A 72,089-nucleotide genomic window follows, 5' to 3' on the forward strand; every position below is an offset into this window, starting at 1 on the left:
ATATCTTACACAAAAATTGCAGAAAAATGTTCAAGAACACTAAGACACAGTTATTTACGAGCCAGCAATTGTTGTCGAAATGATCATATCAAGGATCATAGAGTCTATGACATAGACGGGATTAGTTTCTACAGGAACCAGGGTGGCCTTAAGACCCTTTACGTAGGGTGACCAGACGTATCGTAAAAACGAGATTGTCCCATTTTTTACCGATTGTACCCGGGTCCCGAAAAAGTCTCCCGTATCTCCCGTATGTTCCGTATTTCCGTTGGGTTGATGATACAGTTTTGATAGGCCGCTCCTCAGATCGTCTTCCCTTCTCCTCGACAGTTGAACTCACCCATTCTGCAGGCGGCTATCCAAATTGAGTCAGACAGGCAGTGTGGCTGTAGACTGTAGTGTTTGTCTTGTTACATTTGGTGACTGTCATATTTTAGGAATGGACTGATGAAGATAAAACCACCTCCGAGTCAGGAAAAATGGGATTGTTTTTTTAAAACGGATACCTGGGCAGAATAGCACTCTGAATTTTTGAAGACATGCCAGTATGTGTTTGCGATCCCTGCCCATAATAGTAATACTGAAAGAATCTTTTCGCTTATGAACATTCAATGGACCGAGAAAAGGAACAAGGTGGGAGTGGATACTTTTTCTGCAATGTTCCGGGTACTCTACAATTTAAAAATGGACTGTTCTAGTTTTACACCTTTATATTTGAAAAGAAAGAGGTTTTAAAATTGGCTAGAACGAAAGAAAAATATTCCCAATTCAAATCCTTGAGATTTTTTGATTCCTAAAGAATTTAAGCTCCCCAAACGTCGAATTTAGACATGGAAATTCCCCGCTCACTCACCTGACAACATCATAAGGAATCAGATAAATTGATAGATAATATAGCAGTACCGAAAATATATAAAAACATGTAGGTCTGGATCCCGCGTATGAAAAATAAGTTGATTAATAGCAAGCTGAAAATCTGGTAATAGCTTAAGGGTGTCTATTAGTCGGACAAACTTGGGAAGTATGGGAAAACTGGAACAGGGAAAGTTTTAATTGTGGAAAAGGTTAAAAATTTGGAACGTCAGACCACGAAAACGACCCATGTATTTTGTCGGACAGAACTTCCAATTGATTTGTTACCCTTTCATTAAACTCTCATGCAAAAATCAGACTGCTATTTGTCACCTGTCATAATTCCTGTCATTTGACAGGTTCTACGTGTTCCACTCATTATAATGCCCAGTTGGTGATAAATAGCAGTCTGATTTTTGCATGAGAGTTTAATGAAAGGGTAACAAATCAATTGGGAGTTCTGTCCGACAAAATACATGGGAAGTTTTCGTGGTCTGACGTTCCAAATTTTTAACCTGTTCCACAATTAAAACTTCCCCTGTTCCAGTGTTCCCATTCATCAAAGTTTGTCCGACTAGACACCGTTAAGCTATTAAAATATTTTCAGCATGCTATTAATCAACTTTTTTTTTTCATACGAGGGACCTATACCTAATGGTAAAATCATCAAAAACGTACCCTGGTGCCGATGTTCCTACAGACCACAATCTATTACAGAATGGTCATGGTCATGAGAGTAAAACGGCTCGAGAAAAAATCTGATTTAAACATAATTGATATAAAGAAACTCAGAAACCGAAATAAAAGTACGGGAACAACTAAGAAAGGAAATAAAGGACATTAACGAGAACATGTCGGACATAAAGATATAAAAACGCGACTCTATTAAAGAGTGACAGACAGAAGAAGAAAGAATGGATGTCTCCTGAGATAATGGATATGATGTATGAAAAACGTAACTTCAAGAATAAAAATGCAGCAAAATACCTGCAGATTCACAAAATCATAAGAACAAAAATTTGAGAAGCCAAAGAAAAATTTTCCAACGAATGAAGGGAAATAGAACAATACGAATGTAAATATGACAGTTACAATATGTACAAAAAATAAAACAATGACAAACAAGATGAAATTCAATAAGTCACCCGACAGCATAAAAGATAGCGATGGAAATCTTATCTCGGAGACATCAATGATATTAGAAACATGGAAATCCTGCATAGAAAAATTATTTGCAACGGATAGGACTGATGATCACCTATATGGAAAAGGAGAAACAGGAACTTCTATCCTTAAATCGGAAATAGGACATGCCGTTGAAGCACTAAAAAATAATAAGGCAACAGGTCCGGACAGGGCCACTTTATCCATTAGGTAATATAGGCAGTTGCCTAGGGCGGCACATTATGAGAGGGCGCAAAAATACTGTACAAAAATATTTGTATATAAAAATTATGGATCTGGCTTCTGTCATTAAAGAGTATGACGCTCTTTCAAATTACTTTACCGCAAGCCAAAAAATTGTACCCAAATAAAACATATAAAGAAATAAGAAAGAGAAAAAAGAAAAATTCAGTTAGCCGAGGGGGACGATGATAAACTAAACTTTTCAGCTAGTGATGAGATGAAAATCCACACATTCTATATTATAATCGACACTCTGATAAGAGACCTGAACAGACGTCTGGAATCTTATCGACTTATTTATCAACGTTTTCGTGTTATTAACAGATTTGCCAAAATTAAGCAATGACCAAATTATTAAAGAAGCTGAAAATCTGATACATAATAAAGACGACCAAGATACATCATTCATACATAAATGCATTCACGTAAAGGGTCATTTGGATACCACAATAAAATCACCAATTGATATATCTTAATATTTAAAGATGAGTTAGTGCAGTCACTGAAAGTGGATATGAGCTATTACCTCCGATTTCGTTGAACCTCCATCGATTTGCATGAAAATTGGTGAGTGGTTAGAGGATATCTCAAGGAACAAAGGTGAGATGGTGTCAACTTGCGCTTTAGCCTGGGGGTACTGGATGCTACCCCTTCTCAGGGGTGAAAATTATTTTATTATAAATATCCCCGGAATTCGATAGAGGGACAAAATCTAAGCAAAATTTGTTACCTAAGTAAAGTTATTAAAATAAATCAAATTTTTTTGAGTTATGAAAGATCAAAGATTTTAATTTTTCGTGAGAAAAATGCAGTTTTCAAACGCTTTTTCATAAATAACTCGAAAACTAAGATTTTACAAAAAAAGTTATTATTACCAAAAAAAGCTAATAAAAAATGAAATAAACTCCTTACTGGGAAAACCTTTTAATGTTAACCAAAAGTGAATTATAGGTAATTGAATATATGTATATTTTTTTCGGCGAGTGCCCAAATCTAAGTATTCAAGCTTAAATAAGGGGAAAATTATGCATTTTATAACATAACCCTATTAAATATTTGTCAAAGTACTTAGAAATTAGCCGCCGAACAAGTTGATAGTATTAAAATTTATGCACCAAATTTTTTTCAAAATACCTAGGTATATATCTTTTAAAAAATTTCCAAAAAAGTTTTTGTTTTTTTTTTAATAACTCCATTAATTTTTACGATATCAGGTTTATCTAAAAACCATTTAAAAGGTAATTTAAATGGCTATTAAACCACGTTGAATTTAATCTTTTAAACAACTTTCTTTTTTAAAAATATGGCCCCGGTTACATGGTTCTCGCAGCAAAATTTAAGCTTTAAACGTTTCTATCTCGGTTATTTTTTACTTCGATAAAGTACTTCGAAGTACTTTGACAAGTGCTTAGCAGGTATATTTTATAAAATGCATCGTTTTTCCGTTATTTAAGCTTGAATACTTAAGATTTGAGTACTCGTCGAAAAAAATATACATTCAATTACCCATAACTCACTTTGAATTAACATTAGTTTAGTTCTTTAAGTGAGAAGTGTATTCATCTTTTTATTATCTTCAATTTTGGTAATAATAATTTTTTTGTAAAAGCTTATAGTTTTTGAGTTATACGAGGAAAAGGGCTTTAAAACATGCATTTTTTACGAAAAAATAAAATCTTTGATCTTTAATAACTCAAAAAATATTGATTTATATTATTAACTTTATACATATAAGAAATTTTGCTTAGAATTTGTCTCTCTATCGATTTATGGTATTATTAAAAAAAATAATTTTCACGTAATTTTGCGTAAAAGCGCAAGTTGGCATCATGTTACCTTTGTTCCTTGAGGTATCCTCTAACTACTCACCAATTTTCATGAAAATTCGATGGAGGTTCAAGGATATCGGAGGTGGAAACCTTCAGTGACTGCACTAAGTGGATTGAAAGATATTTTCCCTAATTTTTACATTGCTTTGTGCACCCCAGTTGCCAACGTGTCTGCTGAAAGGTCATTTTCGAAAATGTCAAGAATTAAAAATAAAATCCACACAGAAAAATTTCCTGTAGCTGGCTGTATACCATTAATTACAAAAATTGAAGAAAATCTTCTGCGTAAAAGGTATATTTATTTTTTTTATAAATATACCTTTTACGCAGATTTTTCTTCAATTTTTGTAATTAAAAATAATTTCCCATCAAGTATGACGCAAGAACGTGTTAACAATTTGCCGATTTTGTCAAGAAAAAAAATTTTTTTTGAAAAGTCTTTTTTTGAAATAAGTCTCTGATGTGATCGAACTGGAATGACAATTTTTTCTGTTATAGATATATAAACATCGTAGTTTAAATCCATTTTTCGCAAAAATGGTACATGTTTGAAGGGCGGCTACTAGAGAATTGCCTAGGGCGTCAATTGATCTAAACGCGGCCCTGGGTCCGGACAATGTACCCTGCGAAATATTAAAGGTCCTATGTACATCGGGCAAACAATAATTATTCCTTGATAATCTAGTTGTACGTTCTAGCACCATAATAGCGGTAAAATTCGGGAGAACTGGCTGCAATCGACATTTATTACAATGCCGAAGAAACCAAATGCCCAGCTCTGTGATGACTACCCACTTATAATATAAGTTTGATCAATCATATCACTAAAGCGTCCACCAAGATCATTCATAGAAGAATATAATGATAAATGTGAGTCAAATATTGATAGATCGCAGTTTGGCTTTCTGAAAGCAGTTCGGAACTAGAGAGGCAGTTTTCGCTATTCAGGTGCTTATACAGCGGTGTAGAGACGTTGATAAGGTTGTTAATTTGTGCTTTGTGGATTTTAGAAAAGTATTTGACAATGTCAACCATGAACAATTGAATCGCTTCACGCTAAAAGGACCTCAGTCAGCAGACCACACTTTTCGAGAAATCAAATAAAACTGTTTCATCAATAAATGCAATTAAAAAACCTCAAACAAAAATATTCATTATAAAGTACCAACAATAACAAGATTTTTGATATAAAAAAGTATTGGTTTCGGAAGTTAAGGGGTTTCAGAAAAAAATCATAAAGTCTCTTGACTTAGGTCCCTTATAGCATAAAACAGAAGATAACATGGGTAAATAATTTTTTAGTCGTGTTAGAATCACAAATTGTATTGGAAATTATAAAGTATTGTTGAAGGTTTTGCTAAAAATAAGTTTGTTTGATAAAAAATAATTTAAAAAAGTAATGTACTCTTTAATTTTCCTCTTCAATGTCATTTTCTTCATTGGAAGTAGGCCAGTTCATAACCTCCTCATAAAAGTACTTATGTTCTTCTGGTATGTATGGTAGTAATTTCCTAATATCTTCAATCTTTTGGTTCTTAATAGTTACTTTACCCTGAGGATAGGCCTTGGCGATGGCGATAGGTCCTGACAAGTCTCTAGGCTGTGACTTTTGTTTTAACTCGAATGTATGGAAAATAATAATATCAATGAAAGGTCTTGCTACAACAAATCCTGGCAGTTCCGAATCATAAGCCATGTGCATCATACTGTTTTATCATAAACTTTTGTTTTTGTCCTTTAGGCACTGTTTTTTTTTTCTCGTTTCTTCAGATATACCATTTCTTTTATACAGTACGGGCCACCAGTTTTTGAAATCTAGTATTTCCTCTGTGTTTACAATTACTTTCTTAACAATAAATTTGTTAGATTTACTTAACTGAATTATCATTTTAGTAATTTCATGAATAGTATAGAACCTGTCATGCTTTCTGATTTCTCGTTATATGATGCTAAAATCTCTGTCGCAAGGCAGAAATGAGTGGTCTTTTATAGGAAAGAATTGCTCAATTGTTTTGATAGCGTTTTGTCTCTGTTAAGTACATTAAAAATCGAACAATAATGGCGTGATTTTTGTTTTGTTGCCCGCAATTATTCTAATATACATGTAATTAGTGTATTGTGAAGGGACAGATTGTAAAAAGTCTAGTATGAAGGAACAAACCTCATTATTGCCCTTTTTCGCTACCCCTTCATGATACAGATGTATGCCCACTTTTCATGCTAAAAGGACCACAATCAATGACTGAGACCTTTCTAGCATAAAATGAGATTTTCAAGGGTGTTTTTTAATGCATTAGGAGCATCTGACTGATGCCTTTTTAGCACGAATTGTAGATGTATGTTTCAAAATACGGAAAACGAGATAACTCAAATTGTCATTTTTTTGACTGAGGCGCTTTTAGCATGAAGTGATTCAATTAATAGATATTCTGTGAAAGACAGGTATTGACGACAAGGATATTCGGCTTGTGGCAAAATACTGGGGTCAAACAGCAAAAGCAGAAATTGGCAACGAACTATTGAAGAAGCGCAGAGTAGCGCAAGGACAGATTGATGTCTTAGACAACTGAGCCATTCGAAGTAAGTTGGGGACCCAAGACAGACATATATAATTAGAAGCAGTTTTGTTTCTATTTTTCCTTTTTTATATGCTCTTCTACATTTCTTAATCCAGGAATACAGAACACAGTATAGAAGAAAAATTAAAAATGATATCTGGGTCACATCGTGACTGAAACTTGATACAAAATACCTCAAACAATCAAGGAATACTTGGTATTTTTATTAATCCACGCATAGTACTTACGATGTTGTATGACTCATTTAGCTAAGACATTCTGTTACTTAGACAAGACAACAGCATGACTCATAAAATTACCCAGCCGATAAAATATTTGGTGGATACTGAAAATATTCAGTTTTTTTTCAAATTAATACATAAAATATATCCATTTTAAACTTGTGTTCCAATTTTTCGATTTATATCATAGACTGCTTTATGTCTGTACTTCTTGTGGTGAGCAATACGGCAGAACTGTACCTATTATGGGAACCAGTATGCAGCAATTAAAAGTTATAATATGGTACCCGGTGTTTAGAGGATATTTATCGAAGATTCTCGATCTAAGAATGTAGAACTGTAGAATTAGAAAGGGATGCAGTTGATGATATTATGATGATGACGATAATAGAGCAACAGGTTTAGTTTCACGGTGTACATGGCGCTAGAAACGTCACACCTGAATGTCGGAATGGCACCGGGGGTGCTATACGCTGTTGCCGGTTGGATTCCTATTTTTTTGAAACTGCGAAAACTTCCATTTAAAAGGAATATTTTCTTTTTCTTATCTAAAATATCAGGAAATTAACGAAAATGTGATTTTGGCATTGAAATTTATTTTAGCGTCCCCACAGCCTCAATTTTTCAACTAAAATTTAAAGACAACCATAGAGTAGATCTATTGATATCTCAAATCAAACCTAAATGTTTATATTTGGAGACAAACTTGCCATTTTTATTTTCATTTTTGTCTATTCTTGATGAACTTTTTTCTGTCCTGTTACATACAGGAACATAACCATACATTCATCTACGGGTGAGAGATTTCATGGTCTTCTTCGTGATCTGTAGCATTCTACATTTCCTTGAATGATGAGTCTTTTCATATTTTCTGGGTTTGAACGATGTTATTCCAAAAGTATTTTCTTTAGTTACACTTTGCTGGACAAATCTTTACAGTCCACTATTTCATAACATTCTTTTCCAACAGAATATTTTAGCGGAGTGTATGCACAAAAACGTAATTTTAGCGTATTTATGACTCTTAAACACAAGAATATTGCAAAAAGAAAAAGTGTCAAATATTATGAAAACATATTTATAGATTACGGAAATTGGAACCTCTCATGGAATATCAAAATGTTGTAGTTAAACTTAAAGTTGAAGAGCTCATTACTGTTCATTATTTCTCTCAAAATCGAATTATTTGTTCTGTGCATAGTCGCTTCATCGATTTCATTCTTTCCAATTTTCGCAGTGTCCAAGATTCGCATGCGTTAGAGAGCCTATGAATGAAGACGAAAATTGCATCATTAGAACAAAAGTATACTCCTTATAAGATGAAAAATGTGCATATGTATAGGTATACTTCTTTCTATTTTAATTACTAAATATTGCTCTGGAAAACTTTATGTAAATTAAACTTTACATGGGAAAATCATACTCTTCATTCTCAAATAATCGAAAAAGAAGAAATTATATTTATTTTGGAAGCAAAATTATATACGAAAAATAATAATATAAGATTTCCGTGATTAAAATAAGAAATTGTACTATGAGGACGAAATGTAGCTAAACAAAGGTCCTAGTACTTTGGAAAGACATATCAGGATAAAAATGTAACCTATACTCGTCAACCTTTTTTTGGATAGACCATCTGGATGGAAGATTGCTCTGGTAAAGGAGATTATTTACCAGATCGGTAGTTCAGGTTCAGATGCTACTAAAATTTTAGCCAACTCACACACGAAGGTATTAAAAGCTAATTCCAATAGATTCCGTAATTGTTTTGGAAAATGATCCATACCATTCGAGAAGATCTGAAAAATTGTCTTCTTTAATCTTCAAGTGCACTGTCCGTTGCGAACGTTGGCTATTATCATGGCAATTCTGATCTTGCTTGCGGCACTTCTGAATAGTTCGACTGATGTGAGACCGAACCACTTCCGCAGATTTTGGAGCCACGAGTGACTTCTCCTGCCTGGTCCACGCTTACTGTCTACTTTCCCCTGGACAATCAATTGCAGTAGACGGTTCTTATCGCGTCTCAATATGTGGCCTAGATATTCAAGTTGTTTTTGTTTAATTGTGCTTACGATTTCTTTCTCATTTCCGATTCTGTTGATTACCTCTATGTTGGTAACATGTTCGGTCCAGTATTTACCAAGAATGTGTCGGTACACCCACATTTCGAATGCTCCTAGTTTTTTCGTGAGCGTCTCTGTCAGCGTCCAGACCTCCAGCGTAAGTAAGATCTGAAAATGTAGCATTTAACTAGACGTAATTTTAGGGGAAGAGATAAATCTTTGTTTATGAGGAGCTTTTTCCTATTATTAAATGCTGCTCTAGCTCGTTCTATTCTCGTCTTAATTTCTATGCCCTGTTCTTCCCATTTTGCATTTACGTTGGTACAGGTATACATAAGGTTCTACATGGTCAATTAGTATGTTGTTCATCCGTAACTGTCGAGCAGGTTGTTGCTTTTTGCTTATCAGCATCCATTTGGTCTTCTTGAAGTTGAGGCTCACTCCGTATTCATCACTAACTGAATTAACCCTTTTCATTGCCTATAATTGCTACCCAGCGCAATCTTTGTATTTTTGCCTAATTGTCTATAGAAGATTGTTTGTAATATTGGTATAATTCGTGGTTGAACCTTATTCTCCATATCTTTCTCCTTAATATCTTACTTTTAAAAGTCTTAATAATGATTATTGTCTTTTTCTGTCATGATCCATGTTTTTACGCCATATGTTGCTATAGTCGTATGATGGTTTATATATTTTAACTTACTTCCCTATGGACGTCTTAGGATCCAAATACCTGCGACAGACATGCTGTATTAGCAAGCATTATCGGTTTCTTTATTTCCTTCTCCTCCCTGCCGTCCTCAGTGATCCCTACACCCTGGTATGTGAGCTGTTTTACCACTTCAATCTTAGCGTCGTCTATCGTCAAATTTTGTTCGTTGTTTTCTTGCTTGTATTAGGGCTTTAGTTTTATCTACGTTGAAGGCTAGGCTTATTTCTGTCGCATTTTCTTCAAGCTCCAGATAAATTTCTGTGATGTTTCTTACGGTTCTTCCCATCAAGTGTACATCATCTGCGTCCATTACAATCTGCTTAGAGTTATTAAACAATCCATTTTTTGGGTTTACGGACATTTTTCTTACAACATATTCCCTAATTCCATACATATTGTAAACAGAGTAGGTGCCAGCTCATCTCTCTGTTTTAACTCTTTAGTTATCTGGAAGGGATTTGACAATTTATTTCGAACTATCCTTTCGATAAAGTGTTAAATAAGCCTTGTCCTTATAACCTTGTGTACTATTGACCGAAATTGTTATTTTCAGTTCGCCATATTATTTGTATAGTAGATTTCTTCAACCAACATTGAAGATATGGTTACTAGGTACTAAATTATGTAATTGAATATTAAATGCGTATTCGAAAAATATCCTAACCAAATTTGTAAGCAACTTCCCGTTACGACACAACCCTAAAAATAGTTTTATTTTTACTTTCACATACAACATGATTCACTAAAACATAAAACATGCTTCATATTTTGTTTATCTATGCCTTTTAGTGAAAAACAACAAAATTTTCCATTCATCAAATCATCTGTATAACAAATGATTTTATGCTAGAATTGCTGTAGACGTGCCACCATCGCTAGAGCGTTGTGTAAGGTGTTTGCTGAGATGGGAGAGAGAAAGAGATTTAAATCCATCTTCCAATTGTAACAATTGCACAAAACCAGCTTTCGGGATTAAATTTACAAACCCTACTCTTTTTCCTATGGTGCTACATCCCAAGTTGAACCCGGGCCTCCTCCAGCATCCGCCTCCAGGTATCTTTGTCATTGGCTGCTCACCTCCAGTTATCCACCCTAAATATCTCTTTAGCATCGTTTCTCACTTCCTCCATCTACCTCTTCCTTGGTGTGTTCCGCTAAGCTATTCTTCTTCTCCATGGTCCTCTCTTTCTGAATACCTTGCACTGAAGAATGAGTTGCAACAAGGCCATATCTCTGTTCATTCCTCATAACATGGCCAAGATATTCTAGTTTGCGTTAAGGGGACCTGACGCAACGTCCTTGTCCAACACAATCTTTATATTTTTTCATAATTTTCTATAGAGGGTTCTTTGTAACATTGCTATAACTCGTGGTTGATTCTAATTCTCCATATACCATTGTCGCAAACGGGTCCAATATACTCAGGGCTGCTTTATCCATTAGGCAATATAGGCAGTTGCCTTGGGCGGCAAATTGTGAGAGAGCGGCAAAAATACTGTACAAATCGAATAACAAGTATGTATGTTCATCCATCAATGAAATAGAAGTGGGCATTCATTTCTAAATAGAATCAAACAAATTGCATTCATAACAAAAACAAAACAAACATGGCATTCTGTTATCTTAACATTATTCATTCAAAAAGAGCGGAAGTCATAAATTTAGTGATTATTAGGCCGCCGGCAGCTCGGCAAAGGCGATGGGCCATTGAACACTTCAATATTGCACATTTTGCAGAAACTAAATATTTTTGACTTGTCTACAGTAGGACATCGAGTTAGAGTTGGGATTTTCAAACTGTATTATTACAAGTAGATAAGGTTCGTGTCGTCGCACAGATATAATCCAGGGAAATAAGCAAGAAATAGACCATGTTCGGGACACTGAAATATCAAGGTAGCTGACTACTTTTTTAGTTATTGTTGACTGTTGACCTATACGATGAAAACTTACATGTTTCCTGCCTAGAGTTCGCATCCGTTTTTTAATTATTAACAATTTAGTGCAATCAACGAGATTTTTCCATTTTTTGCACTTAATTAAAAAGCTAAATTAAATAGTTGACATAAAATTACAAAATTAATTTTTTTAGAACATTGTAAAACCTTCAAAATGACGATTTTTGAAAGTCTAAAAGTTAATTTGTTGCTTCGTAAACTGAAATATAATTGAAAATCGTTATTTATTAATAACTTTTACTAAAACTAACTTAGAACTGTAGTGTTTCACTCAAAGTTGGGTATTGGTACAACGGCCTACTTTATTCAGATTTCAGATGGACTTACCCAAGTTTTTTTATGTATTTTGTCCCTTAGAACACGAATTTCTTGGTTAACAGTTGATCCAGATGTGGATAAGATTGATATAAAAAAGAACTTGAGGAATTACATAACAGCGATTCTTAGCAAATCAAACCTTTTTTCTATTTTCTTGGGGTCATTCTAAGCAAAAAATGTTGTTACAAGTTTTTTCGTAGGATGCATAGTTTTCGAGATAAACGCGGTTAAACTTTCAAAATATCGAAAAAATGCAATTTTTGAACCCGACTAACTTGATTAAAAAATAAAACAGCAATTCTGTTTACCGCATTTGAAAGTTCATGTCAAATTATACCGGTTTTGATTATTTGCATTGCTAAAAATTAATTTTTGTTGTTGTTAAACAAAGCTATAAACACATAGTGCTTGAGTAATGTTTTCAATGCATCTCTCATTTAAAATCGAACGAGTAGGCGCGCCTACAAACAGGCAATTTCTACGTATCATGCGTTAAAACGCATGCATTGGGCACAGGTCAAAACGCTCAAACATACTTATAATAGTAATACGTAACATTACGCATGATGTAAAATAAAGAATATTTTTAACACATTTCCAAACATTTCCAAACATTATTTCAAGAGCCTCTTATTTAAATAAAAAATTCTGCTTGCATTTTTTTTCCCAAAAATGGTACATGTTTGAAGGGCGGCTACTAGAGAATTGCCTAGGGCGCCATTTGACCTAAATGCGGCCCTGAATATACTCCTTAATATCTTTCAAACAAAAATATTAATAAGATTTGTTGTCTTCTCTGTCATGATCTATATGTTTCTACGCCATGTTATGTTGATATTGGTCGTATGATGGTTTTACATATTTTACACTTTACTTCCCTATGGACGCCTTGGGATCCAAACACCTGCGACAGAGAGAAGGATGCTTTTTTAACAAGCATTTTCATTACCATATTTCCTCCTCGTCGCTGCAGTCCTCAGTTATCTGCACATCCAGGTAGCTATGTGAGCTGTTTTACTAGTTCAATGTTAGCGTCGTTTATTGTCAAATTATGTAAGCTTCGTTGTTTTCTTGCTTGTATTAGGGCTTTAGTTTTATCTACGTTGACGGCTAGCTCTATTTCTTTCGCATTTTCCTCAAGCTCCACATAAAGTTCTGTAATGTCTTTTGCGGTTCTTCCCGTCAAGTTAGACTTACTAAAAATAATTTTGTTGAGTTTAGAAATATTTTTCTTATAACATAATCCATACATATAATAAACAGAGCCGGTACCAGCTCATCCCCCTGTTTTAACTCTTTATATAGGCGGAAAAATGAAAGAATACCCATGAACGAACATATAAAACACGCTGTATTTTCCTGTCAACGTGTCACAAAGAAAATTGCCCAGCGCAAGTACATGTAATAGCTATTTGTATAACAAGGGAGGAAAGTGCTACTTTTCCTCCCGAGAATGAAGTTTACTGCCCGACGCGTAGCGGAGGGCAGTAATCATTCAAGGGAGGAAAAGGAACTTTACTCCCATGTTATACATATGGTTTTTCCACCTTCCTCAAATTAATTACAAGTCATTTTTTATTTTTACTTAATTTATTTATGTTACTAACCAACAAAATTTATTAAAACTAAAACTAACAAGTATGTACAATATAACTGTCAACTGTCAAATATAAGTCAAATTATTAATGTAAACATTGTTAAATCAAAATAACAATTTACTGTTTTTTACCATTCTGCAAAATACGGAGTGTTTTATAAATAAACGTTAAAATGTATAGATACTGACGTAATAGAAAATAGATAATGTACAGGGCGTCAATAAGTTATATTTCATGAATGAAATACCATGACGTCAGTTTTACTTTTCCTCCCTAGGGAGGAAAAATATTTTCCTCCCTAGGGAGGAAAAGTACAACTTTGCTCCCTACAATCAGGTCCGGAAAAGTATACTTTCGGTAGAGGTAGGTGGAAATAATTATTTTCCTACTGTAGTTATCTGGAAGGGATTTGTCAATTGATTTTGAACTATCCTTTCGGTAAAGTGCTAAATAAGCCTTGTCCTTACAACCTTGTGTATTGGACCAGACACTACGAAATTGTTATTTCCAATTCATCATATTTGTATAATAGATTTCTTCAACCAACATTGACGATAGAGTTGCTAAGTACTAAATATGTAATTGAATATTAAATGCGTATTCGAAAAATATCCTAATCAAATTTGTAAGGAACTTCCCGTTCCGATACAACCCTAAAAATAGTTTTATCTTTACTTTCACACACAACATGATTCACTAAAACATAAAACATGCTCCATATTTTGTTTATCTATGCATTTCAGTGAAAAACAACAAAATTTTCCATTCATCAAATCATCTGTGTAACAAATGAATTTATGGCAGAATTGCTGTAGACGTGGCACCATCGCTCGAACGTTGTGTAAGGTGGTTGCTGAGGTGGGAGAGAGAAAGAGATTTACATCCATCTTCTAGTTGTAACAACTGCACAAAACCAGCTTTCGGAATTAGATTTACAAACTCTACTACCAGTCTCGAAAATGTAGGAGGCAATAAAAAAATAAGCTGATCATAAAATGCGCTTTGCATTTCGGGGTTGCTCGGGTATTGTTTGTTTTTACAGCGCCTACAATAAGATTCTACTTTTGGAAGTTTATGATTGAATTTCTGAAAATGCAAATATTTATATCTGGGGTTTAAACAATAATTTAAGATCACATCAGGAAATACGGCATCAACATTACGGACAATGATGAACATTCCCTTATGATGCTTCCTGTAATCAGGGTTATCTCCCTTCATCGTGGAAATTGGCTTCGGTTACTCCTATTTTTAAGAAAGGCAATAAACTTGATTGCAATAATTATCGCCCAATCAGCCTAGTACCTATTGTCAGCAAGATCATGGAAGCCATTATTTCCGAAGCTATGTCTGAGTTTCTCCTTCACGAAAATGTGATTCCTCACCAACAACATGGTTTTATTAAAGGTCGTTCAGCAATCACGAATTTACTCCATTGTGTTAACGATTGGTCGTCATCTTTAAACGATCGGCATCCTGTTGACGTAGTCTACTTAGACTTCTCCAAAGCTTTCGACCGTGTTCCCAAGCGTCGACTACTAGCTAAATTGGATCACTTTGGTATCCGCGGAAAGTTAAACCTTTGGATTCAGAATTTCCTATGTGATAGGTATTTCCGAGTTCGTGTTGGGGAAGCATATTCATCAGATAAACCTGTCAAGAGCGGAGTTCCACAAGGATCGGTACTTGGACCACTTCTCTTCTGTGTCTATACAAGCGATCTTCCACTCATTATATCTAGTAAGGTTTCCATTTACGCTGATGATACCAAGTTGTACGTTAATCCTATTGTTAACCAACATGTTCTTCAACATGATCTCGATACAATATTGAAGTGGTCCTTGGAATGGTTACTTCCTCTAAACATTGAGAAATGCGTTGTACTACACATTGGCAAGAACAACCCGTCACTACCGTACTTTATAAATGGACATCCCTTAAGCTCGGTAACCTCCCACAACGACATCGGAGTGATAATTAACAGTGACTTAAATTGGTCGGAACATATTGTGTCGGTGTGTAAACGTGCAAACTCGAAACTATTTCTGATACGTAAGTGTTTTACACGTATTTCTTTAAATTCCATGTGCAGACTTTATTCAGTATACGTCAGACCTACTCTTGAGTTTGCAGGACCGGTTTGGAATCCAGATCTCGCTCGTGACAAGGTATTAATCGAAAATGTGCAGCGTAAAGCTACAAGACTCGCATTCGGCCGCGTAAGACCTTGTTATGAAGATAGACTCACCATGGCTCATCTAACGACTTTCGAGCGTCGACGTCTTCGTGGTGATCTAATTTTGTGCTTCCGAATTCTGAAATACAACTTTGGAAACCTAAATACCATGTTTACCATAAACCGAGATGATAGATTAAGAGGCCACCAATACAAATTAAAGAAGGAGCAGGCAATAGCACGGTCCAGAGTAAACTTCTTGCCTAACAGGATATTTAATATTTGGAATAATTTAGATCGAGACACCATATCAGCAACTACAGTGAATACGTTTAAAAACAGACTGGATACGACAATATTTCATACATAAAAATTGCACGATGTTAAATTTTCTATGGATATTTTACTAATATCTCTTATTTTATGTAACTGTCAGTAGTTATTTTACATTGTTATTTTTCTTTGTTTTTGGGCATAATAGGAGCTTGCTCCTCTGCCCTTACTTGTTATGTAATAATAATAATAATAATGCTTTGAAGAAATATGTACATACGGTTAAAGTAGGGTGATTAAACATACCGTAAAAACATACGCCCGTCTACATACATACATAATCGATTGTCTCTTTTACCATTAGGTGTCGAGGATTCCTCCTTTATATAATACTCTCTGCAAATGTACGCCACTTCTTCCTATCTGCTGCTAAAACTTTTGCTTCTTGCCACGATGTTCCTCTTTTCTTAAGTATTTCGTTTACACTAGTGTTCCAGCTTTTCCTTGGTCTGCCCCTCGTGCTTTTACCCACTGCTTTGGCCCTCCATGTCATTTTCACTTGTCTGTCACCACTCATTCTTATCATGTGACAGCCCATTTTAACTTCTTTTCTTCAACTCTTATAATGTTCTGTGTCTTATAATATATTCGTTTCTTCTTCTGTCTAATCTTCTTGCTCCCACCACTTTTCTTAAGTATCTCATTTCTGTAGCTTGTAATCTTTTTCTTTGTCTGTCATTGAATACCCAGTTTTCTGCCCCATATATTGTAATTGGCATATATACGGTTTTATATACTGTCATTTTGGTTTTTCTCGATATTTCTTTTTTGTTTAGGAAATTTTTATACAGTGAATAATAAGTTCTCGTTGCCAATTTTATTCTGTTTCCAATTTCATCTTCTTGTGTACCTTTGTTGTTTAACATTATTCCCAAATACTTAAAGAGGTCTACTTGCTCGATTGTTTGCCCTTCGATTTCAATATTTACAGTTGCTTCTTTGTTGGCTATTGTCATTACTTTAGTTTTCTCCATATTTATTATTAAGTTGTAGTTTTTTAGTTCTTCGGCCCAGATTCTTATGTTATCTGCGAGAGCCTTTTCAGTTCTTGCAACTAATACAATGTCATCAGCAAATGCACAGGCTTCAATTTTTATTTGCTGCAAATTTCTATACCATACAGCGCATTTTTTTTTAGTTTTTTTTCAACACTTTTTAATGAAAAAAAAAATGAATAACCATTTTCATTTTTATATGCCATTAGAGTGAAAACTTAGTCTTATTGTAGCAGTTGCCGCTAGGGCATCTACCATTTCGTTCGGGTATGCCATTTCGTTCGTTGCAATCCGGGACTGCACGCTGGGGTTTGTTTTGGTTGGATCAGGGAGAGCAGCATATGTGCCTCCTGATGAGAGACTAATAAGTTTCGAAACCGGTAGAGGTGCTTGCTGCACTCTCTGATTGGACTAGAATATGGTTCGGCTGTATTTTCGTTTTGCAACAAAATTGAAAATGGTTATTCATTTTTGATTTACATTTACTCTGATTGGAGTACGAAGGGAACCATTCTCGTTGGAACTTTACGGCGCTGAGCAGATGGGACGTGAATTGTAAATTGTAGAATTCCCTCATCTTCCTTAGTCTCAGCATCCGTATGGCTTGCATATTGTAGAAGCCTCGGAGGTGTAACCAGAGAAGGGTCCCATTGTTTTCATTCTGGTGGGGTATAGAATAGCATTATGTTGTTTTATATGCCATTAGAGTGAAAACTTAGTCTCGACTTTTTAATAACTTCATCCATAACAGAAATAAATAACAGTGGGCTCAGCACTCCACCTTGTCGAACCCCGTCGTTGTTAGAAAATTCGCCTGAGATTAAGTTACTTGTCCTGACCTGTTTTTTTGTGTTGACATATAAACTCTTTATTACACTTACACAGGGCCGCGCCAAGGCTTTCAAGCGCCCCGGGGCAAGAAATTTTAGGCGCCCCTTTCCTCCTCCCTTTGTAAGTAGAAACAAACTACAGCAGACTCTCTCTATAACGAGCACAGGTATTACGAGGTTTCGGTTATAACGAGGTACACTAGATGTCCCATGAAATTCCTATTGAACTATATCACCGCTGTAAAGAGGCATATTTGGTTATAACGAGGAAAAATGAAATCGAAAAATGTTTCTTAATAATTGAAAATAATTGAAAATATTTTATATACACCCTACTAAATTATGTTAAACAAACGTTTCTGGGCACTACCATAGGCTTGGACGGGGGAAAATGAATGGTTGACCCTTCACAAATTCTACGCCACTGACGAAATTGTTATTTTAGCATATTTTTTAGATTTTTCAACATTCTATGTAAATAATATATTCGTTATTCGTAACGATAAAATCATTAGTTTTAGAGATATTTGAAGTTAAAAACGAAGAAATCACTGTGCCGCTTCATTTTTAACTTCAGATATCTCGAAAACATTATTGTTAAAAATGAAGAGTATATTATTTACATACAAAGTATGGAAGAATCGAAAAATTACACTAAAATAATTTCATTGTAAAATTGATTCATTGTAATAAATAAAATTTTGAATCCTTAAAAAGTAGTTTTATATTTTAAATATTATTTGCATATTTTAAGCATAATCCTGCATTTTTTTACAAAAATATATGTACATTAGGTAAAATGCGCATTTTAAAAAACTTTCTTTGCAATTTATCCGCTCTTTAATTATTAATATTAATTTATTAATACTTTAAATTTACAATATAAGTAATAGCTTTACGTGCTTTATTCTTCACAAATTGTTTTATCACATCTTGTGTGTCTAAGTTATTTAGCAAATCTGATTCGATTGAAATACCAAATTTTGAAGCCGTTCTTGTGACATTGATGATCTTAAATAATTTTTAATTATTTTTAATTTTGAAAATGATCTTTCTGCTGTGGCCACTGAAACGGGCATTGTTAATAATATTCGCAATGCTATACTAGTATTAGGAAATGCATCATTTAATTTATTTTTATTAATATAATTTAATGTCTCAATTGGAGATGATATTATCTCTGATTTTAATTCAAAATTTTGCAGAATTTTTAATTCATTAAATAATTCGATACAAGCACAGCGTAGATACAATTATATATTTGTTCCCTCAGGCAAGCCGCACACCAAAGAAACATGAAACGAAAAACATGTTTCATGAAAAGAAAACACTGCTAAACAAATCTCAAAGTCCGCCTACCAATGAAACGGGTGTGATTCATGCTCATGACACATTTTTATTTTCGGAGAGTTTCATAAATGGCCGGACATATATTTGTTTAGCAGTGGTTTATTTCCATGAAACGTAATTTACGTTTCATGTTTCTTTGATGTGCGGCCTGCCTAAGGCACATCAAAGAAACATGAATTACGTTTCATGGAAATAAAACAGTGCTAAACAAATATACGTCCGGCCATTTATGAAACTCTCCGAAAATAAAAATGTGTCATGAGCATGAATCACACTCGTTTCATTGGTAGGCGGACTTTGAGATTTGCTTAGCAGTGTTTTAGTTTCATGAAACATGTTTTTCGTTTCATGTTTCATGTTATTATATAAATCATGTTATATTATCAAAAGATAATACTGACTAAACTAAAGACAAAAATTACCATTCATCAGATATAGTAGCTTGTTCACAATGGAAGTAACCATAATATGAACGTAAACCGTTATCATTTCGTAAACCGTAATTTGTACATAATTTTATGCAGCTTTCACAATAGACTTAAATTTTACGTAAAGACAGGCTGTATTTACGTAAAATTTAAGTCTATTGTGAACGCTGCATAAAATTATGTACAAATTACGGTTTACGAAATTATAACGGTTTACGTTCATCTTATGGTTACGTCCATTGTGAACAAGCAGTAAAACCTAAAGGGCCATAAATAGAATTGGAAATGACAGTCGTGGGCTAGGAGTCCTTAAGTGGACACATATGTGCATTCCTTAAGTAATATCGAAACAAAACAGTTCCTAGCTTAAAGCAGCTTTACATCAAGGCTATGCAAGTCTCATGCTATGCAAGTCCGTCTTGCATGGCGTATCTCTTGCCTAGCCTGGCCTTTTTACATCAGAGCTATTTCTATGCAATTTTAGATACCACTTTCATTGTTGCCAATAGAAGAAATATATCAAAATATTAACTTTAGATATTTCACTTGGAAATTTCAGTCCATAATTAAAAATATTCAAATATAAATCACAAATTATTACATCCGATAAATACCATTTAAATTTACACAATAAGGTTAAGTTTTTTCTAAACTATAAATTTTGTCATATTGGCAACATGAATTTTGACAGGACTTGCATCAAAATAGCATGAAAAATAGAACATGTTTTAATTTTTCGTCTAGCACAGGAATTGCATGGAAATAGCGCGTGGGCATGCGCAGTAGCGTGATCTGTCTTGCATGGCTCTTGCCTAGCATGAAAATAGCATAATGTAAAACTGTCTTTTATAAATTTACCATGAAAAGTATCGACTGTCGCTAAACATCCAATATAGACTACTTCATAGAAATTTGGGTGGTACGGAAATTGGTTGTTGTTGAGAGAGATGAATGAGAAATGGATTTATTTTTAAATTTTTTATTTTTTAGCACTAAGCTTTTTTAACATTATTTAATAATTTTTCAATAGATTATAAGTAGATCAGTAGGTATAAAATTTTTTTCGGTAACCTGTCGGCGCGGCGCCTTTTCAATCACGGCGCCGGGGGGCGCCGCCCCTCTTCGCCCTTATGGACGGCGCGGGCCTGCACTTACAAGTTCTTCATCTACTTCCTTGTTTTTCAGGCTTTGCCATATTCCTTTTCTATTGACCATATCAGACGCCTTTTTCATATCTAAAAACGCCAGGTACAGTGTATCGTTTTTTAACAGTATTTTTTCAGTAATTTGCTGTAGTGTGAATAATATGATCTTGTACGCTGTGTGATGGTCTAAATCCACTTTGTATATCTGCCAGTCGAGGCTCAACTATTTCTCGTAGTTTCTTTTCTAGAATAATTTCGTAGATTTTCAACGCTGAGCAGAGAAGTGATATACCCCTATAATTATTGCACTCTTTAGTGTCTCCCTTTTTGTGTATAGGCAGTATTATTGAAATGTTCCAATTCTCTGGGATTTTTTTGTTTATCCACGCTAAATTTAGTAGGTCATGTAATTCTTGTTTACCCTGTTGTCCAAGATATTTCAATAATTCAGCATCTATTCCGTCGATCCGAGCTGCTTTACCAACTTTTAATTTTTCTAGTGCATCTTCAACTTCTTCCATCTTTATTTTAGTTTCATGAACGTCTTCTTGCTCTCTTTCAGGTGTTTCATCTGCTATCTGTATGCGATTCTCTGCTGTTGTATTTTCATTATTTAAAAGTTCCTTGAAATATTCTCCCCACCTTTCTATAATGGGCTCATCCTCAGTTATTATATTGTCGTTTCTATCTTTTATCTGCTGTAGTTTAATTTCCGTTTTACTACTCATATTCTTTAATACCCTATAAAATAATTTTGTATTTTGGGTACTATTTTCTTCCATAGTTCTTCCAAATTCTTCCCAGGAATTCTGCTTTTCTTGTTTTATCTTTACTTTAACTTTGTTGCACTGTTCCTTGTATTTATCGTATGCCTCTTGATTTATTTTTTGTATGTACATTTTTCATAGCATTTTCTTTTCTCTGACTTCTTTTTTAATATCGTTCTTGTCCTGCTGTTTCTAATAGTATTGCCTTAAATCTGATCCACTTTTCTTCCACGTTTCTACTTTGTCTTCTCTTTTCAATCCTTGCAAACTGTTTTTCCGTTTTCTCTATATACTCATTTCGTGTTTGCAAGTTTCTCAGCTTATAGATTCTTATTCTTCCGCTATAGTTTTTGTTTTGTATCTGCTTACGGTCCTCGACTTTGTTATTCTTAAATACTCCTTCTAGTAGATAATGGTCACTACCTATCTCATAGCTTCTTTTTACTCTGACATCTTCAACTTTACTCCTTTTTTCTCGAGGAACAATTATGAAGTCTATTATTGACTTTTCATTTCGCTGGGGCATTGCTCTTGTTATATTGTGTATTTCTTTGTGCTCAAAAAAAGTGTTGGCTATAACTAAATTATTATCTATACAAAACTCTAGCAATCTTTTCCCGTTTTTATTAATTGTGTGTTCTCCGTGCCTACCTATAGCTCCTTGCCATTTCATGTTTTCGTTTCCCACTCTAGCGTTGAAGTCTCCCAATATTATGAGTGTTCCCTCATAATCTTTTACTGTCTGCTGTAGTTGTTCCCAAAATTGATTTTTGTCGTTAGCTTTGTCACTTTCTCCAGGTGCATATATTACAATCATAGTTATAATATCGCTTTTACTACAATTCATTGATACTTTCAATAGTCCCTCATTGATGAACTCCCAATTTCTTATACCTTTTACTTTATCTTTGGGTATCAAACAGGCTACTCCTGCTCTGGCCCATTCAGTTTCCTTTACACCACTGTATATTAATAGATTTCCATCTCCTATTATTTGTGTCCCAGCTCCCTTTTTTTTGTCTCATTGATGGCTATTGCAGCATAGTTTGTGTTGCTAAGGGTTTCTACTAATTCTAACTCTTTTCCACTTATTCCTCTAACATTCCATGTCGCTGTTCTCCATACTTCTTCGTTTTTATCTATAGCTTTCAGTTCCATTTCTTTTTCCGTTTTCATTGCCGAATTTGTCATAATTTTGTCCGCCTCTGCTTTTATTACTTTTTTGGATTAGCTCTGTTGCTCTCTTTTTCAATTGTGCCAGTTTCCATATTCCATTTCCATATTTCATCGTTTATAATGATCTTCTGGTATTTAAATTTTACAACATTACCTTTTTGTCTCTGTTCATTTGCATATTCTCTTAGTTGTTTTTGAATATCTCTTTCTTGGATCGTATAGTCATCATCAATAAAAAGTTTTCTTCCTTTAATATGTCTAAACTTGTTCTTATTTTTCATTATGTCTGCTTTATCACCATATGTACCCAATTCTAACTTGCACATTCTCTTATTCAGTTTCGTTATCTCTTTTATTTCACACTTTGCTCCAAGAAAAGTTTGCAACTGATTCTCTATATCTTCTTTTAGCTCTTTAGTATCTCTTGCAGTGTCAAATCCGGTGACAATAATGTTATTTCGACGTTCTTTCTTTTCCATAGTTTTAAGTTTATATTCTAGCACCCTGATTTTAGTTTTCATTACTTCATTTTCTCTTCTAATCTCTTTTACTTCTTCCAAACTCTGCTTCCATTCACTTGTCAAATCTTTGACAATTTTTATTAATTCTTTACGTTCAGTTCTCATTTATTTCATTTCATTTGCTATCTCTCTCATTCCGTTTGTTACTTCTTTAACCATCTCGCTCATTTCATCCATTCCGTATTCCTCTGCTACACCTATGGATATGAGTAGGTAATATATGTTGCCTATCTGCTAGCGCCAGCGATCATCTACAACTCGACGTTTCAGATAGATAAATCGCTACCAACTGATGACACCACGTTATTTTTGTTTCAGCTTACCTCGAATATTATTAGTCCTATTGTGTCACTAACACTCTCAGCACTTTATTGTAGTATGTTATTTACTCACGACTCACTTTTACAATTTCTAATGCTCGATATTTCCGAAATTCGAATGTAATAAAGGAGCACTCAAAATTGCGTTGTTTATCAGCACAGCCCAGAACGTCCCGTATTTACGTTGGGTTGATGATAACTTTGATGATACACAAAAGCACCAAACATTTTGTTAACAGTTTTTAATAATCATTCAGCTGTTGCATACCTATGGTTTATCCATAACCAATTCAACATTTTCCAGAAAGGAATTAAAAAGATTGAAGGGAGAACAAAAAGTGTTATGGAACTTAATGATGTATTGGAATCTACTCTCAAAATGCTTTGAAGAAATATGTACATACGGTTAAAGTAGGGTGATTAAACGTCCCGTGAAAACGGGATTGTCCCGTTTTTTAACAATCGTACCCGGGGTCCCGAAAAATCCTCCCAGGACCTCTAAATGTCCCGTATTTACGTTGGGTTGATGATACACTTTGATGATACACAAAAGCACCAAACATTTTGTTAACAGTTTTTAATAATCCTTCAGCAATAATCCTAATTGACCAGAAGAAAAGAGGAACATTTCTTATCATTTAATATTAAATCCATTCTTAAGCGTGGTAGTGGCTTAAGGCGAAATTAACTTAAGAACTAAAATTAATGACTTTTATAAAATCTGCATACAGTATCTTGAAAAATTGAGTGTACTGTTTCTCTACTTTCTCAAAGTTTAAAGTTTAAATGGATGCTTTTGCAGGAGATCCCCAGTTTGGAACAAACAAAAGAGGAAACTATTTGTTACTTCGATGAAAAAAACATTGCCATAAACAATAATTTCCTATTTGATCATGCACCTTGCACCATTAGTGGATTTTGTTAAGTAAAAAAATTAAAGAATGGACTGATGAAGATAAAAAACCACCTCAGTGTCACGAAAAATGGGTTAACAAGATAACGTTTCGATGGAGACCCCTCGGACCCCCCTTCAGCTGGACCATATCACCCCCAAACCCTCCTTGGATGTGTCCCGTTTTTTTCAAGTTTATGATTTGGTCACCCTAGGTTAAGCCAATGACTTCAATGCTTGAAAATTATTTTCTGGTATTTTTCGAAGATACTAGTACTAGGCTGTTAAATAAGTTTTGCGGTTAGAAAAGAAAAACGCAATTTTATGATTTAAAATACACTTTATTATTCAGTATAGCCTCCCTGAACATCAATACACTCGTTCCAGTTCCAAGATTCTAATTTATAAATTCCATCCCTGAAGTGAAAATTCCAACGCTTCCACAGCTGTTATGACCTCAGAATTTAAAAACGCTTTCCACGCATGAATTTTTTTTAGATATTGAAACAGGTGAAAGTCGCTAGGGGTCAAATCTGATGAATACGGTGGGTGCTTTAACAATTCTAACTTTATTTCATGGATTTTAGCCATTGTTAAAATGCTCATATGACACGGTGCATTGTCTTGATGAAAAATAATTTTTTTCTGCAAACCGAGTGAGAGAGTGAGAGAGAGAGAGAGAGAGAGAGTGAGAGAGTGAGGGAGAGAGGGAGAGAGAGAGAGTGAGAGAGAGAAAGCGAGAGAGAGAGAGAGACCGTTGAGATATTAAGAAATTTTTAGCTTTCTATTAATTTTTCTAAACTTTTTTTGGTACGCGGGATCCAGGCCTACGCCTACATCCGTAACATTCTCTCAGGTTGCGAAATCACGATATTCTGCGTCTGCCTATGCTTCTTTTTCCTTGAATCTTTCCCTGCATAATCAGTTATAGCAAGTTGTATCTCTCTCCACGGTAATATGTCCGATATTCTAATTTTCTTGTTTTGATGGTATTTAAGATTTCCATTTCTTTATTCATATTTCTCAGAACCTCTTTGTTTGTGCCGTGTTCTATCCACAATATTTTCAGAATTCTTCTGTACACCCACAACTCGAATGTTTCTAGTTTTCTCATTGATGACGCATTCAAGGTCCAAGCTTCCATTCCATAAAACAAAGTCGAGAAAACGTAGCACCTAGGCAACCTAACTCTTAGCTTCAACTTCAAATCTCTTGTGCTGAGCACGTTGCTCATTTTGTTAAAATTTGCTCCACCATTTTCTATTCTGATTTTGATTTCCTGGAAGGAATCACCTGTGGAGTTGATCATCAGAGTAGCAACTCAAAATGTTACACTTTTACCAGGAGAACACGAAACTAAAGTTTACAACAATTCTAAAATAAAACAGTAGTAACTACAATTATTACAATTTTGATCAGAAATACAGCGGAGTGCCGCAATGCATAACACGATAACTGCGTTTTATTACTGTGTTCATCGGAAAATGCCGATGCACCTGTTCCAAGAAAAAGTGATTCTTGTGCCATCTAGGCAACAACTATTGAACTTAAATTATAACAGTTTTCTCAGGGGATAGTGCAATATATATACGAAAATCTATTCCTGTAGAAAAGTGAAGATAGAAGAAAATTTGATTTACTACACTTTTCTTCGGAAAGTGCGATATATTCCTAAATATATAAATATACCTATTTAACAAACATCCTGTGTGACTATCTATTAAATAGAAAAATAAAAGTAACCAGTAAAACATGGCTGGACACAACGTAGGGAATTTCTCAGAGATTGGTGTTGGGACCGATAATGTGGAACATCATGTACAACGGAGTATTGGAGTTAAAGTTTGGGGAAGAGCTGAAAACAATCGCTTTTGCAGATGATCTAGCCATTAGCCAATTAGGGGGTCATTTAAAAGGAAAAAGAAATAGGGACTTTATGAAGTTAAATCTGTCTTAAAGACAGATTACCCAAGCAAGTGCTACGATGGGCACCAAAAGGACGGCGGAAGAGAGGAAGACCTAGGAAAAGCTGGATAGAAGGAATCCATAGGGAAATCGGAGAAAGAGGCTTGAACGAAGACATGTGCTACGATCGAGAGCAATGGCGATTGGGAATCGGAAGACGTCGTAGAACGTTATAAACCGATTATATATATTGATGTGATCTTGATTATTGATATGAGATGATAATTTTATATGTCATTTAATTTAATCAATGCATTACTAATAATCTAATTAATTTACCAGATCACATATCAATATGTTTTCAATCTCAGGGCTTTTTATAAAATTAATTACTTACATACGTGGCTTCTAAGTATTTCTTAATGGTTCCTAATCGGGATAGGAAAGAAAAGAGTAAAATAATAACACATATGGGTTACAATTGTAATCAAAATATTGTTTATTTTATTTAAATGGCAATCACTGCTTAATATTTGCTATATCTTATTATTCTTAAACATAACATTTACACATGGGAATCTTATTTTCTTTTGATTTCCAATTGAAAGTTTTTATTAACATTTAACTATTATGATTTATTAGCAACAATTCTATTTAAGTTTGATGAAGCTTTTCTGATATTATTGATTATGTTTCTTCAATTTTAAATGTGGTATTTACTACGAAAAACCCATACATTCATGTCCAAACAAATGAGACTGACCTTTTTCTGGTGCACTGAGAATGTCTTCACACAAGACCCATTTCCTGCTATCCTTGGCTGCAATCAAAACCTCGTCCTGGCTTCCAGTAATGTTCTCCTCTGAAACTAGCTCGTATAGCTCTCGTTTCCTGCTTCTGTCGTGATGCTGTGTTCTACCTTTTTCGAAACTGCAATCAGCTACCGGGAACTCTTGGCTCAAGGAGGTTCTTTTACTCTCAACCTGGCCTACCTCTCGTTCTACGATAGATACTCCACACTCACGGAACTACACAGGCTTTCTCACTCTCCGTACACTACCGTCTACTACTCGACTTCACTTCTCGACAGCTCAAAACATTCTGATCTCTATTTGTCATTCATTCCCCTACTTTCTAAATATCCCTTCCAGATTCACAAATCAAAATTCCACCACCAACTCTCATTCGCAGTATTCCTCAAAACCAATTTTTAAACTTTCTAAATATGCTTAATGGATTTCAAAGAAAATAGTTAATTCCCATTCTAAAATTACTTTCTACTATATACAAATTTTAATGACCTATTCTCTATTTCCACTTAGTCTTATTTAGCATCGGCTAATGATCGATCCTTCCACGAACAACGATAATGACCTATTAACGATTTCACTTGAGTCTTATTTAATCACTTCTTAAAATTAAATATAACAATTTGTTGTATACAGGTTGTTCTAAATTTATATGCCCGTGGTTGAGAAAATTAAAAATATTTTATATTAAATTGAATTTTGTCTATAATTATCAAATTTTAATTTTCATATCAAATAGAAATATAACAATATATATATATATATATATATATATATATATATATATATATATATATATATATATATATATATATATATATGAAGTTAAACCTAGAAGGGGTTGAAATTATATATATATATATATATATATATATATATATATATATATATGAAGTTAAACCTAGAAGGGGTTGAAATTATACCGAAAAAAGAGGCGAGCATGGGCTTCAATGACCGAGTCAGTTTCTCAAAACATACAGTTGAGGAGAAAACCGCAGCTTTAAGAAAGATAATGCCAAATATGGTGGCCTAGTTCATACAGAAGAAAGATGTATTTAGAAATAGTACACTTTATAGTTCACAGAGCACGGTTTAACATTCAGTGAACCGTGCTAGTGGAAGTAGGCTTAGGACATATATATTTTCACTAATACTCTTTGTTTCTCAAAGCCACCGTTGCTCAGTCGTTGGAGTTTGACGACATGATTCTTCTTGGGCACCTCTTTTTAAGGACTTTAAACCGAAGTCGGACGTTTAATAGTAGGAGTTGATGGCCACTTTCTCAATCTGCGCCCGGGTATCAATGTGTAAAGAGAGTATATACAATCATAAAAATATGTTTGTGTTAGGTGAATGAAAAATGTGACTTACTTATATGAGGAAATAAATAAAGGCAAAATATAACAAGCCACACCATTATTTAAGAAGATGAAAATGTATTCACCAACAGAACGTTGAGAATTCTCTCAAGACGTTTATTATGCTGGTACATCTACAATCTCATCATCATTTGGCTCTACAACTCTATGTGAGTCTTGGCCGCGTTTACTATTTCCCTCCATTGTTGTCGGTCCTGAGCAGCTATTTCCCATTGCTGTACTCCCATTTTGCGTAGATCGCTGGCTACTGCGTCCTTCCATCTCTTTCTTGGGCGACCAACTGACCTTTTTCCAACGGGCCTTTCCCAGAATGTGGCGTTTAAAAGTCTTTCGTCACTTGATCTTAGTACGTGACCCGCCCATCGTATTCTGTTTGATTTAATGTAGCGTACTATGTTTTCATCTCTGTATATTGTCTGGAGTTCATCATTGTGTCTTCTTCTCCATTCTCCTGTTGTCTCTTCTCTGCAAGGCCCATTGATAGTCCGCAGTATCTTTCTTTCAAGTACCAGTAATTTTGTTGTTTCCCGCTGATTCAGAGTCCAGGTTTCGCTTCCATACGTTATTGTGGGACGAATTATTGTCTTATATACTCTTATTTTTGCTGGTCTTGAGAGTATTTTGGATTTAAGTAGGGTCCTTAACGAGTAATATGCCCTGTTTCCTGCAATAATCCTGGCTGCCACGTCCTTTTCATAGCTATTTTCAGATGTTATGATCGCTCCCAAGTACTTAAATTCTTTGACGACTTCAAAATTGTATTCATTAATTGTTACGTTTTGTCTAACCCTTGGTGTTGGGTTCTTCGTAACCACCATGTACTTGGTCTTGTCCTCGTTGACCTTAAGACCAACTTCCTTGGCTCCGTTCTCGAATAGGGTGAAAACTTCTTTTGCATCTCTGGTTGATTGTGCAATTGTGTCCACGTCATCCGCAACGGCTAATAGTATTTTTGATCCTTGGGCGGCAAATCCGTTTGTCAGTTGTGGCTGAGCTTTCCTTACTGCATGTTCCAGTGCGAAGTTAAACAGCAGGGGGGCGAGAGGATCTCCTTGTCTAAGTCCGGTGTCAATGAGGAATTCCTCCGACGTGTTGCTGCCGACTCTGATTCGTGCGGAAGCGTTCTCCGTGCTCACCTTTGCTAATCGTACCAGTTTTCCAGGTACTCCCATTTCTACCATAGTCTCCCACAATGCTTCTCTGCTAACAGAATCGTAAGCTTGTATCGTAAGCTTGTAACAGAATCGTAACATCTACAATCTACATGTAATAAAAACATGGACTCTCACTGAAACAATGTGTAAAAGTCAACATTACAACTGGTGTCAACATTAAATGGTCTATAGAATCACCACACTCTGAACCAAAGACTTCATCTGAAGAAAATATGAATCCGAAGTACATCAGAAGCCAGGTTAGCTTGGAAAACCCAATTACCATTCCAAGCAACAACAAAAATGAAGTTGAAGACACCAATATATTTACAGACAAGCAGGCCATCACAATTTGCAAATCTCAAGAGCCTTTCCGTTCCCATATCAATTTTGTTAAGAAAGATACTTTGGAACCATCCATAAATTTGGATCCTTTAACACCACCAAGAGTTAGACTAACTAATAACTCGAACAGTCGATATCTTCTTGCAAGATTAAGGGAACCAGACATCTTAAAGGCAATTAAACTACATCTTGCTTTTCTTCACGATCAGCCTGCTTCTGTATTTTATGACGGATATACCAACACCAGCGTGAAACTCTTTTTGGCTTCCGAAGGATTACCTACTAAGACTGAAGAACTACGAAAAGTTCTTCTAGAATTTAACCATGCCTATGGAATTGGTCCAGCTGAAGTGGAAGCTGATCTTGCCGCTTATAGGTCCTATCTAACTTCGGAACGAATTATACACCTACAAAAGTCAAGGGAATGTCACCGAAGTTATTATTCCACTGGCTCTCCAAAGCGAAATTTTTAAACAACACGACGTGTTCTGAGGGACTAGAAACCTCAAATTATTTTAATTATTTTAGTGATGACAACTTTGGCATGGTTCTGATTAATATTCGTTCTATAAGAAATAAAACTGATGAATTGTTTTTGTTTCTGGAGGAATTAGGATTTCCTCCGATAGTTGCGGTTACAGAGCACTGGCTTGAAGTTAACGAGCCTTTTTTTGTAGAAAAATATACCACAATTGCCAGGTATGATCGTCCAAGTTCGGCTCATGGAGGCACCCTGATTCTCTCTAGAAATAATGATTTTTCTCTGGTAACAAAATATGACTTTTTGTTAAGTGAATCCTTCTTTGAGTTTTCCTTAGTTTATAATAAAAATCTTAATCTTTACATTATTTGCATTTATAGATCACCTGATTCTACCGTGGAACTATTTTTTCAGAACCTGCTAAATTTGTTAGATGACCTGCCTCATAAAAGCAGAAAAATTCTATGTGGTGATTTTAACATTAATTATGCTGCTGCTAGTGCTACCCAAGTGTCCCTGGCAAACATATTTGAATCGTATGGTCTCTCAATGCACGTTGATTCTCCTACAAGGATTACAAAAACTACATCTACCATAATCGATTATATTGTCTCAGATTTCTCACCCCTTGATGTCTGCTCTACAGTTATTAATGCGGGACTATCTGATCATGAAGCAGTGTATACGAAGTTTAACATCTTCAGCAAACCCTCCTCAAAAACCCGACGTTTAGGTAGGATTTTTTCCGCCCGGAATTTTCGTAAATTCCAAAATTTATGCTTAACTTCTGAGTGGCAATTTCCTTCTATAGACGTGGACTATAATTTCAGTGTTTTTCTAGATAAGCTTCTCCACATCTTCAATAAGGCATTTCCTTTAATTCCTATTAAGCCAAAACATCGGAAACCTTGGGTTACGAAAGGTATTCGCATATCAGCTAAGAATATGCGTTCACTACTATACATCAAGAAATTTACTACCAATGTTGCTGTCACTGAATATATCATGAAGTACAGGACAACATATCTAAAACTTGTCAGGTCAGCTAAAAAAGCCTATTATCAAAATCGTCTGGGAAGCTCTAAAAGTGTTGCAAAAGAGACTTGGTCTATAATAAACGATCTTCGAAATAAAACTCACACAGCTCAATCATTTTCCCTTCCAAATCCTGAAAGTCTAAACGACTACTTCGTTAATGTGAGTAAAAATATAACATCAACAATTTTGCCGCAACAAGATCCTATTTCCTATCTTCCTAATTCAAGACAGGTCTCGAATTCATTCTTTTTACGACCAGTCGATAACTCTGAACTTATCCAAACAATCAATTGTATCAAAAGCAAATCATCCTGTAGTACTGATGGACTATCTATAAAAATTTTCTCTAATCTTACAGAAAATGTGTTGGAAATCCTCCTCTCACTAATTAATGATTCCTTCGAAAAAGGTAAATTTCCAGAGTGCCTAAAGACAGCCATTATTATTCCTCTTCATAAGGGTGGCGAAAAATCTGATGCCTGCAACTATAGACCTATTGCCTTACTACCGGTACTCTCCAAAATTATTGAGAGACTCATTAAAACTCGACTTATGTCCTTTATCGTTGATAACAACATTTTATCACAAAATCAGTTCGGCTTTTTAACAAATAAATGTACCACTGATGCCATGTTTTCTGTACTACATGAGGTTTACCAAGCACTAAACAATAATCTTTATACTGCCACTGTTTTCTGCGACTATGCCAAAGCTTTTGATTGTGTAAATCACGACATCTTGATTACAAAACTAAATTTCTATGGAATTCGAGGTATTTCTTTGAACTGGTTCCAATCCTACTTGAATAATCGGAAACAACTAGTTAGAGCAAATGATACTGACTCTAGTCTCAAAAACATCGTCTGTGGAGTACCACAAGGTTCAGTATTGGGTCCTATACTGTTCCTTATCTTTATAAATGACATTACTAATTTAAAAATCAATGGGAAAATTTTTCTTTTTGCTGATGATACCAGTATCACTTGGAGCAACTCAACTATTGCATCTCTTCATGAAACTATAACTTCGGATCTATTGACGATAAAGACCTGGTCTGACTCTAATTTACTCTCTTTTAACGTAAATAAAACAGTAGCATTATCCTATAAAGGAGCTCTTCAACCTTTGCCACTTCATAACAGCCAGATCAGTACCGTTGATTCTGTAAAATTTCTTGGTATTTTTCTAGACAGCAACCTCAAATGGTCCCTTCATATCGATTCGTTAAGTAAGAAACTCGCCTCAGCTTGCTATGCAATACGATCTGTCTCAAGGGAACTCAATTTAGCATCTTCTAAAATAACATATTTTTCGTTGTTCGAGTCTCATCTTCGATATGGTCTTCCTTTTTGGGGTTCTAGTACAGCTGCTCAATTTGATGTCATTTTTAGATTGCAAAAAAGAGCAATAAGATATTTGTTTGGCCTCAGAAGATCTACACATTGCAGAAGTTACTTCAGAGATCACGAAATTTTAACACTTCCATCTTTATATATTCTAGAAACGGTTTGTTTAATTCGTAAACACCTTCATGTCTTTCCATCAAGGCCCAATCATCTTTACTCCACCAGAAATTCAATCTTTGATATTTATTTACCGATTCCATCCACTGAGTTAGTAAAGAAATCTATATTATATTCCGCAAAGAAACTGTACAATCATCTTCCGTTACAACTTAAATCTGCAACATCTTTCCCTAAGTTCCGAAAAATGACAAAAGCCTATCTATCCAAAAGACCATATTATTCAATAGAAGAATTTCTTAATGAATAACTAAGAAAATTGGGTTCCATGCGCAGTAGCATAAACTTGTCAGTTCCTTATGTTGTACCTATTTTATTTTATTTTTGTATGTTCAATTTGCAATTTATATATGTTTTGCAATAAATTGTTTTTGTCTTAGCTTTTATATCTTATACTGTACATTGTTGACGATTTATCTAATTTTAGTAAATTGTAGTTGTTATTTGTTATTTATATTATGTTTTTCTTTTGACTGTATGTAAGCTTTGTCCATAAAATTGTAAAAATTTTCAGTGGCAATAAAGCATATTTCTATTCTATTCTATCTAAAGAATTGTCACGAATCATGGATATTTTGCCAGGTCCAAATCAAGAAAGAGAGGTTCTGAATATCATAAAAAGAAGCAAATTTTAGTACTTTGCCCAAGTGATAGTGATAAGCAATCAGAAATAGAAACTACTACATCCAATTATTATTCAGGGGAAAATAAAAGGTAACATTAGTCCTGGACGGCGAAGAATATCCTGTCTTAAAAATATCTGCCAATGGTGTGGAGTCAGCACGACGACATTACATATTTAGGTTCTCTGCGGACAAAGTAAAGATCATGCGACTGGTCGCCAATATTCTTAAACGCAAGAAACAAGAAAAGAGTAAAAAGACAATTTTTTGCGAAAATAGTTCTTTTCTAAGAAATAATATAATTATTTCGATGAACAGTAAGTAGTAAGTAGTAACAGATATTAAACAGCAAGCAGACGCAACGAATATACACTGATTAAAAGTACAGTAATCATCTGCTCTTCTGGGTGAATGCCGTGTGAATGGGGACATATCTATATATCTATATTTTTAGTCGTTTAGAAGCATTATTTTACGCCATTTTTCGGCGTTACAATTGATACAAAAAAAACCATTTAGTCCCCTATCTACACCAATACCTCTCAAAAAATTACACCCTTCACAGCGACCTATATGTATCACATTTCATTATTTAATATATTTATCTAGACCATTGAAAAAAGCTTATTATGTCAAATTGGGGTCTGGAGATAAAAGATGCTCCATCCACGTGTTTGAATTTCTCACGCATTTTAGATATTCCTTTCACCTTTTTAGGACATTATTTTTAGAAAATGTAACGGACTCGTGTGGTCAATATACCACAATTGAGTTGGGAGCCATCATCCCTCAATTTTTTAACACCGAGTTTTTTATTTCATAAATATACGGTTTCTGTTGTGGATGTTTGATACATTGAGAGAGTTCGTTTTTTGCAGCTTTTTTAATAAAGGGCACACTTGCAGGTATATTTTTTATGCATTTATTTGCATAACAGAATTTAAGTAGTAGGGATTCTGACTTACATTAGATTTATAACTATTTCTAAACGGACAAGAAACTCAACAGACAAATTCTAAATAAACCGGCAAAAGATATATGCCCACTGGTAAAAATAATTGGAGGACACAGTAAATCACAGGAAAACAAAGATAAGACTACATAGAAAAGTTAGCGAAAGATCCCTCCCATGGTAAGCCGAAGTACAGAAGATAATATAGCGAAAATAACAAAACTAAACAATAATTAAAAAAACTAAGGAAGAGTACAGCAACTGATAAAATCAGGAACAAAAATTGGCTATAAATAAGGAAATGGTTGTAAAGAGTGTAAGAATAAACAAAAAACAAAAGAAAACGAAATAAAAGAAAAAACAACAGCATAAGAATAGGAACATGGAAAATTAAAACTTTATTACGGGCCGGTAAAATGGAAGAACTAGCGAATGAAATGGAAAAATACAAGATCGAAATCTTAGCTCTACAAGAAATTAGATGGAAAGACCAAGGAGCAATAGTAAAAAAGAAATACACAATGTGAAAAGAAATACACAATAAGGCACGATGTGATATATTTCAAAGCAATATGTGGTGATTATCTTATGTCAGAATAAACAACAAGCAAGCTAATTTAACATTCCTTAATGCATATGCTCCGACTGAGAATGCGAAAGAGAAAGAAAAACATTTTTACAAGAAACTCAAAGAGATAATATGAAAACATACCCAAAAAAGACATATTAATTTTACTAGGCGATTTCAATGCAATGATAGGAAATTAAGACATAAACAAAGACATAGCTGGTAAAGAAACTCTCCACACAAGTACGAATAATAATGGGAGAATGCTTTGTAACCTAGCAGCGGCAACAGATACATGATTTATATTGAGCACACACTTCAAACACAAAAAAGAGCATAACGTAACATGGCTAATACCAGGATCAACTGAGGGTAATCAAATAGATCATATTTTGATTTCAAAAAAAGTGGTGGAGAACAATTCAAGATGTCAGGTTTTATCGTGGTGCAAATGCAGATTCTGACCACTTCCTAGTAATAGGGAATATGGAAATGTAAATAATATTAAAGACACAAAGAAATACATAAAAAAGGAAAAATTTTAATTTAAGGAAACTAGAGTCGAGAACCGTCGAACACGAAAGAAACATGGAAAGAAATAAGGTCACATTTCAATAGCAGCAGAAAAAGTAATAAATAAGTAAATAAGTAAAAGTAGTAAATACTTAGAAAACCTGCCTTGATCTTTTTTATCTTAATAAATAAGTGTAAATAATAAACTGTCTGACAGCTTTGAAATCAACAGTGGACTCAAAGAGGGTGATGCGTTATCTCCACTACTTTTTAACCTTGTATTAGAGAAATCCATGAGGTCGACCGAAATAAAAACAGAACTGCTGTCGGTTCAAGGTCCCCAGTTATTACTAGCTTACGCAGATGACATTGATCTCGTTGGAGACTCCATCCTATCCACAAAAGCCATTTTCACCAAGGTGGAAGGAGCAACAACAAGCGAAGTATGGCTGAGGATTAATGAAGAGAAGATGAAATATATGTGTATAAATAGAACGACACGAAGAGACAGGATAGGACAAAATGTGACGGTCAACACCTTCAATTTCGAAAGAGTACAACGTTTTAAGTATAAGAAAATGCATTTTAGTGCATAGTGCATCTCGAAGAGATGGAAAATGAAAAATTTAGGACTCAGGTAATATAGACGGAAATGAGTTGAATTTTTATACTTGGTGGTTTTGGAGGTCACTGAACACGAATTTCATGACAGCGATGGTCTCCGAGGTACCTGTTGCTCAGGGTGGAACTCGTCGCCCTGGGACGATCGAATAATTCGCGGGACGATCGAATAACTCGCGAAATGAAGATTGGATCGAAAAACTGAAAAATACGTGAAACAAATTAGTCTTCTAAAAAATACGTGTTCACAATTTTTCAAAAAACTATCCAATGACACTAAACACGACCCCCCACTCCATCCCATAGAGGTGAGGTGGGGTAACTTTAAAATCTTAAATGGAAACCCCCATTTGTTATTGCATATTTGTATTGCTTACGTAAAAATAAGCAACTTTTATTCGAGACATTTTTTCGAATTGTGGATAGATGGCGCTATAATCAGAAAAACGATTTATCGTGATATCATAGGTAAATTATAGAAACGGTCTAATATCTCGAGAAATACACTTCCAAATAAAAAACCCAAAAAATATGTGTTCAATATTTTTCAAAAATCTATCGAATGACACTAAATACGACTCTCCACTCCACCCCCTGGAGGTGAGGTGGGGGGAAACTTTAAAATCTTAAATAGGAGCCCCCAATTTTTATTGCAGATTTGGATTCCCTATGTAAAAATAAGCAACTCTTATTGGAGACTTTTTGGAGACTAAAACACTATTTATTAGCGCCATCTATCAACAATTCTAAAAAATGTTTCGAATAAATATTACTTATTTTTCATGAGGAATCCAAATCTGCAATAAAACATGGGAATTCCTATTTGATTTTAAAGTTACCCCCCACCCCACCAGCAGGGGATGTAGTGAAGAGTCGTGTTTGATGTTATTCGATAAATCTTGAAAAATATTAAACAAGTATTTTTTGATTTTTTATTTGGATGTGTATTTCTTGAGATATTAGATCGTTTCTATAATTTACCTATGGTATCACGATAAATCGTTGTTTCCGATTATAGCGACATCTATCCACAATTCGAAAAAATGTCTCAGATAAAAGTTGCTTATTTTTAAGTAAACAATTAAATTCTTCAATAACAAATGGGGATTTCTATAATTTTAAAGTTACCCCCACTCCACCTCCAGGGGAGGTGACACTTTGACATAATTTCACTCCCCTTCAGGTCGTGAAATTAAAACTGTCAAAGTGTCACTCGAGATACAAATCGATAATTTTAGAGCTCTCGTGTAATTATTACTGAAAATTACATTTTATAAATTGTTTGATGTGTCTATTTTCGCTCTACTCCACATTAATTTTTTTTTAATGATTTCAGGAGTGGAAGTCGAAACACTTTTACAATGTAATTTTTATTGCAACCAGTTGTGGCTTAATCCCATATAAACCTAATATTCAACTAAGATATGACACAAGAAAGCAGTTTCAAGACTCACATTAATGAAGGGCTTATTTAAATCCAACTTGATGAGATAGAATGAGTTTTCTTTCTTCGATTATTGATTTAAGCCATTTGAGGTAGCAACTTTTCATAAAGTTTTGATATCTCGGGAAGTAGTGATATTAGTGATATATAGGCCGTAGGCCTACATGACAATACTTCGTGTATTGGTTTCTTCGTTCTAGGTTTGAATATCATCATCACTTCTGCCACTTACCAGAGCTTCAAGGCGTATTTCAGTGTACATGAGATAATGAAGATATGGGTTATAGACGGAGAGGCAGCGCTGAAAAATCTATTTGAATTTACTAAAGCTAGATTTTTCACAGTTGATTACTGTGAGTGTGTAGAGAAACATACTGCGGTCGGTCAAGCGAAACGTAGAACAGGGGTTACTGAGAGGGTATCAAAGTTGCTTTCCTACGAAGGTAATAATTATTTCCATTTTCTAAGTCTGAAAATCAGTAGGTACACACATTCTAAATTAAATATAAATAAAAGTTATTATAGTCGGTCAGCTGTATGATGGGACAGAGCCGGTCGGTCGGCCCCAATAGTCGATTGAAGAAATGAAGCATTTTGGCTCGCAATTTTTTCGTCCAGCATGGATTTACTTGAAATTTTTACAGAAGGTAGGGAATAGTCCAAGGATCATTTTCTATATCATGCCGCCATCATACGCTAAAACCTTGGGGATGGTTGCCACCCCATCTCGGGGGTGGGAATTTTTTATTACCATGTAATTCGATGGAAAAAGTGATTCTAACAAAAAAATGGTTTTTTACATTTTCTTCGTAAAACTAATATTTTTCGACGAAAAAATCGACTTTTTTAGAGGGATTTTTGAGAATATCTCGAAAAATATGCATTTAATCAAAAATACTGTAGATATCATAATTGTATCTTTTAGTAACACAAACCAAATTCTTTTCCAATAATATCTTTAAGACCAATACAAACCGAGATACGGCATGTTAAAAGTTAGATTTTTTCGTCAAATGCATAATTTGAAATAGTCAAAGCCAAATAATGGGAAAAATTTGCATTTTTCGAGGAAAACTTAAATAATATTTTTTCAAGTATACAATTAGACCTTCAAAAAATAATAATAAAAAGTTTCTAGCATGAAAATTAAGCGACTTTAATCAAAAAATGTCGGTACCTGCTTTTCTCTATGAAAAAATCAGTGAAAACAACCCTCTAACCTACCTTCCTAATTCAAAATTGGTCTTCACCTGTAGGTAGTTAGGGGGTTGTTTTCACTGATTTTTTCGTAGAGAAAAGCAGGTACCGACATTTTTTTGTAAGGCGCTTAATTTTCATGCTAGAAACTTTTTATTATTTTTTTTTTGAAAGGTCTAATTGTATGCTTGAAAAAAGATTTTTTTAAGTTTTTCTTAATGCAAATTTTTCCCATTATTTGGCTTTAAATATTTCAAATTGTGCATTTGACGAAAAAGCTAATAGACTAAGAACCGCTATAGGTGAAATTTCTTAATCATTTTAGGCACGACGGGACCCTATAACTTAAATAGTGGAACCTAAAAGAAAACGTTTGAGCACTGTGCCGTCACTTTTCAGTGGCACATGCGTCTACAGTGGCGCATCAAACTTTCCACTTATGGACGGGATACATAAATTAAAAAATACCCTTCCTCATTATCAGAATTAAATTTTTTTCATTTTTTTAAGTTCTATGTGATTAAGACATAAGATTCATCGTAATTTTCAGATTTTTCTGTAACGCTGGTCACCTTCAAAAATCCAAAAAACTGTTTTTTAAGGGGGTTTTGGGGGGTTTGAACGTGTTTTTCTGATTTTTAAATATTCTAAAGGACTCAGTTACTTCAAGTTACATATAACCTATAAAAACAAAATTGATTTGATATATTATGAAGTCTATAAAATAGGGATAATCCCCCAAAACCCCCCAAAAAACAGTTTTTCGGATTTTTGAAGGTGGGGAGCCTTACGGAAAAATCTGAAAAAAATTAAAAATATAGTGTTTGATAAAACACACAAGATTAAGAAAAAATTAGACCTGCAGCTGTTCCTCAAAAGAAGTTATACGCTTTTTTGGAAAAAAAAATCCCTTTTAATTTTTTGATGTTATGTACACTCTACCTATGGGTCTATAAAAAATAGGCTTGTTTTATAAAAGCCTCAGCTATGCGTGTGAATTTTTTGAAATTTTAAAATTGATTGCATCCCAACAAAAAAAATAAAAACAAAAAATGAACTTTTTGATGGTGGGGGCAGGGTGAAGGGGGTGGTGGATTAAAATTACGCTGAATCCTATGTGTTAATCACATAGAACTTAAAAAAATATAAAAAATGTAATTCTGTTAGTAAGGGAGGGTAACTTTTAATTTATTTATCCCGTCCATGAGTGGAAAGTTTGATGCGCCACTGTCGACGCATGTGCCACTGAAAAGTGACGGCACAGTGTTCAAACGTTTTCTTTTAGGTTCTACTATTTAAGTTATAGGGTCCCATCGTGCCTAAAATGATTAAGAAATTTCACCTATAGCGGCTCTTAGTCTATAACCTTTAACATGCCGTATCTCGGTTTGTAATGCTCTTAAAGATATTATAGGAAAAGAATTTGGTTTGTGTTACTAAAAGATACAATTTCGGTATCTACAGTTTTTTTGATTAAATGCATATTTTTCGAGGTATTCTCAAAAAACCCTCTAAAAAAGTCGATTTTTTCGACCCCCGAGATGGGGTGGCAACCACCCCCAAGATTTTAGCATATGATAGCGGCATGATATATAAAATGATCCTTGGACTATTCCCTACCTTCTGTGAAAATTTCAAGTAAATCCATGCTGGACGAAAAAATTGCGAGCCAAAATGCTTTATTTCCTCAATCGACTATTGGGGCCGACCGACCGGCTCTGTCCCGTCATACAGCTGACCCACTATAATAACTTTTATTTATAATGTGTGTACTGACTTTCAGCCTTAGTAAATGGAAATAATTACCTTCGTAGGAAAGCAACTTTGATACCCTCTCAGTAACCCCTGTTCTACGTTTCGCTTGACCGACCGCAGATAGATTTTTCAGCGCTGCCTCTCCGTCTATTAGTTTTAAATTTGTTTTCTATAGCAGCTGCTAAATTGCAAAACTGCAAAATCAGGTGCAGGTTTCGTCAAAATCTCTACTACTTATATTCGTTTATGCAAATAAATACATAAAAAAAATATACCTTCAAAGTGTGTCCCTTTAATAAAAAAAAAACTCCAAAAAACGATCTCTCCCAAAGTATCAAGCATCCACAGTAGAAACCGTATATTTATGAAATAAAAAACTCGGTATTAAAAAATTGAGGGATGATTGCTCCCAACTCAATTGTGGTATATTGACCACAATTATACAGTTTCTTTATAGTTCACATTTTGAAGGCCTCTACTTTCTTCATTAATGTTGCATTGTCCACTCCTCCAGCCTATATAACAAACCCAGAAATATATAACATTTGAGAAGTCGGATTTTGAGAGGAAGGCTATTAGAGTTAAAAATTTTGCTTCCTGCTTCTGAACGACGCTCTTGCTTTTTCTGTTCTTATACATATCTCTTTCGCTTTTTGCTTGATCTCCACTTAAATTAACTGTTGTTCCTAAGTAAGTTTACGCATCCACGTGTTCAATTCCTATATTGTCTAATAGCAGTAGTGTTGCTCGTTGTTGGGTTTTGCTTACCAGCATCCATTTCAGATTCAGATTCAGAAATGTTTATTGCTTTTAACTACAGTAATGCTTAAAGTAACATAATAGCTCACCTAATAAAACATTTTCCCCCATGACCGTTGGTCGTCTGGGGGGTTGGCCAAAATATAAATCAACATTTTTTCTATAACTAACAATAGAATTAACAATTATTAATAAAAAATATAACTAATGAATATGAAAAAAATGATAACTATCATAGTTTTCAGTGAAATTCCCTTGCTGGGATAAGCTTACACCAGGCACCAGAATACATAATGAAATTTTATAAAGTATTATGTACTAAAATAAACATATAAACACAATTAAATTTAATATTTATTAAGATTTAATAAAGCATAAAAGGTCACTCATTAATTGAGAAGTATAGATTAAACTTTACTTATTAGAATGTCGTGAATATAAGCTCAAAATCGGTTAAGAACTGGCGAAGAGGCACAATACATGAAGGAGAAGAATAGAATGTCATGAGTCTAATATTTATATTCCAACACTAGATTGTATCTATACTTCCATGCATCCCTTGCATATCCAACCAGTTCCCTCCAGCCTAAACCTCTCATAAGATCCAACAATTCTTCCCTATCTAATCTCCTTTTTCTGAACCACTTCATTCTGTATTCACGTAGTATCGGACATCGTCCCATGAAATGCAAAATATCTTCCACCTCCCTCTCATTACACAAAGCACACTTTTTTCCATCATCAGCCCTACCAGGTCTACCATTGAGATACAATACTCCACATCTAATCTTGAATATCCACCTTATATCATTAAAACTCAACTCATCCCTCATTTAACCCATGTCAAAGCCGAGTCCCATTAACTCTCTATAATGATTGCAGAAATTTGATCTAGTTGATCTCTCAAATGCTCTTTCCCTTATCCCAACACGAATGGCTCCTATCATCTGTTCCAACTTATCCTCCCAAAACTTTCAATTTTCCCACTCTGTGTTAAATTCCACTCTTCATCTCTCTCCCAAGTTTTACCAATCTCTTCTCCAACCACAGTTAGCTCTTATCATATCCTGAAGCAAAAATTTAATCAGACGTCCTTCCTCATACTCTAACACTCTCTTGACAAATTTTTTATGCAACTTCATCGTAAATAGATACAATGCGACAAGTGAGTAGTGGCGGCTGACCTTCTCGTATTTTGTATTTATCGCTGTGTATTTTCGCTCAAGGTCACGCGCCAGCTCTGGCTTGTCGCATTGTACACATGCTCAATAGTACCATTACATTCCTCAAAAAAATCATAAATATAATTAGGTATAGCATGTTTTGATGAAATGGTTTTGTTTAAGATATTAGATTTGATAGAACTTTACAAAAAAGAACCGATTTAACTACATCTCATGTCCGATAAATCTGGAAAATCTTTTGAACTTTACATTTGGTATTCTACAAATGACTACCTTATTCTGAGTAACGTTATACATATATTCTGTGTACACCTGTGGTTAAAGTGTAGACAAATATATAACCTGTAAGACAGGTGATATCATTCTTAATTATCTATCGAACAGAAATTAAATCATTTATTATTTATTAAATTATTAATTGTTTTATTTTACAATTTTATTCTTAATAAACATCAATTAACCAATAAGGATTTAGCAATCTCAGCAAGATACGTCAAATGAATATATTTTTATATTTTTAAAAACTGCTTAGCAACCTGATTTCAATGAATTATATAATGTATGATAATTATGAATAATACAGGGTGAGATTTTTGAAATTATAATGTATGGAACCACTTATGAAATAATGTAGTTTGTGTCCTTATTTTAAAAAATTATAAAAACCCTAGGATACCCCAACTTTTAAATTCAAATATGCACTGTTTAAATATAAATTTGAATATACAGGGTGATTCACGCAAGTCTAGCATAGTACATTATCTTGTCCATTTTAGTGAAACACCCTGTATTTTTAGAAGTTTGATTTAGAAACTACTAATATATATTGGGTTTTGTATCTAATGTCTTGACGAAAGTTTTAAATAATTTCAAAATTCACCTTGTATTATTCATAATAGAACCTACATAATACACTTTTTTGAGATGAGGTTGTTAAGTAGCTTCTAATAACAAAAAAATATACTGGATGATTCATTAAAACTAAAGATCATGGACTATGCTAGACTTCCGTGACGCACCCTGTATATTTAAATCTATATTTATAAAGCGCCCATTTGAATTTAAAAGTTAACGGGTCACAGAATTTTTTAATAATTTTCTAAAATAAGTACACAAACAATTTTATTCCATAAGTAGATACTTTCTAATTTCAAAATTTCATCCTGTATTATTGTTAATTATATTTCGTTAAAATTGGTTGTTAAGCAGCTTCTAAAAATTTAAAAATATATAAGGCTGTAAATTTAAATTTATATTTAAAAAGTGCACTTTTATATATTAAAATCGACGGGTCCCAGCGTTTTTTATAATTCTTTAAAACAAGGACACAAATAATTTTATTCCATAAGTGCCTTTCACACTGTATAAGCTCATCATTATAATATAGTTAAAATATGTCAAATTAGTAATAAAACACCCGTATATTATATAGTGAAGTCTTAATTATTTTACTACTACTAATTACCAGTTGTTCAGAAGCATGGCTGCTTTTCAGCAATATTTTTTTTTATTATTTGATTTGGTCTAAAACAAATTCAATACTATATTTCAATATCCACACGTTAGTAAAAATTTTTACCCACCTTAACATTTTTTATTGACCATTTATCCATTATAAAAAGTATTTTCACAAACCAAAATTATTTCAACAGACGAGAGGTTTACTTAAGCACTGCACTACATAAAATGAAAATAAAACTAAATCGTGCGTGAATTAGCTTTCATGAGTTTAAAGACTAAAAACTAAAAACTCATAAATAATATCGGACGGCAGACGGTTTTTGAAATTTAAATTGGATTAGTATGCCCTAAGTGGATGCACTTGTGCATTTAAATTCTAAACAAAAGAATCGGCACATGTCCCTTTTGTCAAAAGATGAAAAGTATCGGATGTCATTAACATTCATCCAGTATATTACAACCAAATCAAAAATGAAGTCTATTCAGACTTCATTAAACAGTAAAAGGAAAGTTGTAGCTCATGAAAAATTGTTCTTATTCGTTCAATTTCAAATCGAATATTTGAACTTGTAATAACCAACAAACGAATCACTTTTCGGGGAAAACTCATTGAAATTATTTTAATGTTTAAAAACAAGCTTTATTTTTATTTTTATTTTTTATAGCATTTTATAGCAAACTTCTAGCATCAAAACTAAGCGAGTTACGCTCAAAATAAAGTTTGCCCCTTTTTTTGTTAAAAGAAAACGTGAAAATCTCCCCCTAAGTTCGAAGTTCTTATTTTTGAAAAAAATTGGTTTTATAATAAAAAAAGTTTCTTTATTTTAGAAAAATGCCCTTTTTTCAAAATAACTTAAAAAGTATTAGCAAGGGAGGATCCAGAGAGCCCTCCTTGAGAAATTAAAATAATATAAATTTATATATTTGCAGTTCAAATGTTTTTAGTTTCAAACACATATATCCGGCTTGCTACGAGAAAAATGTTTTTAGCTTTTTGCTGAACAAGGTAAAGTGTGAGGGAACTATGCTATACATGTATCATAAAAAAAGTTCATGCCCCCTCCAAAATTCGGTCTTGGATCCGCTTTTGATACGAAAAATCTCAAAGAGTAAAGAAATGTAGGTTCTGCTTTTATAAATATTTTGGATTTATTTTGTTTTTCCGGAAGACAAAAAATGGTTAAGATATGGCTGTTAAAATTAAAGTTCATATAAAAAAAGTTAAGTAATTTGTAAAGCGGTAATGGTTAGTTTCATTTGGGGTGCTAATTAGGGGGAGATTTTCACAATTTTTTTTACCAAAGAAGGGTTTAACTGTATTATGAGCGTAACTCGCTTAGTTTTAATGATATAGAAATTTTTATAAAAAGTAAAAATACCTAAAACTTTTTTTGAACACTTTTAAAAAGTTTTAATGAGTTTTCCCCGAAAAATGCTTCATTTTTTGGTTATTTCACGTTGAAATATTCGATTTGAAATTTGACGAATAAGAACAATTTTTCAGGAGCTACAAATTTGCGGTTACTTGGTCGATAGACTTCATTTTTGTATAAGCTACATTTTTGCTAACTTACGAATACTTAATTTTTGAGATATTTGCGAAAAAACGCCTGAAAATATGGTTTGTTGTTGAACAGTGTTGAATATTTTCACTAGTAAATAACTCGAAACGTATTGACTGGACCACTTTGGTGATGACATTGAAAATTACACGGTATCGCCGTATTTCACGTTCATTTACTGGGCTATAACACTTAGAAGTTTTTGTTACACATGTCGCATTTAGTAATTTTTTAAAGGGGGCCCCATTTCCAATTCTGCGGGAGGTCCCCGACGGATTTTGTTACGCCACTGGCAAATACATATCTCTCACATATCCTTCACCCGTCTTCCTAAACATATTTAGGAAACTCATTACCTGCTTTCTCAAATTCCCACATTCTCGATCAAACCATACTTGCCTACCTTTTTTATTACTCCCTCTCTTACCTCTCTGTTCGCGTACTCCTCTCATCTCGGCGGTTTCCATAATGATTATTTGCAGTTCCTCAACAAAACTTTCTGGCCTCATCATATTCACGTCTATCCGCTGAATACGTTCCTCTATTTTATTTTAAGGTTATGTTTTATACGTTTAGGTAATAACGGTAAAATGTCCTCATTTTGTACCTGCCTCTGATCCCTCACCATCTTGAGCTCCAGGATTATTGGCTGATGATCTGAAAAGTATTCACAACCTACTGAGAAATCCCCCAATCTCTGCACTTGGTGGATGCCCACCAGCATCCATTTGGTTTTTGTAGTGTTCAGTTTGAGCCCGTATTGTGCAGTTTTTCTTTGTGTCTTACCCATCAGGCAACTCAGCTCCTCCATGATACTCGCGAGAATTACAGTGTCGTCATCATACCTTGTGTTATTAATTATTTCTCCATTTATCTTTATGCCTTCTATGCTTTCGTTTAGTGCTGTCTTAAATACTTCTTCCGAGTATATTTTTATAAGAGAATAGGAGACAAGATACAGCCATGTCGTACCCTTTCTTGATTTCAATTTTATTGGTTAATTTAGATCCTACTTTCACTTTGGCAGTTTGACTCCAATAGATACTCGCTATTGTTCGAATGTCTCTGTCGAGTACCTCAATTATCTTTTCGTGCTTTACATTATCGAATGCTTTTGGGTGGGTATACAAGCATATATACACGTCTTTGTTCATACCTATTCCTGCAGCTCTGGATGAATATCTGCAGACTAAAAAGTGCTTCTCTTATGTCAAGAGTATTACGAAACCCAAACTGCGATGTTATCCTCATATTTTTTGCTTATTTTATTGTATATGTTACGGACAATGACGTAAATCCGGCCAATAACGTTATTGGCCGGCCAATATCGACAATGGCCGGTTGAATTGGTCATTGTCGACAATGGCCGGATATTAACGTTATTGTCCATAGAAACTGGACATTGATGATAATTTTAAATTCTTGATAACATTTCTATCATTGCCCGGCCAATGTCGACAATGCCCGTTGTTAATCGGCCCATGTTGATATTTTGACTAAAAGATAGGTTATGTTTACTATTGGTTTACTATTGTTTACTTCATGTACTATGTATATTGTGTATTGTTTTCGTGCTTAAATTATTCGTAAAATTTAATAAATGTTATTATGGATATCAACGATGTGCTCACTCGTTTTAATAATTATAATATAAAGTTAATAGTCAAGTCAAAACGTGATGACAATAAATAATTTTTAAATTGTGACGAATACAATAGCCGAATAAATGAAATTAAAGAAGCGAAAAATATTTTGAGGACACCGGGTGCTAAAAAAACAACAAAGCACTATAGAATGAAATCCAATGATCAAGCCAGCTCCCGCCAGCCACCTGCCTCTTGGAAGTTTAAACAATAAACATTAATTTAAGCGAAAAACCATTGTTTATTTGTAAAATAAATATTTTTTCTGATTCATGACAGCAGTAAAATGTATTTTTAATTAAATAAATTACATCCAATCTTCTTTTTGTTGTTAAATAATTTAATTAAAAAAAATTTTTTTGGACACCCTTTATAATTAATTATGTAAGTGTTTATGTTACTGAATAGAGAATTGAATAACCTTTCAAATGAGGTAGCACACAACCCCTATTGTCATTTAAAAAAATCATCGATTACGTCATCACACCCAGATGGATGACGTCACTAGTTTGCCATATATGCCAAAATATCATAATTTCAAAATAAAAATCGACCTGTTTCGGGATTTTTTTTAAAGTCACCGGTTTACGAAATAACGAATTTATTCCTTTCATTTGCACCATGCTGTATATAAAAATATTATTATTTCCTTGTTTGTATTTATGAATATGTTACCCATATTATGATAAATAAAGACGTTTTATTTGTTTTTAATAACTATGTACTTATATTTCTGCAACTACTTTCAGAAACATCTTAGTATTTCATTTTAAACACTTATTGACTTACACTGATTGGCTTCTGAGGCATCGATTTATCAACATTGGCCATTTGCTTCTGGCCACTGTCGTTATTGCCAGGTTATTGATGAAAAATCTAATTTTACGTTAAGTTTTTACAACATTGGCCAATATTTAAGGTTATTGTCGTTAATGGCCGGGCATTGTCGTTAATAACCAAGGAAAATGGACATTCACGACAATGGCCGGCCATTAAAGTCAATGACCAATTTACATCATTGACCGTAACATATATAATCCTAGTGTATGCCTTTGTAATGTGATTAATTAGACTTAACACACGATGTTGATCACAAGACTTTGCTTTTGGGTTTTTCGGTATGGCGACAAAAGTTGACTGCAGTCAGTCTTCAGGAAACTCCCTACTGTTATAAACATTATTAAAAAGTCTGACGAGGGAGTCGAGAAATTGACAGTTTGCTTCGTATAGTATTCTCAATACTTCTCCTTGTAGGTTATAGTTACCTGGTCTGTTGTTGTTTTTAAGACCCTTTATAGCTTTCTCCATTTCCGATTTTACAATAGAAGGGCCAGCATCATCAATGCTCAGTGTAAACAGTTGTTCCACATACGTTTTCCATGCCGTAACTATTTTGTCGGAGTCTAGTTGTAGATTTCTATCGTCGCTCAGCCATTTCGATAATGCATTGTAACGCATTCTTATATTAGTTAATTAAAATTATAGATAATATGTAACGTAACAGATAACGATGGTCCACTTGTGTTATTTACATTATATAGTAATTCGATAAAACACACTTTTTCCTATACTTTAATGAAAATTTTTGTTTCCTCAAGTTAATTTTTTAATCAGCAAAAAAGTATGTAAAATTATGCATTATATTACAAGTTAAATGACCTTTTTCGCCACAAATCTTCACTCATATATTTGCCGGAAGTTGTTCTGTTCATTCAACAAAAAGATGATGAAAGAGAGATCCCCGAAAAGTTGCAAAAGGTATTCCCTCTAGAATGAGACAGACGAGCGGGTCCCGGGCGAAGGAAGACAGTTATTAATCAATTGTAAGGCGCTTAAAGGAAAAGTAAAAGTAGGTCTGAGAGTTCAGAGTCTCGAGTCGAAGTTGTTTTTGCGGCTTGTATATAAAAATGAAGGAAGATTCATCGTATCCTTTACCTTTCTTGGGAAAGGTCGGGACAAGAGTTGTTGCCGACGACCCTTCAGACACTGGAGTTAGTGGGTGGTAATACATAGGGTAACGCCATCATGTACTTGAAACAATTTATAAATCTTTCATATAAAATATTCTTAAATTGAAAAAGAACATTACGTGTAAACTTTATATTACACACGTAATAGGACTTCGTAAGTCATAGGTTTTCTTTCACTCTAACTCTAAGGCCTCGTACATATAAGGGCGGTTTGCCAACGTTGACGTCGCGGTTTACCTGAAAAACCCAACCGCCGCGGTTCAAGTTAACATATAAACAAATGCAACCGCTCAACATCGTACATATGCAACCGCCAGTTTACCAGCGTTTAAACTGGTAAATCGCGGCGTCGATGTTGGCAAACCGCTCTAAAGGCGGCGCCAGATATGCGGTATTTGGCAATTACTGAACAAGTGCTTGCTAAATATCAAATATTTGAGCACTCAACGAAAAAGGTACGTAATATCAATAAAAATGTTAATTCAGACAACAAACGCAATACTTAAAATTTGTCCAATTCTTGGTTTTATTGGGACAACAAAACGATGTTCATTAATCCATTATTTTTGTTCGTTGAGCCAATGTATTACGTTTATTGAATAGATGAACATTCATTATGTATACCATAATATCACTTTATTGGTATTACGAACTCTGTTCACTGAGTCAACGAACACTATTTATTGATATTACGAACTCTGTTCACAGAGTCAACGAACACTATTTATTGAAACAACAACGTCGTTAATTGACCGACGAAGACTATTCGTTGTGTCAATAACAGTGTTATTTCTCTTAACGTATTTCGTTTATTTCTACAATTATTTCCGTTTATTGTTACAATTAATTCCGTTCATTCCTACTATGAACGTATTTTATATTAATAATTACTGAATGCAATAATAATAATTTTTTAAATCCCCCTTTTTTGTCCTTAACTTAAAGGACTTTACACTGTGTGATTTTTCATATGATTTCACTTACACAGTGTACTGGAATAAGTGTTACACTCCCCCACCCCCTTATTAACTTATTTATTTTTAGCACATAAGCAAAACGCTCGGACAGGTCGATTTTTAAAATAATCAAAGTATATTATAACATCAATGTTTCGAACTTTACACGATCCCTCTTCAGGTGACAGGCGCGGCGTAACTTTGATTTTTTTTAATGGGAAAGTACGTCATGTGACAGCTTATTTAAAAGCGTTTGAAATAGTGATTCCAAAAATGTATAACACTTTAATCCTTTTTGAGAGCGCAGGTGCAAAATTTCGATCGAATTCTTTTTAAGCGCATTCATTTTTTTTGGAATTCTGAGAAAACTAATAAGTATTTTTGAAAAATTTAAACGCAGAATCAAATATTACATTATTGCCGAGGGCAGACAGTCGCTTAGAATAAACAAAAAGTTTCTGTTGAATGGTATGCCTATTTGAAATTAAAAATCATACTAAATTTTTTCTTTTTCACCCCTGTGACTTATTAAAATAATCATTATAGAGATTCTCAGGGACTTCAGACCCTCGATAATACTGTAATATTTTATTTTGCATTTAAATTTTCAAAAATAATAATTAATTTTTCCAGGATTCGAAAAAAATGAATACATTTAAAAAGAATTCGACCGAAATTTCACGATAATAGACACACAAAAACCTCCTTCTACTACGGACTACACTTGAAAACGAAATGCAATTATTATTCGGCACTTCGGTAACACAGAGAAGCTAGGGGTATCACGAGAAGGAAATGCCGTTAACTTTCAAATGGTCAAGCAAAACATTTATTGTCTCAACAACTACGATTATTGTCAAAATGGCCGCATTGATTGTGGGAATTAAATGCAGTAGTAGATTGATTAATGCATTCGTTGTCACAACAATCAATTTACATCTATTCAATAATCATATATTACTCTATATTAACAACAGTCCGTTCTTTAACGGTAAAATATTGCAAAACCTCTAAATTTTAAAGAACCGCTTGGATTGGCATGAAATTTGGCATACACATAGCTAACAAGTCAAAGAAAAAAAGTGATATTGTGGCGATATGTGCTTTTGCCCTGGGGGTGATTTTCACCCCCTCTTGGGGGTGAAAAAATATTCGTCCAAAGAAAGTCAGGAAATGGATAAACTGGCTAATTTTAAGTAACTTTTGTCCTATAGAGCTTTTTCATTAAGTCAATTCTTTTCTAGTTATTTGGCAGTGAATATGTTCATTTTTCAACAAAATAACCACGCTTTTAGACGGTTTTTCGCAAATAACTCAAATAGTAAGTATTTCGTCGCAAAAACATTCTTAGCAAAAATGTAGCCTGTAAAAAATTAAAAAAAACGGTGTATACATGACGTCTCTACACCTAGTAGAAGCAGAGTTATAGCTAATGAAAAATAGGTTCATATTCGTCAAACTTCAAATGGAATATTTTAACGTGAAATAACCAAAAATGAAGCACATTTCGGGGAAAACTCATTACAACTTATTTAAAGTATTTAAAAAAAGCTTCATTTTTGTTTTATAAAAAAATTTCTAGCATCAAAATTAAACAAGTTACGCTCAAAATAAGGTACTCCCTTTTGGTTTTGGTAAAAAAATCGAGAAAATCACCCCCTAATTAGTATCTTAAATGAACTTAATCGTTACGACTTCACAAGTTTCTTGACTCGTGTATATATTGTTTACATGATCTGTAAGTTTCATCGGTTCAAAGTCCTTATTATTGAAAGGGCTGTAGTTAAAAGGGGTTGAACGAGTCACTGATCACGAATGTATGCAAATTTAGAAACACCAAATCTTAATAAATTTTTGTCTAACAGAAAAACAAAAAAATACATGATATTCAGAAAAGCAAATCTGACTTTTTTTGTTTTTCGAGATTTTTGGTATCTCTAACAATTTTTAAGTTATTGTGAAAAAAAGCATATTTTTCAAAATTTAAATTTTTAAAAATTTTACTTTGAAACCAAATTTTTTCAAAAATAAGCACTTTGAATCGATGAAACTTTCAGATCATATAAACACAACATAAGTAAAATAATTTGTGGAGCGGTAACGATTAATTTCATTTAAGTTGCTAATTAGGGGTTGGTCTTCCCGATTTTTTTTTGACAAAAATAAAAGGGACCAACTTTATTTTGAGCGTAACTTGCTTAAATTTAATGCTAAAAGCTTTTTGTGAAAACAAAAATAAAGCTTTTTTTAAACACTTTAAAAAAGTTATAATGGATTTTCCCCAAAAAGTGCTTAATTTTTTGGATATTTCACGTCGAAATATTCTATTTGAAATTTGGTGAATATGAATCTATTTTTCATTGGCTATAACTCTGGTTCTACGAGATCCAGAGACCTAACGCGTACACCATTTTTTTTTTACTTTTTTATAGGCTATATTTTTGATAAGAACGTTTTTTTCGACAAAATATTTACTTTTTGAGATATTTGCGATAAGCCGTCTAAAAATGTGGTTATTTTGTTGAAAAATGAACATATTCACTCGCAAATTACTCGAAAAGTGTTGACTTGGCGAAAAAGCTCTATATAACAAAAGTTACTTAAAATTAGTCAGTTTACCCATTTCCGGACTTATTTTGGACATATATTTTTTCACCCCCAAGAGGGGGTGAAAGTCACCCCAGGTCAAAAGCACACATCGGCACATTATCACTTTTTTTCTTTGACATGTAAGCTATAAGCATGAGAAATTTCATGTCAATCCAAGCGGTTCTTTAAAATTTAGAGCAAAAACCGTGAAAGAATGGACTACAACATTTGTACATTGTTTTAATGAAATCTGTACGTTGTCACGATAAACCAAGGTAATTGCTTGTCATCTACGAAATCAAGAACGTGCGTTGCTGCCAGAATTAACAGTATTTATTAAATATACGAAACTAAGTTATTGGCTGAATAAATTGAGTGTTATTGATTAATGTACTGTAGTTATTCTCACAATTATTATTCAATCATTGTGACAATAACCAAATACATTCGTCAATGTCTAAAAGTTCGTTGAAACAACAAATTAAATTGTTGTGACAACGAAATACTATTCAGTAATAACTGTTAATCAATATTACGAACTAAATTTTTTTTAGTGAGTGCTCATGAAAGTGTTCGTTTAACGGCAAGCACCTTGGCCACATATTCGAGATTTGTTCGAGATTCACCACGGCGAATATTTGTTTACTTTGAAGTGTTGAAAAGACCGACAACGTACGGGAACACGACAAATATTCGACAAGCACTAAAATTGGTAAATGCCAAATAGCAAGCAACCCCTCCACACTAATAGGGAAATAGCGAGCACTTGTTCAGTATTCAGTATTTAATATAACAAGCCTTTAGTGACCGACAGTAGAAGTCGATATTTATTGAACTACATATTCGTGTCACTTTGCGTCGATAGATATACGGATCACTAATTTTGAGTCATGTTTACTAAACTTTCGGTCATAACTGTTTCAACGGAAATGCCTTCAAAACCAAAACCGGAATTAAAGATTGAAGCTCCACTTCGTGGAGCTCGACTCGACGATTTGTTATCAAGCTCGACATATTCGGTTGATATGTCACATGTACTATTTCTGCGACTATGATATGACGTTTTCGGTTATAGGTCTGGAACCCGCGTCTGAAAAAAAGTTGATTAATAGCCAGCTGAAAATTTTTTAATATCTTAAGGGTGTCTAGTCGGACAAGTTTTGATGTATGGGAACACTAGAAAAGGGAAGTTTTAATTGTGGAACAGGTTAAAAACTTGGAACGTCAGACTACGAAAACGTCCCATGTATTTTGTCGGACAGAACTTTAAATTAATTTGTTACCCTTTCATTAAACTGTCCTGCAAAATTCAGACTGCTATTTATCACCAACTGGACATTTTAATGAGTGGAACACGTAGAACATGTCAAATGACAGGAATTATGACAGGTGACAAATAGCAGTCCGATTTCTGCATGAGAGATTAATGAAAGGGTAACAAATCAATTGGAAGTTCTGTCCGACAAAATACATGGGACGTTTTCGTGGTCTGACGTTCCAAATTTTTAACCTGTTCCACAATTAAAACTTCCCCTGTTCCAGTGTTCCCATATATCAAAGTGTGTCCGACTAGACACCCATAAGCTATTAACAAATTTCCAGCTTGCTCTTAATCAACTTTTTTTTTCATACGCGGGATCCAAACCTATTAAGGGTTTTTAACCGAAAATAATATAAAAATTAAGAGTATACATTTTTCTCATCTTGCTAAGGCACGTCGAATAATATATCGCTTATACTATGTCGGTGGCTTTAAAACGGTACTTTCAGTTGCAACTCTAAAATAAGAAGTCCGAGGTCAAATTTCTCATCTTTAATAAGTACCGTCCTTTCCTTGGGTTATAAGCTTTCATTTGACACCTCATTTGTCATTCTATCTGACATTATTTATTTTCGTTACTTTTAATAAACTTACACTATCTTACAACCGAAAATAGTTAAAAAAGAGTAATTCTAAAATAAATTCACATTACGGGGTGAATTGAAGTGACCAACGACTTAGCCGGTGGTATCCAATAGACGTCGTTGGCTGCGTACAGCGTGTATTGGAGACCATCGGCTACTTAGGGAGTGTTTCTGACTTGAATCTACAGACCGAGCTGGTCTCGTAAATTCCACGGCTTCGCGCAATCGTACTTGGGACACTGTGTCAGGTGTTTGGATTCTGTTCGAACATTTGCGTATACTGATATTCTGTGTTGTGAATTTTTAAAACTTTTAAGTGTGGTTTTTGACCGTTGCCGTTGTGAGAAATTATTTATTTAGTTTTGTGTTTATAATTTAAACTCTTGTTTTATTTTCAAAGTGTTCTTTTTGTTGTAAGTAGAAAATAAATCGTTGTACTAATAGTGTAACATAAACTTTTCGAAATCTTCGAACTTGACGGCACATTTAAAAAAAAACATCCAGGTTATAGCATATTTTATACAGGGTGTTTGGTAAAGAATGGGCGATAGCTTAACCGTAGATTTCTGAGCTTAAAATAGGTCGATATAAGCTAACTTACCTTAGTACAAAAGTTGATAATATCCGAAATAGAGGCAGAGGCCATTTTACTTCAAATCAGGCCCGAGGCACTACACAATTTTCGGGCCCCTAAATATGATTTAATAATAATAATAATAATACCTTTTTTTAAATGAATTAATTATTTAATAGAAATATAGTTGCACCAGAAATTAAAATTTTTATTAACAATAAATAAAATTTATTACAGTGTGTCGCATTTAAGATGAAGACAGCTCTATATTTTGGCTATCAAAATAACTACAGATTTGAAGTTTTGCACAGTCATACAGGTTGAATGTTCACATTTTTAAGATACTCAGCTGAAATTTAAATTTTAAACGCAGCCTACTGCTATTCCGCAAACAGGGTAAATTTTCGATATTTTGCTTCGCGTTAGAGATATCGTAAAAAGTTATTTGAAAAAGTACCTCCAAATCTTATTCTAACCCCACATACCAAATTGTATGGCAAAATCCACATTTTTTTTCAGTATTCGTAGTCAGAACCATAAAATTCATCTCAGTTGTCCCGAGATGCATCTCGGGCCGGCCAATTTTAAGTTTTAGGGTCCTGGCTATAAATAATGAAAAAACTAAAACTGCGAATTTTGTCATAAAATGTAGTACGTGGGGTTATAATAATATTTGGAACAACTTTTTTAAATAAATTTTTCCGATATCTCTAATGCGAAGCAACATATCGAAAATTTACCCTGTTTGTGGAGTCGCAGTAGGCTGCGTTTAAAATTTAAATTTCAGCTGAGTATTTAAAAAAATGTGAATATTCAACCTGTATGACTGTGCAAAACTTCAAATCCGTATTTACATATTTTGATAACCAAAATATAGGGCTGTCTTCATCTTAAATTCGACACACGGTATATATGTCATTTCCTTTTGTAAATAATTTGGTTGTTGAACCATAAAAGGATGGACCGTTCTTGGACAAAAATTTAATGGTTGCTATTATTCGTTGAAGTACGTTTCTCCAATTTTCCTTTTTTCTAAACAAATTTTTTCTATTAAGAGGAAACAGTAGCGATCAACAGGTAGCGAAAACGCGTTCCAAGATTGCGGCTGTAATTTTGAATATTTTTTCGAGATATTTGGCACACGTATTCGTAATATAATAAAGAATGGCGGTACAGAGCCCAATTTGAAAAATATATTAATATGTGGAAATTACTCTGTAATTATATACAATATTAAAAAAACGATCCTGTACCGCCATTAAGAAGAACAAAAAAATACACTTTCTTCAAATAAACTTTTTTATCCGATGCCTAGATTTTGTGTCATTTTGGAACTACTAAAATTTTTTATTTCATTAGTAGTTCCAAAATGACACAAAATCTAGGCATCGGATAAAAAAGTTTATTTGAAGAAAGTGTATTTTTTTGTTCTTCTTCATGGCGGTACAGGCTCGTTTTTTTAATATTGTATTTAATTACAGAGTAATCTCCACATATTAATATATTTTTCAAATTGGGCTCTGTACCGCCATTCTTTATTATATTACGAATATGTGTGTCAAATATCTCGAAAAAATATTCAAAATTACAGCCGCAATCTTGGAACGGGTTTTTGCTACCTGTTGATCGCTACTGTTTACTCTTAATGTTACAATTGGTCCTGCTGCGTACTACTTCTCTTGACTAATGTACCAAATGATGAAATATATTCAGTAGATCTCTCATGTTGAATAAGTGTCCTATTAATATTTTTTCAGTCATTATACCCATCGAAAGTTAGAAGAACAACAATTTTCGTGAAAATCAGTTTACAAACGTAACAATAAATACGGCTACATTAGCTTTCATTTTATAAAACATCGCAAATGTCGGATTTTATTATTTTCCAGTTATGTAACATATTCACTAATTTTATAAATAGTATGTATATTAATTCGGTCGATTATTTATAAAATATTGTTAAAATTTCAGATTAAAATGCTTTGGCCAATCCCCTATATCGCTAGGAAAGAGTTATTGACATTGTCGTTTTCTATAGCAGATGACGGAGATGTACTTGTGACGGGTGAAGTCGCTTGAAAATCAACAGTGGAGTAATTTATCGTTTCCTGTTTGTAAAATGAAAGAATTTTGAAAATTTATTTTGTTATTGCAATAAAAAAATTTTTTTGGTGTTCTTTCCGGGCCCCATTAAAATGCGGGCCCGAGGCAGGTGCCTCACGGGCCTAGTGGTAAAATAGGCCCTGAATAGAGGGTGTTAAAATTAAACTTTTATTTTATTTATTCTTGAATATTTCCCGAAAGGCATGGGATAACAACACGAAATTTGGTAAGCGGGGGTTTTTTGGGAGGAGAAATCTAAATTCGCCACCAAAACTGATGTATTACCTAAAGTTTTCTTTAACTGTAACAATTAATTGCATTGTTAAAAGTACCAACTTTAACTTTATTATGAATTCGAGCGTTAGTCAAAATTCTAAATGCTCAGTAAATAATAACAACTTGTATTGAAAACAACATATTTTGTAATTTGCAAAAAAAAACAACATATTTGCAACATAGGTAACAAAACAACATGCTTTGTTACCTATTTTAAAAAACTCTCCATCATGCTCCATGAGAAAAGAAAATAAAACTATCTTCATCCTTTTCGTGTCTCAGATGGCGTAGCTACTTTTGCTATAACTACTCAACGCTTAGCTACTCTACCTACCTACATACAATTTGTATTATTTTATCAAAAGAACAAGGATTTACTCTGCAAATTGTATATTTTGCTTTGCATTTTCATATAAAAAAACCGCGGTATTTATCTTGTACTTTTTTTGAACTAGGTGCAATACTTAGGTATGTAATATTATTATTAATAAAAAAAATTATATTAAAATACAATGTTAAAAACTTTAATAATATTAGCAATATTAAAAACTTTAATATGTTATATTATAGTATATTATGAATCAGTAGAAACTATTATATTTAAATTTGGTAAATTATAACTCCACTCGACCAGCACGCGATCACACAACTCTAAACACAAGTACGCAAATACGGAAGACGTGGAATTTACGAGACTAGCTCGGTCTGTAGATCCTTGTGTGTTTCTGCCGCATATGTCTTTATTGGCCTGATGACTGTTTTGTAAATTCTGTCTTTCATTTCTTTCCCGATATTTGAATTTCTCCATATTGTTTTATTCAGTAAACCTGCGGCTCTGTTTGATCTATTCACTTGATGTTACATTTTTCTGTTTCGAACTTTCCGCAGCTAGATGGTGTGATGCCTACATATTTAAATAGTATAACAACTCCCATCCCTTGTTCTATTATCCGACATTTCAGCTCCAATTTGTTTCTTAGTTGATTTGTTGTTATATTTGAATTGATGCAGCAAACGTTGTAATAGGTATATAAAGATAAAAGTCAAAAATAAAATCTGACACCAACCAGATACAAAACGAAACAATGGATGAAGGAGGAAATTTTAAAATCAATGAAAGCAAGGCGTCAACATAAAAATAAAGATAATATAATCGGATGTGCAAAAAAGTGGCTAAACAAATAAAATACAAAATTAAGCAGGCGACAGAATAATGGTTAAAAGAACAATTTGCATAAATAGAAGAATACCAGAAAAAAACATGATAAATTTAATACAAAAAAAATTAACGAATTAACTCACAACAATGGAAAAAAAACCGGAAATACTGAAAGATACAAATAGGAAACTTGTGTTGAATACTAACGAAAAATTAAAGAGATGGACAGAATACATCAATTAATTGTTTAGACAACGGAAGAGGGCAGATGGAGGTAGAAGTAAAAGATGATATGGTTTTAAAGACAGGCATTAGACATTATAGTAGACTTGTTTAACACATTGTACAAAACAGGACACATACCGAAACACTAGTTATTCTCCACCTTTTGTGCTATCCCAAAAAATACAAACGCTAAAGATTGCAGTGAATACAGAATAATAAATCATTAATAAGTCATGTTCTCAAATTATTCTTTTTTTTTTTTTTTTATTTTTTTTTTATTTACAAACTCGCATCAGCCTGTATGGCTATTAGCGAAAATGATATTTTTGTTAACAATAATAATAACTATAGAATACTACAATTAAATTTTATATAAACAGTTTATTGCTTTTAAGTATTGAAGGATCACTTTGGAACCGCACTTTGAGAATAGTATTTTCAAATCGTCCGGGATTCCAAATTGAACTCTTTCCGCACTGTATAACGGGCACTCCACTAGAAGGTGTTTTATTGTCAGAGGGGTCTCACAAGCATAACACTCCGGTTGAGGATCTCGTGTCATCAGGTGACCATGCGTGAGGCGGCTATGACCAAGCCGCAATCGCGAGATGATCACTTGGGAAAATCGATTTGTGGAATTATCAGACCATCGTTGAAATGTTGGTTTTACCTCAAATAACTGCTTCTGGTTTTCATGCCATCTACTATTCCATATATCAACTATTTTGCTGTGGAAATATGATTTGAGATCTGACGCTGGAGTTGTTGGATAGATCTCTATAGTTGCGTCCTCTAAGGCTTCTCGAGCATGTTTATCTGCCAGTTCATTTCCAGCGATTCCAATATGAGATGGAACCCACAGGAAAGCAACATTTTTGTGATTTAGATTGTGCAATTCTTGTCTTATGAGTTTGGCCACAGGGTGGGGAGAATAGATTTTAGAGATGATTTCTAACGAATTTAAAGAGTCCGTAATTATTAGAAAGTTAATTTGAGAACTTTTCCTAACATGACTTAGGGCTTTATATATCGCAAAGAGTTCTCCTGTTAAAATAGTGTTAGTCCCCTCTAGTTTATATTTCTTTATTTCATTATGTGTTACAAAGGCAGATGCTACACAATATTTAGTCTTTGATCCATCAGTGAATAACTGTTCGAATGAGGAAAATTGAGAAATTAAGGTTTGATATTTAGAAATAATTATATGACGATTGGTTTCTTTCTTATTTTCTAACGCTAGATCCATTATTAAATGAGGAGAAGATATTAGCCAAGGAGGGGGAGTTGGTATTTTGCTAGGATATATTTTAGGAACTTTAAGGTGTAGTTCATTTATGATTCGTTTGCATTTTTCTTGAAAGGGAATGTGAGTTTTTGTATGCTGAGTACTTGAAGAGCAAATAGTTTGGTGACATTGTGAAGAGTACCGCTTCACTGCATATGAGAGTATTAATTCCTGTCTTCTTAAATCTAAAGGTAGTTCGGCGAGTTCGGCCTGAAGACTTATAATAGGAGTTGTTCTAAATGCACCACATATTATTCTAAGAGCGTTGTTTTGTACGATATCTAAAACTTTTAGAGTTGTTTTTGAAGCAGATGAGTAAGCTTGGCATCCATAATCAATCTTGGAACGGATCAGATTTTTATATAATGTGAGTAGAGTCCTACCGTCCGCTCCCCAGTTTGTACCAGAAAGACATTTCAAGAGGTTTAGTCTTTTATGACATGCTGCTGAAATATATTTAATATGTTCTTTCCAGGTTAAAGCTTGATCAAATATTAGACCTAGATATTTAATTGTTTCTACATATTCGAGTCTCTGACCTCCAAATTTTAAAGTAGGTATCTCCTTTATCTGCTTTGGTCTCTTTGAAAATAGGATACAGCGAGTTTTGGATGAAGCAAATTGAAAACCACTCTTTTTAGACCAAGATATAAATTTATCGAGTTGATCTTGTAGTAATTTGACCATACTCTGTATATTGTTTCCCTTTAAGAATATTATGAGATCATCAGCATATAATCTGGCTTGAATGGGTTTATTCATTGATTTGATTATATCATTAATAGCTACAAGAAAAAGCGTCGGACTGATCACTGATCCCTGAGGTGTGCCATTTTCTTGATATTTCACATTAGATAGAAGACCGTTTACTTTTAGCTTGAAATTTCTATTTAGGAGAAAATTTTTAACAAAAGCGAGTATATTTCCTTGATAACCCCATGATTTCAGTGATGATATTATTTTGTGATTCCAGGCCATATCAAATGCTTTATGCAAATCAAAATAAATTGCAATACATTTCTGGTTGTTAAAGAAGGCGTTATTAATATGCGTTTCTAGATCTACTAAGTTGTCGGTGGCCGATTTTAAAGGACGAAATCCAGATTGTTCATTAATCAGATGGTTGTTTTCTTCCAGACACCACAATAAACGTTTATTTATAATTTTTTCTAAAAGCTTACACATGACACAAGTTAGAGAGACAGGACGATAAGAATCTGCTTTGTTTCGTGGTTTATTAGGTTTTAAAATGGGAATAGTTATAGAGGATTTCCATAATCTGGGAAATTCATGTTTAGTCCATATACGATTGTATATTTTTAATAAAATTTCTAAAGCTTCTTCAGGTAGGTGTTTCAGAAAAGAAGCTGGAATGTCATCCGGACCTGGAGATGTGTCCTTTAAAGAATCTAACATCTCTCTTATTTCTCTGATTGTGATAAGTACATTTATAGGTTCATTATTGTTTACTATGTTGATGGGAATACTTTCTTTTTGTTCTTTGTATGTTAGGAAATCTTTATCATAAATAGAATTTGAGGATGTTAACTGGAATGTTTCGGCTATTTTTTCTACGATTTCTGCATGGTCTGTTGTAGATGATTTATTGTCTAATTCTAATGAATCTATTCCTTGATATGAACTCGAGCCTGTTATCTTCTTTATTTTCCTCCAAACTTTTGATACAGGTGTGTAATTATTTATCGTTTCTACGTATTTTATCCAGGATTGTCTTTTAGATCTTGTGGTAACCAGTTTGGCTCTAGCCCTACTCCTTTTAAGTTCGATTAAATTTTCTAGATTTTTGTGTCTTTTGTACTTTTGAAGAGCTTTTTTACTTAGTTTAATAGCTTCTTTACATTCTTCATTCCACCAGGGAGTAACTTTATCCCTTTCAATGAACTTTGTTTTTCCTATTGCTTTTATAGCTGCATCGGTTATGATTTTATTGAATTGTAGAATTATTTCGTCTATTGTATTATCTAAACAAATCATTGAAGATTCACTACGGATAATTTCTTGAAAAAGGCCCCAGTCAGCTTTGTCTAACCTCCATTTCGGATCAGGCTTAACTGGCGTAGATTTAATCAAGTGTTTTTCTATTAAAATCGGGTAGTGATCACTCCCATATAAGTCTTTTTCTACGTACCAATTGTGATTTATTTGAAGAGTGGGTGTACAAAGTGAGATATCTATAGAAGAAAATGTCCCTGTCGATAAGTTTAAGTGGGTGCTACTACCATCGTTTAGTATTGCAAGATTTAACGTGTTCACTATATTTTCAATCTTCTTTCCGGTAGATGTAGTTTTAAAGGAACCCCAGTTAGTGTTATGTCCATTTAGATCTCCCAGTATAAATTTTGGATCAGGTACCTGATTTATTAGGTTTACAAGATGTTGTTCTTCTAGGTTATAATTTGGTGGTATATATATATTACATATGTTAACTTTTTGTGTTGTACCAATTTGTACAGCTACAGCTTCCAGATTTGTGCTTAGAGGAATTTCTTTGGATATTATTTGTTCTTTTACATAAATGGCAACGCCACCTGACGCGTGACCAGCATTATCCCTATTTTTAAAATATGAATTAAAAGATTTTAGATTCATGCAGGTGGAATCTTTAAAATTAGTTTCTTGAAGACAAATAATTTGCGGTGTGTATTGATTGATTAACAACTGTAACATAGGTAAACGAGTTTTAAAGCTATTTAAATTCCACTGTAAAATTTTGTTATACATAAATGATTATATTTTATTAATGAGCACAAAAATTAAAAAGTGGATGAATCACTTTCAGAATCCAAATTCGTTAAATTAATTTGTAGAGCTAATTTTTTCCTCAATTTAGTGCAGCGATATTTTGTTGTTCTGTCTTCTAAATGTGGGTGAATTTCATCCAACATAGTGATAATAGCTACGATGTCAGAGTTATAATCCTTCGCCACCGTTACTACATCAGAACAGCCGTAGCAATTTTCTAGTAGACTTTCAACTTGCTGACTGCTGAGGCAAAAAGGAGGCGAGTGATTATCTATATATGTTTTAGTATTGTCTGAAAACTTTATGTTTTGTTCAGGTTTTTTTTCTGTTTTGGTCTTTTTCTTATTTTGTGTTATAGTTGGAGTTGCGAATTGGACATCCTCAGAAGTACGAGAAGAAACAGCAGAAGCGGTACGTTTTTGTGAGTTATTTTGTGTTGAGGGATGATCGGACTTTGTATTGTCCACCAAAATATTTTTGTTTATCTCAAGATTCATAGGGTTATTGAAAGATTGAGAGAGGGGTGAGTTTGATAGTTCTGGATTTTGTGGCGTAGATAGCTTAGACATATCTAGGGGTACGTTTTGTTTTATTAGTGAACTGTGGTCTTTGATGGGTTGTGTATTATTGGAAGAAGAAGCGGTAGTGGTGTCAGAAATAGAAAGTGCTGAATTCTGGGCCTGAGTTATGTTGTCTGATTGAATATTGCTTCCTGTAGGTATTATACTCATCGGTGGTGGAAATGAGGCAGTGCATTGTAAAGCATTGTGTCCTGCCTGCTTGCATTTGAAACAGTTGTGGCTGTCTAGTGTTAAATATAACCTATTTACTATTCCATCTTGTTCTATATCAATGTATTCCGGTAAAGATGCATTTTCTGGAGGCGAGATGTAAATTTGTCTTCTAAAACTAAGTATATGGCTGTAAGCTGGGTCAGTAGCTCCAATTCTCAGTTGTATCATTGGCGATAATAATGTTAAGCCTAGATTTTGTAAACATCCTGTTATTTCTTCATTAGAAATTGTGGGGCTTGTATTAGATATTAGCAATCTATCTGATGGGGTAATTAATCTTCGAGCAACTATACGAGTGTTATTAATTGTGATACTTCCATAATTTTTTAGAAAATCGTCGACAATGTTTTTATCTCTCAAGTATATGCATACTCGATTGTTAGAGATGCGTGAACAGTATATTATATTATATGGGTTCACTATTGGTCCAATCTGTAGGAGATAGTCTTGTATTTTAAAACCATCTATTGATGTAAAAACTACGGCTTGATCTCTGTTTGGTAGTAGATTCGAGTTCTGGGCTAACGCCGCTGAATACGACTTAGTAGGGTTATTGACGTTCTGTGACATGTTAAATATTATGAAGTAGGTAAATTAAATAGGTACTCACTAAATTTGTTATCATCCAATGATAACAAAATCTATCATCACCCAATGATTAATAGATGTGTTGTTTTGCACTTCACTAACAAAAACTTGTGAAATTAAAAAGCAATTATAAACTAATGGTTATCTACGATAACGACTTTACTGTCCGAACGTTCGAACGAGACTCCTCTCAAATTATTCTTGAAAACATTATATCGACGGTCTCATTCTAATAAATCGTATCTGCAAAAAAAAACTGAATTTCCGGTTTTCGCGGCAAACGATTAACAAAACAGTTATCCACCTATAAACAAAACCCCGATCTAAACAAAAAATTCTAGGAACCTCTAAAACAGGTCATCTAATACCATACGACCATACCCCGTAACTGAATATCTCTAAAATTGATAAGAAATTCCCCGTATCATAATAATTTGAGTTTGTATTCATAATATCGCATGGTAGGGCATAGTCTATTCCCGATACGGGATATTGCTGTAATTTTTATACGAATATTTTTGAAGATACGGGGTATTGTAAAAAACAGAAAAAACCTCCTACTGTAAAAAACCTCTTTTGGCAGATACTGGATATTAGAATGAGACCGTCGATATGGTCGTATGAATAAAAAACTGGAAGAATGAATAGATGATAGTCAGTTTGGGTTCAGACACGGACTAGGAACCAGAGAGGCGTTATTTTGTTTTAATGTGATAGCTCAAAGATGCATGGATATGAATTTGAATGTGCATGTTTGTTACGTTGATTTTAAAAAGCATTTGACAAAGTGAGACATGTAAAATTAGTCCAAATTCTAAAGACAGAAACATATGCAAAAGGGACTTATACAAATAATAACAAACCTTTACTGGAATCAAACAGCACAAATTGTAATAGGTAACGAACCCAGTCCAGAAATTTAACTCAGGAGAGGAGTTAGGCAGGGTTATGTCTCCATTACTATTTGATGTAGTGAAGCCATTTTTAAAGAAGCATTACTATCTCAAAGCGGAGGAATAATAATTAACGGAAGATCTATTAACAACATAAGATACGCAGATGACATCGTGATTATGGCAAGCTCCTAACTGAACAACTAAACAAACAGTTGCTGTGAAAAATATGGACTAAAAATGAATATAAAAAGACCAAAAATACATAATAATAACTAAGAAAACCAATACAAAAAACAAACATACATTTGGGAAATATACTGATAGAAACAATTGATAAATACAAATACCTAAGAACCTGGATTTCAGAAAATAATGATTAAACAACAGAAATATTGGACAGGATAGAAATAGCAGTAAATGCGTTTGTAAAAATGAAATCAATAATTCTCTGCAACAAAGACCTTAGATTAGAACTGAGAGTAAGAGCTCTGTGACGTGTATTTCATACTGCAAGATGGAGTTGAGAGCTGAACCAAGAACACATAAATATGATACATTCATTTGAAATGTGGTATTAGAGGTGGATGCTTGGAATAGAATGGACACATAAGAAAACGAACACGGAAGTATTGCGAGAAATGGGCAAAGAAATTATAAACACAACAACAAAAAAAGAAAGTTACAATATCTGGGACACGTAATCAAGGGACAGCGATATGAAATGATAAGACTGGTAATATAGGGAAAGATATGAGAAGGAAGGAATATAGAAAGGAGAGTGTCCTCCGTTTTTTCTCTTTCTGCACAGCAGATTATTCTAAGTTATTTTTCTCCCATTTGGTATTCATTTTAGTTTCTACTTTTTTATGATTTTATCTAAAATCTTTCTTTTATGATTTCTATTTGATCCTATCGTTATAGCACAGTCCGAAGATCAAACCGGTCACACTCCGGAAATGGAGTGGTAAACTATCTTACCCCAAGCTATTCTATAACCAACCACCTCTCCCCTCCGCAAGACATAACGAATGGCGAATGGGGAATCTTTGTATTGAATGTTACTTTGGACGCTCTGAGTAAGGAGGCATCCTGTTTTACTTTATGCGGTTAAGCCACCTGATTTTAGGAGTCGCTAGATGAGCTTTTGTCCCTATAAATGATTTAAATTTTGCATGACTTTGGATTTGTGTCACGACTTGTGCAGGGCAGATCAACAACAGATGCAATTTGCATTGTAAGGCAACTGATGGAAAAATACAGGAATAAAGAGACCAACGCTTATATGGTATTCATTGATCTTGATAAAGCATATGATAGAGTTCCTCGAGAGATTCTGTGGTGGGCACTCACACTTCAATAAGAAATGAGTCCTTGGCGAATATGCAAAGATTGTGAGAGATATGTATGAGAGAGTAACGACTAGTGTTAGGACAGGTGTGGGAGAGACTAATATATTTCAGGTGAAAGTAGGATTGCACCAAGACTCGGTGCTTAGTCCTTATTTATTCTCATTAGTTTTGGACCAGATAACAGCGAAACTACAGGGTAGCATTCCATGGTGCCTAATATCTATGCTGATGATGTAGTGTTAATAGGAAATAGTGAAAGAGACTTATAACAAAAACTGAAACAGTGGAAACAAGCTCTGGAGGAAAAAGGTTTAAAATTAGTAGGACAAAAACAGAGTATTTGGAATGTTCATTTAAAGATGGAGTTACTACAAATAAAATGGTATCTTTGGATGGTGAAATGATTATGAAAAGCAATAGTTTTAAGTACCTAGGATGGGTATTACAGAGTAATGGAGAAATAGATGGAGATGCATGCAGTAGAATTAGGGCTGGATGGATGAACTGGAAAGAAACGAGTGGTGTGTTGTGTGACAGAAAAATTCCAATGAAGCTGAAGGGAAAATTCTATAAAACAGCCATAAGACCATCTATGATGTACGGAACTGAATGTTGGGCAGTGAAAAAGAAAGAGGAACAACGAATGCATGTGGGAAATGAGAATGCTTAGATGGATGAGTGGAGTGACAAAGAAGGATAAAATTAAAAATGAGTATATTAGGGGAAGTCTAGGTGTGGCACCAATTTATGCCAAAATGAGAGAGCATAGGTTAAGATGGTTTGGTTATGTTCAAAGTCGAGACGTTAATCACCCAATACGAAGAATAGCTGAAGTGCAGATTCCTGGAAGGAGTAGGAGAGGAAGACCAAAAAAGACCTGGGGGGAGACGATAAAGCAGGACATGTTGGTAAAGGGGATTAACATTGATATGACCCAAGATAGAATTGTGTAGAGAAATGAAATTAGGGAAGCCGACCCCGCATAGTGATAAGGCAAAGAGAATGATGATGATGATAATTTGGACTTGTGTTACGAAATGCATGTTCCGGACAGCGACTCACCGACCTAAGTCAGTGACTACTACCCTCCCGGATTGTGTGTGCTCGGTCACTCAGCCGCCGAATTGGCAAAATAGTTATTTTCCTAACTAGTGCGGAAAGTGATACTTTCACGCACGAAACTGCCATTGACAGTCGAGTGCGGGGAAGACACTTTCCGCATGAGTTAGGAACAATATTTTTTCTACGGCCGTACGTTTGGAAAAAAGCCACAACAAACAGAGTTATATCAATTTTTATTTAGGAGTGAAAATACACAAACTAATTCTTTGACAAGGTTGTCAAAACCAAACTTTCAATATACTTGGTTACCATGACAACGATATTGGTTTCCATGACGACGATTCAAAACCATTGTTATCGTCTACTGATTTGACTTTTTAATATTATGTCAAAATAAGTCTCTTTCAACGAATCATCGCGTTAATTTCATTAAAACATGAATAAAATAAGATAAATTTGAAATAAATTAGTAAATAATATCTAACTATTAGTTCATTGCACGTATTATAATATATTATAATGCCATATTACAAGGTATTCTACTTCCCGCACGCCGTGCGGGAAAAGTAACTTTCTTGCACGCCGCCGTGCGGAAAAGTGCAGCTTTCGGAAACGAAATGCGTGCGGGAAAGTGGCTGTTTTAGCACGGCCGTAGAAAATAAATGTTTCACAGGCTTTAAATTTTGTTTCATTATCAATCGGTAATAAGTATAGTAAAAATCCAATAAAATACCTACGTGGTTTGTTTTGATGCGACTTTCGACGAAAATATTGAAACATGAGAAGATGAATCACTGTATAATTGTATAGTTGGTTATTTTTATAATTATTTTTATATTATTTGATTTCAACAGAAAACAACAAATTAATATATCTGCTATTTTGCGCCTCCCTTTATTATAATTAAATATAATATACTCGTAAATTCACTTATGTCCTAATTAATCTAAGACTACTTGTCAAAAACATCAGCGCACGTTCAATCGAATACCACCCACCAAATAAGAATAGGAATTCCAAGAAAATTATTTTAACGCAATATTGAGTTTAACCTTGAACTCGGAGGAATTTTGACCCCCATTCTTAAGAAATATCAGCACAGATCGCGACTGATAATCGACATTACAGCTTACTACCAAAATTAAAATTTAAATATATTTTAGACCAGGTAATAGTGGACGGTAAATGTCATTATCTTGCCTTTATAAGGGATAAATGTATTTACACAAGTTATTGCGCCAATATGTTTTAAATGCATCTCATTTTTTTCAAGTCCTGATTTTCTCATTCAAAAGAAACTTTTTGGTTATTCTAAGGGACATTCGGCCCTCGGTAATAACGTAATCTTTCATTATGCGTTTAAAAATTTCAAAAATACTTATTAGTTTTCTCAGGATTCGAACAAAAACAATGCATTTAAAACACATTGGCGCGAAATTTTGCGCCTACGCCCTTAAAAAAATAAAAAACGCCACACTTCTTTGACATCTTTATCATAAACAAACTAAATTTACTCTCAATTGTAAAGATTTTCAGAAGCTCGTTAGAGAGAAAGAGAATAATAATACATACATATACCCTATTCCACGAACATACTCCTGTTTTGGATTACTTCGACAACGAATATTTTACTGTGAAAAATAAGAAGAACGAAAGTAAATTGCAAATTACATTGTTGTTTATTGGAATAATAATTATCAGCGCCATTTACTTTCGTACTTCTTAATGTTGCACAGTAAAATATTCGTTGTCAAAGTAATCCAAAACAGGCGTATGTTCGTGGAATAGCCCATACATATCTTTTGCGGCTTATATAACAGGATGGATACCCAGGGCCGCGCCAAGGCTTTCAAGCGCCCCGGGGCAAGTAATTTTGGGCGCCCCTTTCCTCCTTCCTTTGTAGTAGTATTTTGTAGCTTAGTGAATCGTTAAACAGTATACCTACAAACTATTTTTTATGTGTTAGGAAAGTATCATCATCATGATACCGTGGTACTCCACTGCTGAACATAGGCCTCCTATAAGTTTCTCCATGTCTCCCTATCTTAAGCTACCAGCTATCCAGGTCCCGGCAGTTCACTTTACATTGTCACTCCAGCGCGTTAGTGGTCGATCTCTACTTCGTTTATCCGATTGTCCGCCCGCAGTCACTATTCCAATAATCTTCTAGGCTAGCTGTTGTTCGGTGTTCTTGCCACATGACCTGCACATCTCCATTTCTTTTTTGCTACATGTTATACTATGTCTTTGATTTTTGTTCTTTGCATGATATTATTTTGTATTCTGTCTCCTTGTGGTTCTTAGCATGGCCCTCTGGGTAACTCTTATTTTCTGCTCTTAGATTTTCAGCAGCAAGAAAGTAATATACTGATAAGTTATTATGAATACTATAAATATTTACAAAAAACCAGGATTACATTATCAGAGAACAAATAAATATATGTATTGTACAGTGCTAGTCATAAGTCCGTACCCCCCCTCGTATCTTTTGAACGGTTATACCTATAATAGTGAAATTTGAACGGAGGAAATAAACGGACGTAAGCTTCTTAACTAGTCATGACAGGTGACGTAATAGTGACAAATGACGTTACAGAGTCACTGTGACCGATAATTTTAAATGGGACCTTATGGCAAGTGATACCTCGTTTGAAAGGTATTCAAAATACCTATTCAGTCATACTAATTTTGTTTGAGTTTAAGCTAATTTTGATGAATAAATGAAATAAATATAAAATTGGAGTCTCGCATTTAATTAATAAAAATTGAAAATTCCGCATATAATTACTTGTCAAAAAGGTTGACGTTGACGTAAAAACTACTAGAGAATTGAAAAATTTCAACCTTTTTGACAAAAAAACCATAGGCGGACAGTTGAATTTTTATTAATTAAATGCGAAACTAAAATATTATATTCATTTAATTTATTCACCAAAATTCAAATCAACTAAAACCCAAAAAAATTAGTATGACTGAATAGGTATTTTGAATACCTTTCAAACGAGGTATCACTTGCCATAGGGTACTATTTAAAATTATCGGCCACAGTGGCTCTGCAACGTCATCTGTCACTATTACGTCACCTGTCATGACTAGTTAAGAAGCTCACGTCCGTTTATTTCCTCCCTCCAAATTTCACTATTATAGGTATAACCGTTCAAAAGATACGAGGGGGGGTACGGACTTTTGACTAGCACTGTATAGTTATTATTATAGTCCATTTGCTCAAGGTTATTTCTCCGTATTACAGAACCACTTGGATTGACATGAAATTTGGCATATGCATAGTTAATTTATAACAAAGAAAAAAAATTGATATTGCGTCGTCGGGGATGAAAAAATATACGTTAAAAAGTCCGGAAGTGGATAAACTGACTAATATTCTAAGCAACTTTTGTTCCATATACAGTTCTTTCACTACTAAAGTCAATTTATTTTTCGAGTTATTTACGAATGAATATGTTCATTTTTGAACATAAAGCCACGGTTTTAGACGGTTTTTCGCAAATAACACATGAAATGTGTATTTTATTGAAAAAAATGTTCTTAGCAAAAATATAGCTTATAAAAAAATTTAAAAAACTTGTGCACGCATGAAGTCGGTAGATCCAGTAGAGGAAAAGTTGTAGCTTGAGAAAAGTGGATTCTTATTCGTCAAATTCCAAATCGAACATTTCAACGTGAAATAACTAAAAAATGAATCACTTTTCGGGCAAAACTCGATATCACTCTTTTATGCCGGGTTGCTCCAACACATCTTAAGCTTAAGACGTGCGTTAAGCTCAGCTTACAACATACGCGTTGTACCATGGAGTCAGATCAATTTTCAGCTTGCCACAATGGATTGCACAGATAAGAATCGAAAATTATGGTGCAACGTAAGTGAGATTTTAAACGGCCCTATCTATAAGCTGAGCTTGACTAAACTGGACCTTAAGATTTGTTGGTACAACCAGGCAATAAAGTCTTTAGAAAAAGCTTTAGTTTTGTTTTTTAAAAAAGTTTATAGCAGCAAAAGTAAGCTGGTAACGCTGAAAATAAAGTTGGTCTCCTTTTTTGGTCAAAACATCGTAAAAATCTCCGCTTAATTAGCATCCCAAATGAAATTAATCGTTACTGCTTTATAATTTACTTCACTTACGTATATTTATATAATCTGGAAGTTTCACTATTTCAAAATGCTTATTTTTGAAAATTTTTGAA

The 72,089-nt window shown here is 33.9% G+C and overlaps 1 protein-coding gene across 1 annotated transcript; it reads right to left on the reverse strand.

Moving 5' to 3' along the window:
- Window positions 1–12,945: 12,945 nt before the first annotated feature.
- LOC126889696 (uncharacterized) lies at window positions 12,946–48,850 on the reverse strand. Its single transcript, XM_050658225.1, has 4 exons — window positions 48,658–48,850; window positions 46,177–46,290; window positions 22,786–23,329; window positions 12,946–13,141 (listed from the first exon to the last, which is right to left on the reverse strand). Exons 1-4 carry the CDS (start codon window positions 48,848–48,850, stop codon window positions 12,946–12,948), a joined length of 1,047 nt encoding a protein of 348 aa, XP_050514182.1.
- Between the last annotated feature and the right edge of the window lie 23,239 nt (window positions 48,851–72,089).

Source organism: Diabrotica virgifera, chromosome 1 (assembly GCF_917563875.1).
Source record: "Diabrotica virgifera virgifera chromosome 1, PGI_DIABVI_V3a".
In the NCBI taxonomy this organism is placed as follows: Eukaryota; Metazoa; Arthropoda; class Insecta; order Coleoptera; family Chrysomelidae; genus Diabrotica; species Diabrotica virgifera.

Coding starts and splice junctions, on each gene's coding strand:
- LOC126889696 (XM_050658225.1), bottom strand. CDS start 48,850: ATGCGTTACAATGCATTATCGAAATGGCTGAGCGACGATAGAAATCTA. Junction 46,291..48,657: donor TAAAAACAACAACAGACCAG/GTAACTATAACC, acceptor AAAATAAAATAG/AGGAACGTATTCAGCGGATA. Junction 13,142..22,785: donor AACAGAGCTAATCCAAAAAA/GTAATAAAAGCA, acceptor AATTATTTTTAG/TAAGTCTAACTTGACGGGAA.